Here is a 60948-nt window from a genome sequence, read left to right on the forward strand (position 1 = left end):
CTAGAAATACATATATTCACCCTTTGGTTGCTTTCGACTTTCGGACTCAATTTCAAAGTCTTCTTCGCCAACAACAATTGCAAGATCCGTTGACTTTATTTTTCCTTCATATATCAGTTTATGCAAATCAAAATCAAATATTGGTTACATACACTTTATTCAATATACAAATATCGATAACTACTATTGTAGTAAAACGGTTTCCTTCAAAAGAATTTGAATGGCCACTACTACAAGTATCGATACATTTTTACAACCTACAATATCATTTTCTACCTATAATATTATATATAAGTATCAATATTTATTTTCTACCTATAATATTATATAATCGGTCACAAATCCTTCTTGGCTTTGAAATCCCCAAACTAAACCCAAAACCCTAATCCATATTTCCTTCAAACGAATGGGAATACTCAATACTACAAGTATCAGTACATTTATACAACCTACAATATCATTTTCTACCTATAATATTATATAAAAGTATCGATATTTATCATCTACCTAGAATATCACTTTCTACATGTAATCTGTCACAAATGTTTTTTTACTTCAAAAACCCCAAACACATAAAACTCCTATTTCTAATTATTGTAATAATAAAAAATCAGGGTTTAGACAACGTACTTTTCGATTCGACTGCAACAACAAACAAACAAACTTCGTTTTAAAAACGCCTTTTGAAATGCAGCAACAATTACGCTTCGATTTTGAAAACTACGGCCGTGTTCCATATATTTTCAGAGGAAATTTAGTTATGCCTTTGATATTTTAACCGAATATGTTATTTATATTTAATCGATACAATTACCCAAGTCTCGATACTTTTATGTCAGGTGTCGATACTTTCGATAGGTTTTCATTTTTTCTTTTATAAGTATCGATAATTTCTTACGTATACTTATTAAAGTATCGATACCTTCAACATATCTGGTAGTGCTTTACCGGTTTTGTCATAATGAAACCGATTTGTCATAATTTTACATGTTATATTGTTATGTATCGATACATGTTTATAAAGTATCAATACTTTATAAGCACTATTATTGCTTTTCTTTTAAATTTCAAAAGTATCGATATTTATTTGAATGGAATCAATACCTTTAACATATCCGGTAGCGCTTTATCGGTTTTGTCATAATGAAACCGGTTTTTTCATATTTTTACCTGTTATATTGTTACGTATCGATACATGTTTTTAAAGTATCGATACTTTATAGGCGTATTATTGCTTTTCTTTTAAATTTCAAAAGTATCGATACTTATTTGAATGAAATCGATACCTTCAACATATCCGGTAGCACTTTACTGGTTTTGTCATAATGAAACCGGTTTTGTCATATTTTTACCTGTTACATTGTTACGTATTGATACATGTTTATAAAGTATCGATACTTTATAGGCGCTATTATTGCTTTTCTTTTAAATTCCAAAAGTATCGATATTTATTTGAATGAAATCGATACCTTTAATTTATCCGGTAGCGCTTTATCGGTTTTGTCATATTGAACTCAATTTTGTCATATTTTTAGCTGATATATTTTTATGTATCGATACATATTTGAATGGTATCGATACGTACCGACAAGCTAAGTTTGTCAGTTGCCAATTTTTTAAATATTTCTTCATGATTTCCACCTACAACATTATTATTACTAAACATTTCCGGTAGTGCTAAATCAACTTAGTTGAGTATATAATTATGTTTCTGGTAACGTCATATATTAGTAGTATACTAGTATGCATTTCTTGAGACAACTCAAAGGATGAGGTCTCATTTGCATCCGGAATATATACCGTTGATCTCTTACATGATACAGATACGGGGACAAAGGGTAGGTAGGACCTCTTCTAAGTGTTTAGTTCAGTCCAGAAGAAAAATGAACAAAAAAATCAAAAGAAAATATGTTGCTGCCCAGGATCGAACTGGGGACCTTCAGTGTGTAAGACTGACGTGATAACCACTACACCACAGCAACCAGTTGAATCTTGCTGTTCATGTTATTTTAATAAGATTGTTAACATATTTTATATATGTTTAAAATAACATAACCACAAAAATGGGTAAATCAACCCAAAAGATTTACGTTAAATAAGGAATCAATGGTTCATAAAAGATAATTAATACCATAAATTATTATTTAAACATATTGATATTTATAAATTTAATCAATTTATCACTATATTATTTTAAAATATTTTTTTGAATATTAAGCTTTCAAAAATTATAAAATGAATATTAAAATTTAAATTAATTAAAAAATCTACACAATACGATTATTTGTAGATAAAGGGGTGACGTACTATGTTAAATTAACGGATATATCTCATTTGTTCTCTTAACTTTAACCAAAATTGTGTTTTATTATTTTTAAATATTTCAAAATAATAATTTTAAAAAACCTAAAGAAATTTAATTTTTTAATATATATATATATATATATATTCTTAATTTATTTAAAAAATTATAAAACCTAACCCCTTCCAATAGTTAAATATAAAATAAAACCTATGTAATTATAAAATAAAACTTACTTTACTCTCCACACATACTTTGTAACACCTTAGACCAGTACGACACACAATCGACTGATGTAGGATGTCACATGGAACCACCAAAGTGGCTAACCAACTTTAATTTACTTTTTGTTGCTTTAAAGCGACCATAAAATAAACCGAAATATAATAAGAAAATTCACTGAGAAGCTCCAAAATAAAATATTTACACTTCAAAAATATTACAGACCAACTTGATTAAATCTACGACTCAATTGGACAATAATGTTTACAAATATACATGCCCAAATAAAAATGCTAAGACGTACATCTGATATGCACTGGACTGGTCTGGACCTTGGTCTATCTACTGCTTCCCAACTGCTTTATCTACTAACCTGCCCACAGAAACATCCGTTAGCGCCAGACAAACGGCTAAAACATACTAACTGTAATTCACTGAAAGGCTTAAACATACAAGTATACTAGTATAAGGTCTACTGTTATATTTTCTGCTATCTGTTATGTTCTACTAGCCCACTCCTTGAGTGTTGGACCTCGTGCCTGAGCTAGTTTGCTTTAAAACTGATTTAGTGAGTATTCTCGAATACTCACTCTCTATGCTATGGTAGACATTATGGTGCGACAGAGAGTTCTGTATATCAGAGCACACACACCCCTCTAGTCTACCCTGGATATGACCCCTAGAATTCTCTGCATCGAAAACCATACCCTTAACTTACCCATATTTTCTTCTAAAAAGAGTTAAGGTCTCGCCAAACATAGCTAGTCAGAAGGGTCTTGGCCCTACCTAAGGATATCCAGATTGAATCTATATTGTCAACTCTGCTAACTTTTCTAAAGGAACTCGGGTGTCCTGGTCGTTTTCCTGAGAATTCAAACAAGGCTGGTTTTATTTCTCCTAACTTTAACTTGTTTTTACATTTGAAAATAACATTAATGTTCTCACTTGTAGTCTTATCAGAAGAATTACTAAAGTGTCGGGGTACCTCGAGTCTAAAATTCTCAAAAACTGCCTTTACTGCTCAAAACAGACTAAAAGTATCGATATTATCCTTGGAGTATCAATACTCATGCTAAAATTTTGATACTTTATAAGTACCGATACTTTTAAACATTCTGCTATACGCAGTTTTGAAACTTTCTAGGAGTTTCGAAACTATGACCTAAAGTTTCAATACTCTTGCCCAGAAACTCACGAATCTACCCAAAACGAAGAACAAGTATCGATAGTATCCCTATAGTATCGATGTTGTACCTGTAAAGTCATAAAACAAGTACTAAAACTCTATTTTTCATCCCCAAAGACCTTAGTGAGGTCCCCAAACATGCTTAAAGTTTTACTTGATCAACAAGGGTCATAATAGAGGCTTATTAACATGCTTATAACATCAAAAGAACAATCTAACATGGATATTGCTAAACATGCTTTAAACTTAACTTTCTAACACATCTTAACTTTCCATGATTTACATTTGGTATGAGAAAGCTATAAGTTTGTTGAATCAATTAGGATTCACCCAACCTTCAAGAAAAAACCCATTTTGAAAACATTCTAAAACTTACAAAATAGAGCTTAAAACAAAGCTTGAAGGATAGAGAGAAACATTCTTACATTGGCTACAACCAACTAAGTTTGAATCCATAAAACTTTGCACATAAGAAAGGAAGAAGAAAAGAATAAATGACGAAGAATAAAATATGAGTGTTTGGTGAGAAAATGGTGGGTTGGTTCATGTATAAGATATAAAAAGGGGAGGGTTTTCAACTTTTAGTTTTAGCTATGGGAAAACTACATTAGTAGTCCCCCAACTTCTAAATCGTAATGTCACACCCCTAATTTTAATTTAAAATATATTTTATTTATTTAATCTAATTAAGGGACAAAAATGGAAAATTTTGAAAAACAAATTGGGTTAATCTCGAACGTTTGGGAGGTTCAGAGACTTAGCCCTAAATTTCCCCTTTTTGGGTAGGTAGAGAAAATTTAAAAAATGGATAATGTGTGTCTCCGAAGGCTTTTGAACCCCTAACCTACTACATGGCCGACCATGCCCCTACCAATCGGGCTAGGCTACTGTTTTTGATTAGAAATAATAAAAATTTATTTTATATCTAATATATTGGGTGTTAACCCATTTTAAACCCCCTCCCTGTGTGTTCGTGAACCAACCCCAAAACCCCAAAACCCATATCTTCAAACAATCACCCCACCTGTAATACCCCAAAAATTTAGACAATGACCAAAATAAAAATTTGGAAAGTTTGATGGTCAAAATAGAAAATTGGGAAAAATTTTAGGGAATTAAGTGATAATTTCCTAAAAAGAATTTTATTCCATAAATAGATGGTTTACTCTTAAGAGTGGGGTTTTATAGAGATCATATTTTTTTGATTTAGAATTTTAGTAAAGAAAAACTAGAAAAGGGTTAAAGCCGGTAAGGAAATTGATATTTTAGATCAAATTGGAATTTTACAAAAATTTGAAGGATGTTATAAAATGATTGGAAATATTATTTTAATATTTTGGATTAGAGAAATTTGGTTTGGAAATGTGCAATTTTTCAGATTTAACCGAAACAGTGGAATTTAGTGACTAAAACGCAAGTTTTGAAAATTTCATGGCATTTTCGTAGGTCAAAGTCAAATTAATTCATATTTGACTTTGTAATATGATAAGGATCAGATGGCTTGGGTGATTATGGAGATTCATTAATGGCAAAAATGGAATTTCCTATGGTGTTGAATAAAAAAAATCCTATGATATATTATTAAGCATGTGTTAGATTTATTATATCATAAAATATCAATCATGGAAGAGCAATTTCAGCTTCTTCTTCATCCAAGACCGACACCCCCAAGCTTGCAAGGTAGATATTCTTGTTTTGAATTTTGAAGCAATCTTGTTGAGAATTAGACTTGGGTGTGATTAGGAAAAAATGTTCTACGTTCAATTCTCTACATTTTGACATGAATATTACTAGGGTTTCATGTTCAAGTTCATCTTGAGTTGCTGAAGGAGATTTTGATTCTTGTGTTTTATGGGTTTTGAAGAGTTAAGTGATTTTAAAGAATTGATTGTAAGAATTGATGAAGAACCTAAGAATGAAGTTAAAGAAAACAGTTTGGATTTTGAATCTGACAGTAGGTTCGAAAATTCACCAGAAATTATATAAAAATAATTTCGAGGTTATTTTTATATATTGTGTTCATATATCGATCTAGTTTTGTTTAAAATAAACGGGGATCAATTTCAAGGTGTATACAAGGAGATATGAATTTTTAACCAAGGAAAGGTCAGAAAAATCGGACAACAGATTCTGCAAAATAGATTCTGTTGATCAACTTTGAAAATTCACCATAAATTGTACAGAATGAATTAGAAGGAGTTATTTATATGGATAGATTCATATTCGAGTATAGTTTTTAACGGAATAAATGGAATTGAATTCCAGTGTGTATATCAATACAGAATACTGATTATTTAAAGGTAGTACGAGTTGTCTGAATATGGAAAATTAACGAGTTGTTGTGTAAGTGTTGTATAATTGATGTACTTTGCTGGAATTATTGGTATTAAGAATCTAAGTGGTAAAATGGTGAAGAAACAATTTGGGTAAATTGGAAAAGTGGGTTCCAATGTTAAAAGGAATTAATAAGTATTGAATTATTTGGTGAAAGTGAGTTTGAAGTATGCTATGGAATTATTTTGGGATATGTTTATGTTAGTACAATACTAACATATGTATTGTTATAAATTTGTGATTTATACAGATCATGGTTGATTTGCAATTGAAGCAAGTCAAGTATAAAAAGGGTATATTGTGGACAATAGTGAGGCACAAATATATTTTGAAAGATATAAAGTGTCAAGGTGAGTGCAATACATGCATGAAATTATACATGGATGTTTTATACATCATCAGGAAGACTTGCGATAAGTCGACCTTGTTTTATCAGCATGATATTATATCATATTTTTATAAATTGACATGACATTGATATGTCAGAGTATGAAATTATAATGCATTGATTTTGGAAAATGTGATACTTTACCATGAATGTTATTTCGGGTATGAACTGCCCAATGTTAAATATTGATAATATACTGTGCCATGGATGGATCAAATAAAATAGACTGTATGCCCAAGTAAGTCATTGAGAGATAGGGTATAGTTGGCATGCCATAGAGTCCAGCAGCAGGCTATATATTAGGGAATACACTAAAGGATACCTGGTGTATATGGTGGGCACAACCTTATGTCATATTCTGGACTGTACTTAAGGATACCTATTACAGATGGTGGACACGACCTTATGTGTCATACTCGGGATTGCATTACGGTGCATATATTTGACTCATGTACCAGGGTCCTCAGGGTTTTATATTGGGTTATTGTCTATGGTTTATGGTTTATTGGTTAATAAATGGTAAGCATGCAAATAAGCTTATGAGCTTATGGAATAAATGACAAGTATATTGGTAAGAAATTTTATACTCATTTATATTAATTTGATCATGGTAAAATATTGGATATGCTGGTAATATGATTTTAAGGTATTTGGTTTTTATAATGAAATTCATGCATGAGTTGTATTGCACTGTTATTGTTTTAATTGTCTCACTAAGTTTGTACTTAGCGTGAGATGAATTTCACGCGTAGGTAGAAGGCCAATAGTGGATTAAAGAGTTCAAAGTGACATCAAGCACCGAGAGGTATATTTCAATATCAGTAAGACATCCTACGATAGAATTTGATTTTAGATAGTGTCTTGTAATTTGAAAATGTTCAATTTATTTGTTGAATAAATTTTGGAAATTTTTATAGTGATGAAAGGTTAATTTTTATGAATTTATATGTATTTTCGGAAGTTACTGTAGCAGTCACTGTAGCATGAACAATAACCACGTTTTTAAGCAAAATTTCCAGAATGATTTTGGGGTATCGATTCCCCCCAACAGGGAACCGAGTATTTAGAAGGGTGGATGTTGTAAGGGATTTTTCTCCATTTTGTGGAAGAATTGATTAAAAAGTTTGAACGACTTACAAGAAAAGTCGAATCGGATAAGGATCCAGAGGAGATTAATAAATCTAGTGATGATTTTAAGGTTTCTCCAGGTAAGCTTAAATAAGTGAGAAATATTTAATCTAAGCACTAAATTGTTTAAATCATTGTTGATTAAGTAAGAAGAAATGAATAAGCGGTAAATATGATGTCCGCTAAAAGTTACAGAAAGTTGAGTTAATAGTGAATCAAATGGTTATGAGTTGGTTTGAGAATAGATATCAAGTCCATAAAATTGGATAGAGTTACCTTGTGAAGATAAATATGCGAAAATGGATTGTCTAACCATTCCATGCTACAATGAATTATTGTATGGATTGAGATGGATTCTCAAGAACGTGAAAAGTGTCAGATTCCTAGTGAGAGGAAAAACAGTAAATTTGCTTGCTAATGTGATTTTAGCATTAACTGCTATGAAGTTATTGCTACAAATTTATCAAGTTTTCTTATTGAACGATGTGAACATTGAAACTTTCATTTAAGATTGAAAATGCTTCAACTGTTCGAAAATATTATTTTTGGATCTGAAAAATTGCACATTTCCAAACCAAATTTCTCTGATCCAAAATATTAAAATAATATTTCCAATTATTTTATAACATCCTTCAAATTTTTGTAAAATTCCAATTTGATCTGAAATATCAATTTCCTTACTGGCTTTAACCCTTTTTTAGTTTTTCTTTACTAAAATTTTAAATCAAAAAAAATATGATCTCTATAAAACTCCACTCTTAAGAGTAAACCATCTATTTATGGAATAAAATTATTTTTAGGAAATTATCACTTAATTCCCTAAAATTTTTCCCAATTTTCTATTTTGACCATCAAACTTTCCAAATTTTCATTTTGGTTATTGTCTAAATTTTTGGGGTATGACAGTTCTCCCCTCCTTAAGAAAATTTGTCCTCGAATTTTAAAACTTTCTGTGAAAACCCTAGATCCCCTTTTATAATGATTGCACTTTCTATTGTAAATTTGTAACCCTAATTTAGGGTTGTATAAACTAATAAGACGTGCCTTGCCTTATGATAAAACCTCTTCAGTCTTGCCAACCTCTTGAATTCTGATTTTTCCTCTTTAATTTGAGAATTTTGTGAAGATCATGCAAATCATTAGATTATGAACCTGTTCAATTCAATTCTTCAACCTGATATGAAAATATCTACGCATTTTCATAACATCCTCTCTTTCCCAAGTAACATCCTCGATATTATGATTTTGATAAATCACTTTGACTAGAGAAATCATCTTGTTACGTAGTTCCTTAATTTCTCAAGCTAAGATCCACATTGATTCTTCTTCATAAATCAAATCTGGTTGGATCTCAATTTCCTCTAATGCAATGATATATGAAAAATCCAATCGATACTTTTTAAGTATTGACTCATGAAAAACATTATGCACTTTGTTCAACTCTGAATCTCAATTACCTCCATAGATAATGTTAACTGATAAACCATCAGTCTAACTCTTTTTAATATCTCCTAAGGTCCAATGAATCTTAAACTTAGTTTTCCTTTGTGTTTTGGGCGCAAAATATTTTTTTTCAAGGAAATACTTTAAGAACAACTTAATCACCTTCATGAATGAAATTCAATCTATTTTCACTTCAAGATTGCATAAGACTTTTGCAAACCAAATATCATCTTGAGATTATCTTTACTTTATCCTCAACCTTTTTCAATAAATCTAAGCCAAAAGATTTCAATCTTTTAACTCGAACCCATTCAATGGTGTTCGACATCTTCTTCCATATAAAGTTTTATACGGAGCTATCTTGTTACTCAATTGATAACTGTTATTGTAGGAAATTCTACTAAAATCAAATACTTTTCTTTTCCCATGATTTCTTAGAATCAATCACACATGCATTCTGCATATATTCTAATATCTAAATAGTACTTTTTAACTTACCATCCATCTATGGATGAAAGATCGTACTGAAATTCAATCAAATATCCAAAACTTTATGCAAATATTTCCAAAATCTTAAAGTGAACTTTGGATCCCTATCCGATATAATGGGTATTGACATTCCATGTAGTTGAACTATTTCCTTGATCTACAACTCTGTATATTATCTAATGCATAATCCATTCACATCGGAATGAAATGTGTCGATTTAATTAACCAGACACTATAACCCAAATGAAATCCTTTTATTTGATGTCAAAGATAACTCTGTAACAAAATCCATAGTGAATCTTTACTATTCCCACTCTGGAATAATATTCAGTTGTAACAATTACGAAAGCACTTTATTCTCAGCTTTTACTTGTTGACATGTCAAACATGAAGCAACAAACTCTTATGATCCATGTAGATGTGGCATCTCTCACCATACAAATAATGACGCCAAAGCTTTTGAGCAAAAACAACCGATGCTAACTCAAGATCATAAGTAGGATAATTCATTTCATGCATCTTTAATTGTCCAAAAATAGGTTACCACCTTACCTTTTTGCATAAGTACACAACCCAAATTATTATGAGATGTATCACTATACACCACATACTCTTTGTTCAATTCCGGTTGTACCAACACTGGTGCTTCCGTTAAAATATTCTTTAAAGCTTTAAAACTCTCTTGACACTTCTCAGTCCAAGCAAATGAAATATCCTTTCTCAAGAGCTTGATCAAATGAGAAGCAACCATCGAAAAGTTTTTTCACAAACCTTCGATAATAACCAGCAAGTCCCACAAACTTTGGACCTCTGAACACTCTTTGGAGGTTTTCACTCCAATATTTCTTGATTTTTTTTACCTTCTGTCAAGACGACATAACCAAGAAAATCAACTTCTGATAGCCAAAACTCACACTTTGACATTTTGGCATATAACTTTGTATCATTAAGTATTTCAAACACAATACAAAGATAAGCATCATTCTCTATCTTTGTCTTCGTGTATACCTGAATGTCATAAATACATACCACCTCAAATTAATTTAAGTAAGGTTGAAATACTCGATTCATCAAAATCCATGAATGCTGCTAAAGCATTTTTCAAACCAAACGACATTACTACAACTCGTAGTGTCTACACCGTTTCCTGAAAACTATATTTAGAACATCTTCCTCTTTAAAATTTAACTGGTGATATCCCATTCGAATATCAATTTTAGAAACATTGCTGCTCCTTTTAAGCTGATCAAACAAGTCATCAATCCTCAAAATAGGATATTTGTTCTTGATAATTACTCTGTTTAACTATCGATAATTTATGCATAGTCGCATATATCCATTTTTTTACAATCAACATTGATTTACCCCAAGGTAAAATACTTGGTCTAAAGAATCCTTGATCTAGCAATTTTTTTGCAATTGGTTCTTTATTCTCTTAGCTCAATCACAACCATTCGATATGAACTCATAGATACAAGATTAATGCCTTGATAACCATTAATATTGGATTCTACCTCTCAACGTGGAGGTAACCCAATTAATAAATCTAAAAAGACATGAAAATTCCCAAGTTATGGAAATATCATATGATCTTACCTCAGATACTTGAGTATCTCTCACCTTATCCACAAAAACTATGCTTCATTTTTACATCATCTTAATCGCAACCATTACTGATATCACTTATTGATGATTTCATTTTTTTTTCATCAATCATTAAAATTATTAACTTCTCTGTATTTTTCTAAATTAATCGCTTTTTGCGACCATTAACCCAACCTTAATGCAGAGACAACCAACTCATGATCAAAATGATCTTAAACTCGTTAATGATAATCCCATCAGATTCATCAATAACATAAGCTCCTGAATCTTAATTGGACATTTACTATTTGTCCGTCTAACACTTGTATCATGACCGTGACCTATGGGTCTTCCACCATAATAATACTCAATATCAAGTAGAATGAAATATTTCTACTTTGAAATTCCTTATTTCATTTTTAAGGAAATATGTATAACTTTTTCAGATCCAAAAATAATATTTTCGAATAGTTGAAGCATTTTCAATCTTAAATAAAAGTTTCAATGTTCACACCGTTCAATAAGAAAACTTGATAAATTTGTAGCAAAAACTTCATAACAGTTAATGCTAAAATCACACTAGCAAGCAAATTTACTATTTTTCCTCTCACTAGGAATCTGACACTTTTCACGTTCTTGAGAATCCATCTCAATCCATACAATAATTCATTGTAGCATGGAATGGTTAGACAATCCATTTCCGCATATTTATCTTCACAAGGTAACTCTATCCAATTTTATGGACTTGATATTTATTCTCAAACCAACTCATAACCATTTGATTCACTATTAACTCAACTTTCTATAACTTTTAGCGGACATCATATTTACCGCTTATTCATTTCTTCTTACTCAATCAACAATGATTTAAACAATTTAGTGCATAGCTTAAATATTTCTCACTTATTTAAGCTTACCTGGAGAAACCTTAAAATCATCACTAGATTTATTAATCTCCTCTGGATCCTTATCTGATCCAACTTTTCTTGTAAGTCGTTCAAACTTTTTAATCAATTCTTCCACAAAATGGAGAAAAATCTCTTACAACATCCACCATTCTAAGGTGTTTTACATAAGTCATGTCGGGTCCCTTTTTTCGATTTCAATCTTAACCTTCTTTTCAACAATTTCGACTTTCATACATTTGTTTTTAATTCCAACATCTGAACATTGTCATAATCATCATACTTTAGTAAAGAATAACTTTACTCCCTATAAGTGTCATCACCGCATATATACAACTATTAGTAACTTTTGACATCCTAGTGGCATGTATACACTTTTTAATTCAAAACAACCTCGGTTTAGTCCTAGAATCGGCTAAACCTGTAGCTTTGATGCCAATAAATGTAACACCCATATCCCGTATAATTATACCTATACAGATTATAGATGTCACCCGAATTTCTTAAAACCATTTTCCAATTTAAAAGCGATTTAAAATTTATTTTCTTAAACTGCTACAATAACTTCAGAAAATACATATAAATTCATAAAAATTAACCTTTTGAATTAAATTTTTCATAATAAAATATAAATTATATGATATGATATTTTTATAATATCAATTACCATTTTGAGAAAATAAATTTTAAATCGCTTTTAAATTGGAAAATGGTTTTAAGAAATTCAGGTGATATCTATAATCTGTATAGGTATAATTATACGAGTTATGGGTGTTACACCACCGCCGACCATTGTCTTTCTGCTATCCGTAGCGGTCACCCCTGCCACCAGCAGAACCAAAGCCATCCCATGAACCAATCCCAACCCTGGTTTATCTAGATTTGCAGTCGATCGTCGCAAAGAATGAGAAATTTGTTCGACCCCAATCGTGGTTCTCTATCATTGTGCGTTGGTAAGTATCACCGCCGCTCCTGTAACATCCCAAATACCGAGCTAGTGACCACAATGTAAGATTTTAAAACTTCGTGATCAATTTTGATAAATTGAAAAGTTCAAGGATTTATTTTGGAATTTCTTGGTATAGGATTGAATAGCAAAGTTAGAAAAAGAGGAATGGGCATAATGGTTATTTAGTAAGGAAATGAATTAAAAATTCATAAGTGATGTATTATATATAAGTGGAAAAGCAAAGAAAGGGTAAAAAAAAGATATCCAAAAATTTCTTTATCTTTCTTCCTCATCTCCACCGTGACTCCATAGCTAAGGTAAGAAATATTTTAGTTGGTTATTTCTTGTACTTTATTATTGGTTTTGGTTATTGGTGTGTTAAGAAAGATTAAGAAATCTTAAAGAGAAGTAGAAACTAAAAGATGAAGAAGTTATGGGTGATTGAATAAAAAGGGTTTTTGAGTGAATTTATAAGAAAGAGTTAATAAATGGATTTTGAAGACATATTTGAATTGTCATCAGTCATAATAAGAGGTTTAAGAGGTTAGAAAGGATTAATAACAAAGTTGAATATTTGGTAAGATTTTTAGTTTTAAGTGATTATGTGAGATTTTGGATGTTTAAGTATACTGAAGTGATATAAATTAGTCTTGATAAGTATAGTTGAGTTTAATAGCTTGAAAGGAGCTAAAATAGTGGGGTTTAAGTAAGTTTTGGTTAAATTTAAAATTAAAACAAGTAAGTTCTGGGCAAGAGGTATCGATACTAGATAAACAGTACGAATACTTCAAAGCAAAAATAGGTGATATATGGGTAAAATTGTATCAATACCATAAGGTAAAATTGTATGAATCTTTAAAGCAGTATCGATACCGAAGGAGTAGTATCTATATCAGATATTGTTGAGTGGTCTCCGGAGCTTGTTTTTGATGTGGGGACACCGTATATTTTATCCGGGATTATCCAATGATGACGGTAGAGACTGCCCAATCTGAGTGATCTGTTTCAGTATCTCAGAGAGGTAGAGGAAAAGGTAAAGAAAGAAATCAGTTTGAGTCGTCCACTCAACCATAGATGTGTTCTACTGCTTGGGTCTATAATATTAAGACCAATGAAGACCGTGATGATCCGAAGATCATTGCAGGTACTTTTCAAATATTTGATAAATTTGCTTTGGTTTTGATTGATCCTTGATCGACTTATTTTTATGTTAGTAGCAAATTTGTGAGAGAATTGAAAATCCAATTAGAAGTTATAAGTAACGATGTAATAGTAACTAACTCATTAAGGCATAATGTGCGGGTGAATCGGTTGTATCGAGGGTGTCCCGTAAGGATTCAGGGAATTGAATTCCCTGCTAATCTGATGGAATTACCCTTTGATGAATTTGAAGTGATTTTGGGAATTGATTAGTTATATCACTATCATGCCAAAGTTGATTATACACTTGAGGGAGTAACTTTGATAAGTCTCGATGGGTTAGAAGTGATTGTGATTAGTGAAAGATTTAATCCGTTAGCAAATGTTATATTAATAATGTCAGCAAATAAGTTATTGTTACAAGGATACCAAGCTTTTATTGCTAATGTGATTGACATGCAAGTCAAGGAGAGATGACTAGAGGATATTCCAACAGTCCGAGAGTTTCCAGATGTTTTTCTGGCTGAGTTGCCAGGATTACCTCTGTTGAGTTAATCGATCGACGGAATCAGCCAAGAGGGGGGTGAATTGGCAATTAAAAATTTCGTGGAAGCTTTTGCAGAAAATTGAAAGTAATTGCACAGCGATTTACAGTGGTTCGACTTTCTCAAACAAAGTCTACGTCCACTACCTTAGCTATCCACACTAAGGATTTTCCAACAAATTCACTAATTTGTTCTTTCTTTTGAGGCCAAAGAGATAACCTTACAAAATCCCTCAAGAGTATACCCCAACTCTTGAGAACACTCTTTTTCCCAAAGAGAAGATTACAAATTTGCAAACTTACAAGAAAACCTCACAAGGTAAGATGTTTGCACAATTCTAGAACAAAGAAAAGAACACTCAAAGATAAATACAATTGAGTACAAAAGTGTTCTTGAAAGCAAATGAATATTGGATGAAAAATAGGCTTGAAATGCTCAAACTTGAGGTTTGATGCTTTCTCTTTGATTCTCTCTTGATTCTAGTTGCTTGATGTTTCTTATTGTTTTTCTTGTTGATCAATGGCTTCAAAACTTGTTTAAATACTCCTTGAATCAATTCTGAACGTTGGTGATAGTTAGTGGAGTCAATAGAGCCGTTTAAGTGTGAAAACAATTAATTTTTCTAAGTGGAGCGTCTCTTGCATCGATGCATGATCAAGGATGCATCGGTGCATTCGTGTAAAATTCAAATATTTTGACCATTGGAACACTTGATGCATCGGTGCACCAAGTGTGCATCGATGCATGAAATTCATTCAATGTTTGAAAAATAGCCTGGTGCATCGATGCATGGCTTGTGCATCGATGCATCAAATGCATTCGATGTTTTGAAAATATTCAGAGTGCATCGATGCATGGAGAGTGCATCGGTGCATGGAATGCATTCGATGTTCAATTAATTCATCGATGCATCGATGCATGGACTGATGCATCGGTGCATGCCTTTGAATAATTGATTTAAGGCTTGTTTTTGGTTCAAAATACTTTGTGAAAATTGTTTCAAAAATAGTTTAAGTACAAATCACAATTTTACACATTTAGTAAGGATTAAAATTGATCTTGAAAAACTTGGAGTAATAATTTGATATTCGGTTAATTGAATCGAATATAAATTTGTAAAATCATTTGTAAAATCTTAAAATTCATTTAACTTAATTTGTTATATCGAAATATCAAAAATGTTTTCAACAACCTCCAGACAGGGAGGTTGAGTTTCAAATTGAGGTAATGCCTGGAACAACATCAATTGTAGTGGCTCCCTACAGTATGGCTTCGAAGGAGTTGAGCGAACTAAAGACTCAATTACAAGAATTATTGGATAATAGATTTATCATGCCTAGTATGTCACCTTGGGGAGCTCCAGTGTTGTTTGTAAATAAGAAAGATGGTTTGATGCATCTATGCATTGATTATAGACAACTCAACAAGGTGACAATCAAGAACAAATATCCTCTTCCTAGGATCGACGATTTGTTTGACCAGTGAAAATGAGCTTCAATATTTTCCAAGATTGGTTTACATTCTGGATATCATCAATTAAATATTCAAGAAAGAGATATTCCCAATACGGTTTTTAGAATGATATATGGTCATTATGAGTTCATCGTTATGTCGTTTGAGTTTACAAATGCACCTACTGCGTTCATGGACCTAATGAACAGAATATTTTAACCCTATCTTGACCAGTTTATAGTTGTTTTCATTGATTATATTTTGGTGTATTCAAAGTACAATGAAGAGCATGATGCACACCTTAGAGTAGTTCTACAAACACAACGATGTATGAAGCTTTATGCCAAACTATCTAAGTGTGACCTTTAGTTAAATGAGGTGGCATTCCTTGGGCATGTGATCTTTGCAAAGGGGATTCGAGTATATCCTCAAAAGATAAAAGCCATATTAGAGTGGGAAATTCCAAAGAATATGTCTGAAGTTCAGAGTTTCCTAGGTCTTGCAAGTTATTATCCAAGGTTTGTTAAGAACTTTTCGATTATAGCTTTGCCTTTGACCAAGTTAATGAGGAAAAATGTATCATTTGTTTGGACCCCTAAATATCAAGAGAGTTTTAAAGCGTTAAAGAGAATTTTGACAGAAACTTTAGTATTGGTCCAACTCGAATTTGGTAAGAACTATGTGGTTTATAGTGACACGCCCCATAATAGCTTAGGATGTGTATTGATGCAAGAAGGTAAAGTAGTGGCTTATGCATCGAGGTAATTGAAATCGCATGAGAAGAACTATCTGACACATGACTTGAAATTATTTGCAATAGTGTTCACCCTAAAGATATGGTGTCACTACTTATATGGTGAACGTTGCTACCTATATACGGATCACAAGAGTTTGAAGTATCTAATAACTCAAAAGAGTTAAATCTGAGACAACGAAGGTGGATTGAACTTCTAAAAGATTATGATGTAGTTATTGATTTTCATCCCGGGAAACCAACATAGTAGCTGATGCGTTAAGTCAGAAAACATTCTCAGCCTTATGAGCTTTAGATGCTAGATTGTCATTAAATAGAGATGGTGCTTTATGTGCAGAATTAATGCTTAAGCTAACATTACTGGATCGAATTAAAGAGTTGCAAAGTAAAGATGAAAAGTGTCTAAAAAGAATGGAACAAGTGGAAAATGAAGGAAATAAGGATTTTGAGGTTAAGCTCGATGAAAATTTGTATTATCGTGGGAGGCATGTTATTCCAGATGATGATGAGTTGAAGAATCATTTGTTGATAGAAGCTCATTATATTCCGTTAACTATGCACCCCGGTAGAAATAAGATGTATATGGATCATAAGAGTAGCTATTGGTGGCCAGGAATGAAAAGAAAGATCACGAAATTTGTGTCCAAATGTTCGACATGTCAGCAAGTCAAAGCTGAGCATCAAGTTTCTTAAAGATTGTTACAACCAATCTCCATTCCTCAGTGGAAATGAGAGAATGTGATGATGGATTTTGTGACGGCCTTTGACTCCGAATAAAAGATATTCAATTTAGGTGATAGTTGACCGATTGACCAAGTCAACACATTTTATTCTTGTTCGAGTTGATTTTGCTATGGACAAGTATGTTGAGATGTACATCAAAGAAATTGTTTGATTGCATGGTGTGCCTGTTTCGATAGTATCCGACCGAGATCCATGATTTACATCGAGATTTTAGAAAGCTTTGCATGGGGCCTTAGGAACCCGATTGAACTTTAGTACAATTTTTCACCCTCAAACAAATGGACAGTCTGAGCGGACAATCCAAATTCTAGAAAATATGTTAAGAGCATATGTTATCGAGTTCAAAGGATCTTGGGAAAAATATTTTTCGCTTGCAGAATTTGCTTACAATAATAGCTATCAATCAAGCATCAAGATGGCTCCCTATGTGGTTTTATACGGGAGGAAGTATCGTACACCATTGAACTGATATGAGCTCAAGGATCGAGAAGTTCTTGGTCCTGATTTGATCAAGGAAGTAGAAGAGAAAGTTCAAGTGATTTAGCATAATCTTAAAGAGACAGCTGATAGGCAGAAATCATATGCAGATTTAAAGAGGAAAGAGATCGAGTTCAATATTAGAGATAAAGTATTTCTGAAAGTATCTCTGTGGAAGAAAGTATTACGTTTTGGTCAGAAAGGAAAACTTAGTCTCAGATTTATCAGCCCGTACGAGATTGTTAAGAGAGTGGGACCAGTGACATATTAGTTGGCTTTACCACCAGAAATGGAAAAGATTTATAATGTTTTCCATGTTTCCATGCTTTGAAGATGTCGATCTGATCCTTCTCATATCATTGCGCCGAAAGAGATAAAAGTTCAACCTGACTTAACCTATGAGGAATAACCGATGCCGATTTTGGCATATGAAGTTAAACAATTAAGGAATAAGACAATTCCATTGGTCAAGGTTTTTTGGAGGAATCATAAAGTAGAGGAAGCCACATGGGAACATGAAGAAGATATGCGTAGAAAATTTCCCCATTTCTTTATGCAATGAAAATTCGATGAAGAATTTTCTTAAGGGGAGATTTGTAACATCCCAAATATCGGGCTAGTGATCAGAATGTAAGATTTTGAAACTTCGTGATCAATTTTGATAAATTAAAAAGTTTAAGGATTTATTTGGAATTTCTTGGTGTAGGATTGAATAGAAAAGTTAGAAAGAAGAAGGGGCATAATGGTCATTTAGCAAGAAAATGAATTAAAAATTCATAAGTTGTGTATTATATACACGTGGAAAAGGAAAGAAAGAGTAAAAAGGATATCCAAAAATTTCTTCATCTTTCTTCCTCCTCTCCACTGTGACTCCATAGCTAAGGTAAGCAATCTTTCAGTTGATTATTTCTTGTAATTTATGATTGATTTTGGTTATTGGAGTGTTAAGAAAGATTATGAAAACTTAAAGAGAAGTAAAAACTAAAAGATGAAGAAGTTATGGGTGATTGAATAAAAAGGGTTTTTGAGTGAATTTATGAGAAATAGTTAATAAATGGATTTTGAAGTCATATTTAACTTGTCATAAGCCAGAATAAGAGGTTAGAAATGATTAATAACAAAGTTGAATATTTGGTAAGATTTTTAGTTTCAAGTGATTATGTGAGATTTTGGATGTTTAAGTATAATGAACTGACATAAATTAGTCTTGATAAGTATAGTTAAGTTCAATAGCCTGAAAGGAGTTAAAAGAAAGGGGTTTAAGTAAGATTTGGTTAAATTTTAAATTAAAATAGGTGATTGTATGAATCTTTAAAGCAGTATCAATTCCGAAGGAGTAGCATCGATACCAAGGGTATCGATACCAATGTATAAGTATCGGTACCATTTTTAGAGACGAATTCCAGAATGTAGAAAGGGTATCGATATTGAAGTATAGTATCGATACCATAGTAAGGAAGTATCGGTACTGGGGCTAGGGTACCAATACTATTCATATTTAAATTGTGAATTAATGTTTTGTTTAGCTTAAGTTATTAAGGATTGTTTACTAGTAATGTGAACTCCTATTCATATAGATCATATCTTTGTGTAGATATTAAACAAAAGCAAGTATCAGATAAATCAACGAAACAAGATTGATCAAGAGAGATAAGGATTTTGCTTTGACTAAATGAGACTAAGGTGAGTGCATATTATTATGAAATATGATTATATGAAAAGAAGACTTGCGATGAGTCTATTTCCAATGTTTGATTACATGATTCCATGAATACAATCATTTTCTATGTGTACATGAATACAAGCAAATGTCTATGTGTTACATACACTGTTATACATTACCTATGTGTTATATGATTTATGTGATTATATGAGAATATGACATAAGCTATGTGACAATGGTCTACGTGAATACATGTCTACGTGATAAACTATGTGAAATGGTATAAATAATAAAGCCTAAAAATATGTGATATGAGAGCTAAAGGTATAATTGACATGCCAAGAGTCGAGGGTTCTATGTGATCCTTCGGGACAATTCTACGTGGTCATTCGAGACATTTGTACGTGGTCCTTCGGGACATATCTATGTGGTCATTCGTGACATTTCTACGTGGCACTTCAATGCAATTTATACAAGTTGTGTTGATAACATTTGTGCACAACCTCAATGTACTCACATACCTTAAGTTCTAAAAAAATATACCATGGGCTATTAAAAGAAATAACATGAATGATCAGTACATAATGTTACATGTTCTTGCTTGGTGAAGTGTAAGATAGTTTTTGTACTTATTAGGTTTATAAAAGTTAATTATGTGATTACATGTTTTAATGTTCTATTTATGCATTATATGCCTCACTAAGTCAAAGACTTAGCGTGTGAGTGTTTAACACGTATGTTCGAAGAAGAAAGAAGAGCAAGGATATGATAAATCAAGACAACATATCTCTACCCAGGATCAGATCAAAAGCAATTTAAACAGTATGATCGTTTGTTGTATTGAATATTGTTAGCATGTAATTAAATGTTTGAATCGTATATGCTCTGATCAGTTTTGTAAACAAACTTTATGGCATGTATGTAAATTAGTAAATGTTCCATCACTTTTATACAAATAAAAGTTAAAATTTTTCCATTATCTCTTAAATGTAAATGTTTTGAAAAGTCAACGTGACACCTCATATTCGTATCGGGTCAGATAGGGTTGGGGGTATTATACCTCCCATCTGGTACGCGTGGTCGTTGCGATCGTAACCCAGCTGGCCACTCGTCATGTTTCTCAGCCGTCTGCTGTAGAGGATCGATCGTGGGTTCGTCGAAACCCAAAATGTCGTCGCTTTTATCTTCTTCGATTTCGGTCAAATCTGACGTAAGTTTGCCTTACTGCTCCCAACACTGTGTTCCCCAGCCATCTACGAGCAAAACCCAACCAAGATGGTCGTCCGATTATGCTCTTTTGTTCGTCTATCGTTAGGTAAGTCCCAATATTATTTTTATCGGTTGTTGGTTGTGGTTTTTGACTGATTTTGGTCTTATATATGTTGGAAATGATATTTTACTGATCTCGGAGTATTGGACTGCTACCCTGACCCAGTCATCTCCGTCATGCGCAACCACGTATAGCCGCGTGCACATGGGGCTCCTCCCCGGTCTTGGAACCTTCTAGAACCGGTCTAAGTCAACTCGGACTAAACTGAGTCAACCCAAACTGGTCTGACCCATTGACTTTGACATGACCGTTGACCATTGAGTAGACATGTTAACTTTAACTTTGACCAGTTTGACCGTTGACTTTGACCAAAAAGTCAAAATTTTTGAAAAGTCATATTTTATGTTTTTTAATGTCCTTAGTCTGAATAAGAAGTCTGTTTTTGTAACACCCCTAACTCATATTCGACCTGAATACAAGTCCGAGATGTCACATTGACTTTTCAAACTTTGATTCTTAAAGAAAAATCCCGGGAATTTAAAACTTTCATTAAAACAAAATACTTTAATTTACATAAAAGAGACCACTTAATACAAAATCGATCAGAGCATTTGTAATTAACCACTTATTACATACCAACACTTTATACACAACAAAATATCTACTTTGTCAATTACTTCTGATCTGATTTATTAGTAATGTTGTTGTCCGTGCCACTGCTATTCTGAATCTTCTTATTTCTCGGTACCTAAGTGTAAATCACTTACACGCTAAGTCATAGACTTAGTGAGGCAATAAATGAATATGCAACAATATCTTCATGAATATGCATTCTTACCATTTCCTTCATGACATTTCAATATGCATGTATCTATTACACAATAACATATATAATCATATCATGCATGTACAAAACTTACCTTCTTGTACCACTTTCACTTTACTTTGTATTTCAATTGCCTATGTATATTGTTGAGAATAGAGGTATGTGAGTACATAGAGGTTGTGCACTAATGTTGTCACCACAGCTCGTATCAATTCCCTTATGGGGCACTGAACCTTAGTTCAGTATTCGTCCCGAAGGACTGTCATATATGTCCGTAGGACCACTACATCCCGAAAGACTACGTCCCAAAGGACTATTATACCCTCGACTCTTGGCATGCCAATTACACCTATAGCTATCATATCGTATACTATGGGCATTATTTTTATATTCCATATGTTCATGTACTCATGTCATTTCTCTTATGATCATGTAGCTCATGTCATTTCTCTTGTGATCATATAGCTCATGTCATGTTCTCATATCACATATCATATCACATGTGTATTTGAATCTATTTATATATATACATCATTTATCCAATCACATGAACATATATATGCCTTATGCATGTATTACAATAATTATCATGTATGCATGTTCACAACTATTGTTCTATGAAATCAATATAGGAATTAGACTTATCACAAGTCTTATTCCATTATACTATACATATAGTATGCACTCACCTTAGTTTTGCTTTGATTCGATTCTAATCCTTTGATCGTTCCGGAATAAGCTTACTTTTAGTATCTACATAATCACACATGGATCTATATCAGTATTATAGCTAATATACTCTAATGGTTCATTCTTTAGATTAAGATAAATGTCAATTTCCTCTTTTAATGAAGGTATGCATCGATGCACTACTTGTGCATCGGTGCATAAAATGCATTCGATGTTTTATTAATGGGATACATCGATGCATGTCTTATGCATCGATGCACTAATTGCATTCGACCTTTTTATTTTAAAAGAGTGCATCGATGCACTACCTGTGCATCGATACACCTTCAAACAATTTCTGGGTTTTAACATTGATGCATCGATGCACTATGAATATGCATCGATGCACTCTGCCCATAATCCTCTTTTTGAACCCGAAAATTCATTCATTTTGGATTAAATCCTTCATGTTTAATCCTCTTTTTCATTCTTAACTATAGTACACATCCTTAAACCAATTTATACTCATTTATTTCATCTTAAACCTCCAAATTCTATCCTTCATATATAATTCAAGAATTACATCAATAATTCAACATGTTTGAATTCCGCTTTTAACACTACGCATATCTTAACTAGATTGATGACAAGTCAAATTTAACTTTCAATTTTAGTTATGAACTCTATTCCAAGATTTCATTTAAGAACTTCAAATCTTAAATCTCTCCTAACTCCATCATCCTTTGATGTTAAGATAACTTAAGCTTTCCTTAAGCTTAGTTATCATCTAATAATCAAAACCCAATATTAAATTTAACAAGAAACTCAATAATTAGAAATCTTACATTTGCTTTGGTTCACACGCACAAGGAAGAAAGAAGAAGAAGAGAACTCTGGAAGCCTTGGTTGTTTTCTCCCCTTCCACCCACGTGTATCCTTATATCTATACTTATCCTTTCTTTAATTATTTTTCCTTGCAATTACTCTATTGTCCTTCCATTCCTTATTCCTTTCAATTCCATCCTACATAATAATTTACATGTAAATATTTATACTATTCATTCATTTTATTTTAACCACCAAATTCTGAGACTTTACAATTTAATCACTAACCCTATATTGAGGATGTTACAACTCTCCCTCTTAAGAAAATTCGTCCTCAAATTTTCATTATGCAAAGAGGTAGGGGTACTTAATCCTCATGTCCTCTTCACGTTCCCATGTTGCTTCCACTATTTTGTGATTCCTCCACAAGACTTTAACCAATGGAATAGTCTTGCTCCTTAGTTGCTTGACTTCGTGAGCTAATATTTGAACAGGTTCTTCCTCATAAGTTAAATCTGGTCGAACTTCAATTTCCTCAGGAGTCACAATGTGGGATGGATCAGATCGATATTTCCTAAGCATTGAGACATGAAAGACATTGTGTATCTTTTCCATTTCAGGTGGCAAAATTAGTTGATATGCTACTAGTCCTACTCTCTTAGTAATCTCGTAAGGTCCAATGAATCGAGGACTCAACTTTCCTTTCCATCCAAACCTCAACACTTTCTTTCATTGAGACACTTTCAAGAACACTTTATCTCCGACTTGAAATTCAATCTCTTTCCTTTTTAAATCAGCATACGATTTCTGTCTATCAGCTGAAGCTTTTAGATTATTCTGAATTACTTGAACTTTTTCTTCCGTATTCTGAATCAACTCAGGACCAATAACTTCTCGATCCTTAAGTTCATACCAGTTCAAGGGCGTACGACATCTTCTTCCATATAGAGCTTCATAGGGAGCCATTTTGATGCTTGACTGATAACTATTGTTGTACGCAAATTCAGCAAGTGGTAAATACCTTTCCCACGATCCTTTGAATTCAATGACACAAGCTCTTAGCATATCCTCCAGAATTTGAATAGTTCACTCGGATTGACCATCGGTTTGAGGATGAAACGCTGTATTGAAGTTTAACCGAGTTCCCAGTGCTCCATGTAATAACTTCAAAAACCGAGATGTGAATCTAGGATCTCGATCAGAAACTATGGAAATAGGTACACCATGCAAACGTATAATCTCTCTAATATACAGTTCTGCATACTTATCCATGGAGAAATCAGTTCGTACCGGAATAAAATGGGCTGACTTAGTCAATCTATCTACGATCACCCAGATTGAATCCTTTTTGTTCGGAGTTAAAGGCAACCCCGTGAAAAAATCCATCGTTATGTTTTCCCATTTCCATTGAGAAATTGAAATTGGTTGTAACAATCCTGACGGAACCTGATGCTCAGCTTTGACTTGTTGACAAGTCAAACACTTTGATACAAATTTCGTAATGTCTTTCTTCATTCTCGGCCACTAATATCGACTCTTGAGATCCATATACATTTTATTCCCTCCCGGATGCATTGTCAATGGACTACAATGAGCTTCCGTTAACAAATCATTCTTTAATTCATCATCATCCGGAATTACCAATCTTTCTCGATAATACAAATTCTCATCAGACTTAATCTCATAATCTGTACCCTCTCCATTTCTTATCTGTTGTATCTTCTTTAAACACTTTCCATCTTTAGCTTGTAATTCTTTAATTCTATCTAGCCATGCTGGCTTGACAGTCAATTCTGCACAAATTGCACCATCTTCTCTTAACGATAATCTAGCATCAAGAGTTCACAAAGCTACAAATGTCTTTCTACTCAAGGCATCAGCTACCACATTTGCCTTTCCGGGATGGAAATCAATCACAACATCATAATCCTTGAGAAATTCCACCCATCTTCTTTGTCTTAAATTCAACTCTTTCTGAGTCATCAAGTATTTTAAGCTCTTGTGATCCGTATACAAGTAGCACTTTTCACCATACAAGTAGTGACGCCAGATCTTTAAAGAAAACACTACTACCGCCATCTCTAGGTCGTGTGTTGGATAATTCTTCTCGTGTGATTTTAGTTGTCTCGAAGCATAGGCCACCACCTTGCCTTCTTGCATTAATACGCATCCCAAACCACTATGAGACGCATCACTATACACTATAAAGTTCTTGCCAGACTCAGGTTGAACTAACACTGGAGCTTCTGTAAGAATCTCTTTAAGTTTTCAAAACTCTCTTGACATTCTTGAGTCCAAAAAAATTTTACTTCCTTTTTCAACAGTTTAGTTAGGGGTAATGCTATGATCGAAAATTTTTTAACGAACCTTCGATAATAACCAGCTAACCCCAGAAAACTTCTAATTTATGATATATTCTTTGGAACTTCCCACTCTAGAATAACTTTAATCTTTTGGGGATCCACTTGAAACTCCTTCTGCAGAAATTACATGTCCAAGGAATGTCACTTCATTCAACCAAAATTCACACTTAGAAAATTTAGCATAAAGCTTCTTGTCTCGTAAAATCTGTAAAACAATCTGTAAGTGTGAACTATGCTCTTCTTCTGACTTTGAATATATTAAAATATCACCAATAAACACCACAACAAACTGATCCAAATAAGGTTGGAATATCATGTTCATTAGATCTATAAAAGCAGCTGGTGCATTCGTAACTCCAAACGGCATCACGATAAACTCATAGTGACCATATCTTGTTCTAAACGCCGTTTTTGAAATGTCTTTCTCTTGAATCTTTAATTATGATAACCCGAACGTAGATCAACTTTTGAGAACACTGAAGCTTCCTTTAATTGATCAAATAAATCGTCAATTCGGGGAAGTGGATATTTATTCTTGATAGTCACTTTATTGAGCTGTCTGTAATCGATACAAAGACGCATTGATCCATCTTCCTTTTTAACAAATAGAATTGGAGCTCCCCAAGGTGATACACTTGATCTAATAAACCATTTGTCTAGTAACTCCTGTAATTGAATCTTTAATTCTTGCAACTCTTTAGGAGCCATCCTGTATGGTTCCATTGAAATGGGCGTTGTTCCCGATATTATCTCAATCTGGAATTCTACCTCTCTGTCCGGAGGTAAACCTGACAACTCTGCAGGAAATACATCGGGAAATTCTCTGACTATAGGAATTCCTTCAATCCCTTTCTTATTGGTTCTAACATCTAGCACATTAGCAATGAACCCTTGACATCCTTGTAGCAATAACTTCTTAGCCGACATTACTGAAATTACATTTGCCAATGGATTCCATCCTTCACTAAATACCACCACATCTACCCCTTCTGGACTTCTCAGCGTTACTCTTTTTAATCTACAATCGACATTAGCGTAATAACGATATAACCAATCCATTCCCAGTATCACTTTAAATTCGTCGAAAGGTAATTTCATCAGATTAGCAGGAAATTCAATTCCCTGAATTCATATGGGACACCCTCGACTCACCAAATTTATCCGAGCACTGTGCCTTAATGGGTTCGTGACTATCACCTCATTGCTAGTAGTTTCTAACGGAATGTTCAATTCTTTCACTAACTTACTAGTAATGTATGAATATGTAGACCCCGTATCAATAAATACAATAACACATTTGTCAAACAATAGAAAGGTACCTGTTATAATATCTGGGTCATCAAAATCCTCATTGGTCTTGAGGTTGTACACTCGAGCGTAGAGTGTATCTCCTGTTGAGCAGAGGATTCCGATTGGCTTCTTCCTCTGCCTCTACCTCTTCTTCTGTGACCTGCAGAAATAGATCTCTCTGGCTGTGTAGATTCACTAGTTAACATTGGACAATCCCGAACAAAATGCCCAGCGTCCCCATATCTAAAGCAGACTCCAGAAATCATCCGGTATATCCCTGAATGATTTTTTCCACAATGTGAGCATTATCTGGTTTGACTCTGATTAGATCTCCCAGCTCCAGATCCCACTGACTGAGTTTGTCTACCTCTCATCTGATTTGATCCTCTAGCGGAGGATACCACTAACTCTTATCTAACTTGGGTCCAAAACCAGCATCTCTGCCCCATTTTGATGGTGCAGAACTCGAAGAAGCACCTATTCTTTTGACTGTCCGAGCTCTCGAATTTTCAAACCTCTCGTTCTGAGCTCTTTCCAGAGCCTTGGCACGGTTGACTACCTCTTGAAACGAGGATAAATTCAAGACAATTAACATTTCCTTTAACCGAGGACGTAACCCCTCTACAAACCACTCACAAGTATCCTTCTCTGTAGGAACTAGCTCGGCAGCAAAGCGGCTCAACTTATTGAATTCACACTCGTACTTATATACAGTGTGATTCCATTGCTTCAAATTCATGAACTCTTGCTTCATTTGATGAACAAATTGATCTCCGATGTACTTATGCCTGAATTCTTCTAAAAACAATGACCAAGTTACTTGGGCGTTAGACATCCTCAATGTAACATTGGTCCACCAGATCCTTGCTTGTCATCTCAATAAGGAAATTACTCCATCCAGCTTCTCAGCATCAGAACAATGAAGTCTCGTAAGCATGACCTTCACGTCATTAAGCCAAAGGTCCGCAGTAACAGGACCTTCATTGGCTTCCCCTCTAAACTCTGGAGCTCCTAAACCCTTCAACTCTTTCGCAACATTCATTTTTGGAGTCGAAGTAACAGGAGGTTGGAAACGCATCAATACCGCGTCTAACGTTCTAAAGAATACATCTTGATCATTTACAGGAATTCCAGAGGATGTCTGTTCTTCACTCTGCCTGGCCAGGGCAGGTGAATTACTACTTTCAGCGGGTCTATAATCTCCCGCTTCATTCCTAGAACTACTACGTTCGGACATCTATAAAAATACAACCATATAGTTCTATTAGCAAAACAACATACTTACTATTCCATCATATCAGAAGTTTCCACTATTTTGTTGGTATGTATACATTATCAGACACTCTAGACTCCGGTTTATGCCGATAATCGAGTAAACCGTAGCTCTGATACCATTAAATGTAATACCCCTAACTCATATTCGACCCGAATACAAGTCCGAGATGACACATTGACTTTTCAAACTTTGATTCTCAAAGAAAAATCCCGGGAATTTAAAACTTTCATTAAAACAAAATACTTTAATTTACATAAAAGAGACCACTTAATACAAAATCGATCAGAGCATTCGTAATTAACCACTTATTACATACCAACACTTTATACACAATAAAATACCTACTTTGTCAATTACTTCTGATATGGTTTCTTAGTAATGTTGCTGTCCGTGCCACTGCTATTCTGAATCTTCTTATTTCTCGGTACCTACGTGTAAATCACTTACACGCTAAGTCATAGACTTAGTGAGGCAATAAATGAATATGCAACAATATCTTCATGAATATGCATTCTTACCATTTCCTTCATGACATTTTCAATATGCATGTATCTATTACACAATAACATATATAATCATATCATGCATGTACAAAACTTACCTTCTTGTACCACTTTCACTTTACTTTGTATTTAAATTGCCCATGTATATTGTTGAGAATAGAGGTATGTGAGTACATAGAGGTTGTGCACTAATGCTGTCACCACAGCTCGTATCAATTCCCTCATGGGGCACCGAACCTTAGTTCAGTATTCGTCCCGAAGGACTGTCATATATGTCCCGTAGGACCACTACATCCTGAAGGACTACGCCCCGAATGACTATTATACCCTCGACTCTTGGCATGCCAATTACACCTATAGCTCTCATATCGTATACTATGGGCATTATTTTTATATTCCATATGTTCATGTACTCATGTCATTTCTCTTATGATCATATAGCTCATGTTATTTCTCTTGTGATCATGTAGCTCATGTCATGTTCTCATATCACATAACATATCACATGTGTATTTGAATCTATTCATATATATACATCATTTATCCAATCACATGAACATATATATGTCTTATGCATGTATTACAATAATTATCATGTATGCATGTTCACAACTATTGTACTATGAAAATCAATATAGGAATTAGACTTATCACAAATCTTATTCCATTATACTATACATATAGTATGCACTCACCTTAGTTTTTCTTTGATTCGATTCTAATCTTTTGATCGTTCCGGAATAAGCTTACTTTTAGTATCTACATAATCACACATGGATCTATATCAGTATTATAGCTAATATACTCTAATGGTTCACTCTTTAGATTAAGATAAATGCCAATTTCCTCTTTTAATGAAGGTATGCATCGATGCACTACTTGTGCATCGGTGCATAAAATGCATTCAATGTTTTATTATTAATGGGATGCATCGATGCATGTCTTATGCATCGATGCATGTCTTATGCATCGATGCACTAATTGCATTCGATCTGTTTATTTTAAAAGAGTGCATCGATGCACTACTTGTGCATCGATACACCTTCAAACAATTTCTGGGTTTTAACATTGATGCATCGATGCACTATGAATATGCATCGATGCACTCTGCCCAGAATCCTCTTTTTGAACCCGAAAATTCATTCATTTTGGATTAAATCCTTCATGTTTAATCCTCTTTTTCATTCTTAACTATAGTACACATCCTTAAACCAATTTATACTCATTTATTTCATCTTAAACCTCCAAATTCTATCCTTCATATGTAATTCAAGAATTACATCAATAATTCAACATGTTTGAATTCCGCTTTTAACACTTCACATATCTTAACTAGACTGATGACAAGTCAAATTTAACTTTCAATTCTAGTTATGAACTCTATTCCAAGATTTCATTTAAGAACTTCAAATCTTAAATCTCTCCTAACTCCATCATCCTTTGATGTTAAGATAACTTAAGCTTTCCTTAAGCTTAGTTATCATCTAATAATCAAAACCGAATATTAAATTTAACAAGAAACTCAATAATCAGAAATCTTACCTTTGCTTTGGTTCACACGCACAAGGAAGAAAGAAGAAGAAGAGAACTCTGGAAGCCTTGGGTGTTTTCTCCCCTTCCACTCACGTGTATCCTTATATCTATACTTATCATTTCTTTAATTATTTTTCCTTGCAATTACTCTATTGTCCTTCCATTCCTTATTCCTTTCAATTCCATCATACACAATAATTTACATGTAAATCTTTATACTATTCATTCATTTTATTTTAACCACCAAATTCTGAGACTTTACAATTTAGTCACTAACCCGGTATTGAGGATGTTACAGTTTTGCCAAATTTGAACCTGAAAGCCTTTGAATTGACCCGTTAAACTCAATTATGTATATGTAATTTAAGTATTTATTTAAGTGATTTAATTAAGTGCATCTAATTTGAGGATCAATGACTAAATTATTATATAATTTAATTAAGGTACATGTGATTCATTCCGACAGTTCGTCTGCTCGGCCCAGTTCCTCCCGACTTGCTCGTCCGTGAGAGCCCGTGATTACTCGTATAGTTCTGCAACCCTGTTAAATACTCAATTTAGTGTACTACTCTGATAATAATTTTTTCTGATATTAATTAGGTTCTCGTATAGTCGAAGAGTGTAGTGAAGCTGGTGCTTGATAGATCTACCAGACTGATTTTTTTTTTTTGCAAGGTGTGTTCCTTGTGTGTTATATACATATATGTTTTATATATGTTTGAAATACCATGTGCACATGACTGTTTTACCTGATTTAGAATATGGCTAGCTGATCTGATTTAATTTCACATGATTATCTGTTTCAAGACTGATTTATGATTTACTGAAGTTTTAAGCCTGCTTATTTGATTCATGTTCTCTGGTTACTTTTTTACTAAATTAATATCTGTTTGAACTCTGATTTCCTTGCTATTGTTAATTACTATTTGAAAATTATGCTCTTTGGGGGTAGTCTGGGATCTAGTATGAAGTCTGTATAGGTTTAGCTTCGATCAAACTAGTAATTCCTTATATAGGTTCAGCATCGATTAAGCTGGTAATTTGTTACGGACCCTAAGGTATTCCTTTAGGGTAGCTCCTCTACTATGTGCATTAGGTAAGTCATTATGGCCTAATGGCACACCCCTCAGGTGGGCACCTACGTTTCGGCTAGGGTAAGACCTTATGGACCCAATGTGCTCTCTTAGGTTGGTACCTACGCCCTTTGGGCCTAGGGTAAGTCCTTATGGATGCAGTTCTGGTGAACTGCATATGGTGTACTGTTGGAGGGTTGTTTTATATTTTAAACTACAACCCTACTATCGTTTTCATAACTTTGATAATGAACCTATTTTGAAACTTAACTGTATGTTTTTATTTTGCACTGCTGAAACACACTGAGCTCCCTAGCTCACCCCCCAAACTTTCTCCTTTCAGATACTTTTTTTATAGGAGACTCGGACCTGACACTTGGAGGATCGACGCATTCGCACAAGATTATTTTGTTGTAATGTTTTTATCTTCTGAGTTGCATTTATTTTGGGTGACATGTGCGTATATTTTGAAAATAATTGTTTACGACGTATGTTGTTTTTGTTACTGATGTTAGATTAGCTTTGATACTTATTGTGGAATATTTTATTCAGTCCTTACGACTTTAATTGTTGGAATTGAACTTTAATGTTATCAACTATATTTTTAAAGATGTTTATTCGTAATATGGTTTTAAACTATTGAAAAATATTTTGGAAAAAATTATCATAATATGCTAGATCTGGTCGTAAAGCATAGGTCGGGTCTAGAGGATTACACATAAAATTCTTATCACTTAACCATAATTCCCTTGGGCATCAACTTAAGCCCACTAACACTAAACTTGGTCCAACTAATTATAAAGTCTTTTGGGCTCAACTTTAAGTCTCGGATTGACCCAAACTACTAACCCGAGATTCGGGATGTTACATACTTGTCATTTGGTAACTACAATGATCTTTAAAGAAACCCAATACTAAAGCAAAAATCTATTTGAAGCACATTAATTAGAAACATTAGGTGGGCAACATCTCACCAAAAGAGATGGACTAACCTCCCATATCATATTATATTGCAAGGATGACGCCATATTTTTACAAAAAAAGATAGGATCTAATAAAAATCCAAAAATTATTTTCATAGCTTTCGTTCATAAATTTTCAACATATTGATAATTAATACATATCTATAATTATTTGAACTCGAGATTAATAGAGAGAATAACACTCAATTTTATCACTCAATTGAATTCCACTATAATAACATTAACATGACAATATGTGCTTGGCTAAAAGATTTATTGATTATGATAATGGAAATAAAAGAGTTGGAAAAAGCATATTCTTGATGTTGTGACATCTTTACACAAAGCTAAAATGAGCAATGGGCAGATGAGGGGGGCAATGGAACGTGGGAACCTTTATAATGGCACCGAAACTAAGCAAATGTGAGAGCCGTAAACAAATTTATATTAATGAGCACTTTGTGTTGTGTACAAGCTCCAAATGGTGTCTTTCTTGGGAATATCGTTGTCATTGGATTGTGGGTGATCGGCAGTTTAAGTGACTTGCATTCTAAGGGATGGATTTTAGTTGGTTAATTAGGTGTAACAAGAGAGTAGGCTTAGTTTCAGCTAAAAACAAGACACACCATTATGTATAATTTATAATATAAATGAAGTAAAATCATATGAACGATAAAACATACCAAAGTTAAAAAGAAGAAAATAGCTATTTATGAAATATAAAGATGCCCCATCCCCCTCTCTTTTCGTGAATGAAAGGCAACCATCAACACTGCTAACCACTTACTCAAAGGTATTCAACTGTAAAATTACATGGAGTTGTTGAATCAACACTAACTGTGAAATTGACTTCGATTTCATAGGATTTTTCATTTTAGTAATGACAATCTACCAAAGCTGGTGTGGAGAAAACAATAGCTTGAAACTGGGAATCTCTGAGATCATCTTCTGGTGCCGGAAGATTAAGATCCAACAATGGCTTGTTGGATTTGCTTGCGGTATTAATGCTGATTTGATCGGCATTCATTCCGGGTTGATCGGTTCCGGCAGCGGTTGCTGCCGCCCTGTGCCATCTCATGTGACCTCCAAGAGCTTGACCAGACGTGAACTCGGAGCCACATATGGAACACTCGTGAATCTTATTACCCTTTTTGTTACTTAATCGTTCAGCCATGACTGCATCATCGACTGCCAAAACTAGTGGTTTTTTGTGCTCGATGGCGCTTTTCGGCTTCTTGTGGCTTGCCATATGCCCTCCTAGTGCTTGGAAAGAAGGGAAAGATCGGTTACAAGTTTTGCACTGGTACACATAAAACTCCACGTTCCTTCTCGGACCATCACTTTGTGCCAACAGGATTAGGCAATTAGCCATCTCCTCTTCTTCCTCGGTGCTCTCGTAAATCCGATCACCGGACGTTGTAGTCGGAGAGGAAATCGAGTTGTATTCCTCTGCCACTCCTCCTCCGCCACTTGATGAGCTAGAAGTCACCATGACACCGAACAGGGACGCCGGCCTTTGGCGCTTCGTACGCTTGCCTTTCATGATCAAGGTTTGGCTATCATTAAACCCCAAAAATCCCTCTTGAGATTGCATATCCACACCTCCCCCTAAACCAAAAGCCGACCAAAAATAGTTTCGAAAGACAGAAAATTGAAGTGAAGAAATAAGCTATTAATGTGACCCAAGTAAAGGAAATGAGTAGCAGCTAGAAAACAACAAGAACGATTATGAAGCAAAGATAGAGAAATGGGGTTCTTATATATTGGTGGTGTTTGTTTTTACAGAGATAAAATATTTGCAGTCTGCAGATCACTGCAGGCATCTGCAGCAGAAGAGGTGGATCAAAAGTCTGCAGTCTGCAAGAAGAAGACTGTTTATTTTTTAACGTCTACAGACTGTTAAAATAAACTGAAATATAAACAAACTGATTTTTTAAACTTAAAAGAGTTTTGCAATACTGAAATTTAAATAATTTTACTAAAATTTAAGTAATCCATACAACTACAATAATAAATTTTTTAAAATAAATCAATCCATATTTTAAAATAAATCAATTCATATTTTAAAATAAATCAATTCATATTTTAAAATAAATCAATCCATATTTTAAAATAAATTTTTCCATATTTTAAAATAAATTAATCTATATTTTAAAATAAAATTTTTCATATTTTAAAATAAATCAATTAATATTTTAAAATAGATTTTAAAATAGATTTAAATAATTTTAATTTCTTTGAAGATGTTTAAAGACTTTTGAAGATATAAAACAATGTCTACCAAAAATACATCGCGCAAACGTTAAAAGAATTTATGTCTTCAAAAAATCAAACGGCCACAATAAAAACAAACACCACCGTAATGAATGATGACAAATGTAATGATTGATTTATTATATATATATATATATATAGAGAGAGAGAGAGCCAAAACTCAAAATATACCGTCCATGAATAGTATAAAATATCGTGTTGCATACAATACACCCACGTCTTTTTGATCTTTTCATTTCCAACTTTTAAAGGTATTACTACTAGTAAATTGGGTGTTAAAGAATTTGACAAAATATCGAATTTCAATCTTATGGGGGAAAAATAGTATAATGTTAAAAAAATTTATCGACTCAATCTGGTTTTGAATATGAACAAGACTAGGGAAAGGTATAGGTCGGATTTTTGGTCTATTCGATCAGATCTGAAAATTATACACCTTCCATTCCATTCAAACTCGATTCGAAAATTATACACCTTCTATCAGACCCGACCTTTTGAGATAACGCGATCCAAAATAATATATTTATAACAAATATTACTTTTATTCAATAAAAAATAGAGATTTAATTGAAAAATAATAATATAAAGAGAAATCTTATTGTAATTATTTCTAAATATATAAAGTAAAATTATATTTTTTAGGTTGGGTCAGATATTTTTCACCTTATACTCGAACCCGACCCAACCCAAACATAATCTCTAAAAAATTCAGACTCGACCTAACCCGAACCTGAATTGTTTTATTAAAAATCTGATCCGACAATATCAGATCCGATCGAAACCTGTCGAGTATGATGCCCATCCCTAATCAAGACTCGTGTGACGACTTAAACAGTAAAGATCATAAATCTAAAAAGAACACTTCTCTATAATCCTTCTTTTATGCCTAATTTTGAGAATTTTTATTTTTATGAAATATTTATACTTAATAAATTTCATTAATTACAAATAAATAGACGATTAATGTTTGGTTTAGAACTATGAGAAGCATATTTAGCTTTGGTTAACAAAATCCTGGTAGTACCTTAGGGGGAGAGACAAGTAGGAGTGTATGCAAAGAAAAGAGTGTAGGATTAGGTGGAAAAGAGAGGGTGGCGGAAGGGGGCCAGAATGAGGGTTAGGACAGTTCAATTGAGTTGTTGTTAACGTCAAGTGACAGTTTCATCACACCCCCAATACTTTATAACCATATAAAAAAAGAACCCTTAAATTAAACCCAAATTTGAGGGACTGCACGTTAAAAAAGCATGGGATGCTACCTTCATTTATTCCCATCTCTTCTTCAAACCAAAACGAAACCACATATTCTATTATTTTATTAATTATTTCCATTACAATATTAACTTGGATTAAAAAACCCCTTTAAAATAAAAAAAAATCATAATAACGTGACCGGTTTAAAACAAAATATGTATCCATAGTTTTAGTTATTTTAATTGGTTAATGAAAATATAAAAGTAAAAGATTTGTTATGTTTTTTATTAGTCTGTGTAACTATATGATAATATATATTTAAAATTTTGTTCAGAAATTTTTTAGTCATTGACAATGTATAAATTCCATGCAGATGTAACTACTTGAATTTAAGACCTTTACGAAAACCAAAATTTTCTTTAATTACTGAGATCACTCGAAGATTTGCAAGATTTGTTAAACTAAATATAAGGATAAAACCACGATTTAACATATCTTATATCATGCTAAACTTGAAATGCATTAACATCGTAATATAGAATGTTGATGACAATGGCCAGTGCCCTACCCAACGAGTAAAAAAAGGAGCACAAGTGTCAAGTGGGGAGGAGGTTTATTTCGCAAGTCATAAAAAGTTCCATATGACTGTGTAACAATTTCCTATATAGTTGGATCACTAATATTCTCCTCAACCGTATTCATAGAATCAAATGATTTGGATGGCAGATTTTGGGTGTCCAATATCAAAAGAGAAGATTTCAAGGAAAATAATCTCAAAGATTTAATTCTCGAAAAATCACAAGTAGCTAATATGATTTTTGACGTACCCATAATACCTACCAAAATTAAATTCATTGTCACCTAATTGTATCCACTTAGCCTGTTAACCTATAGGCATTTATTATAACTCTATAACTCACACACATTAACAAGTCTCTATATAACTTCTTGAACTTGACAAAGAGACAAGAGGAGACCTTTACAAAATCATATCACCTATATTCTTTCTTGCTTTACCTCCTTATAGAGACGGAGCACTTTGCCACCAACTACGATTTTCCGTAAAAAAAAAAAGTAAACAGCCAATAACAAGAACAATTTATTTGGTGTCAACATACATAAAATATAAGATCATGTATAGATAGAAATTTCATGTAAATTTATTCTAAATATATAAATCTTATCATATACAAACCATATTTAGAATTATTCCATTCTAAATTCGGATGAAATCCGATCATTTAACTTTGTAACGAAAGAATTTCATATGATTTGGTTGGTATCTAACTGAAAAAATATGATACGGAGTTAGAGTTACATGTAAGCCAAATATAGGTCAAATTGTAATTTTGGTTCTACGTTTGAATTGAAAACGTTAATTTGATATTATTTAAATATTAAAATATGAACATTTTGAAAACATCATTTCCAACTTAGAAAAGGACCGAAATATTATAAAATAAAAACAAATTATGTGAGATTAAATCCCAAATCTGAATATAGTAAAATGGCCAAAATAGTTAAAACTAAATCCAAATTTGAATATAGTGAGACCAAAATCTCATTATCCCAAAATTTCATGCTTCAACTCGCAGAGATCCTAATAACCAGCACCAGCACGGAGTTTTATAAGCTCAAAAAATGCAAGTTTTACGGTCTACAGGTTCACACACCAAAACACAAGCAAGTTATTTTGTATTGCATTGGGAATCATGACACACAAAGATGATAATAGAGGTCTGCACAACCTCATACAAGAGGTTATCAACATTGAAAGTGACATCAAATGCGCCTCTATAAGAGAAGAACCAACCAGCTAATGGTATCATTGAAAAGATTTATATCGGGGTCAAGCCAACAACTCCTGTAGAGAGATTACCAGAAAAAAAAAAAGACAGTAAATGTCCACTAGCTTTGATATGTATCCTGGAAAGATCACTTAGTCCGACACTAAAAACTTGATTGCCATATGGCGGAATCGACAATATTATGTACAACGTAAAACATATAGATACATATACCACATTCATTGTCATGCCATGGATATGCAAGTATTTCAAAAGTTCAAGAGTCCATCTCAGATATGTGTGTGATTGTTTAACTAAAATAATCAAGTGAAAAATAACTATGCTCAAAACACGGATGCAAGAAAACGAAATCAAGGATGAGTCTGGAGTTCTTGTCTGCTCTGTAAACATATAGGAATGTAGATAAAAAGTACAAGTGCACATACCGCATGCCAATCTTCCGCCAGCATTGCCAGTGGTTAGACTAAGTTCATGTCCACCTGAAGATGCATAATAAGAAACAAATATAAGCAAGCCAAACTAAAGTAGGAAGTAAATAAGAGGGAAATCCTGTAATCAAAAGGCGAAACATGCCCACTGACTAACAAAATCAACTATGATGAAACGTGCATTGAAGTTTAAACAAAGAACTTCAGTCCTACATCCAAAGTGCATCATCCTAACATCATAAATAGCCACTGCAGGTCACTCTTCTCTCCACAACTTATGAGGGAAATTAACTCGTTAAGGAACTGTGAGAATTGCAATTCAAAAGTTACCCTTTCCAAGATCATCCTCAAGCTCATGAACCACAAGTGCTCTTCCAACGACTGCATTGGGGCCACTTAGTGGTATCTACACAAGAGAGTCAGAGTTAAGAAATTGAAAAGGAAACATGATCTAGAGGCGCGCACACTGAAATGGAAAATTTCATGCTCAAACACATGAGAATATCCATGTATGGAGATTTTCATGGGAAGAAACATGAGTTTTTGAACATCACCTGATTATCCACAATTGTTGCCTCTGCCACTCCTGCATTTCAAAACATTGGCCCACAAATAAATTTAATTGGAACACAGACAAATTTAAAAAGAAAAAAAAAACAAAGTGAATCTAAGAATGTATTACCATCGGCATTAGCAATTATGTTTCCCAGGTCACCCGCATGGCGTACTTCATCCTCAGGAGCACCATGTGTCATCTTGTTGGGGTTGAAATGTGCTCCTGTCATTTAAATTAAAGAATTTAAATATACACAAATTGAAACACAAGAACATGCGGCATGATATTCAAATGCAATAAGTTGTACCTGTTGACATGCATCCATTTGTTGTGTCACCATATTCATGCTACATAAAAAAAAAGGTTAAAATCATAGATTTCAAAGAACTTCCATGTACTGAAATCCACTGGCAACAAGTAGCTAAAGCCGAAAACACTCACTAGGTGGAACCCATGAGGCCCCGGAGTAAGACCGGTAATACGAACATTCACAGTTGTAGGGCCTAATTCATTCACAGAACAAATAAGCATTCTCAGATATCAACATTTTATTGCCAAAAAGATAAGAGATATACAAGCTTATCATCCATTGCAAATTGAACTTGAATATAAAAATTTGATTAATAATACCAATGTCCACTTGAAAAACAAGAAGAGACTCTATCCAATCTCAAAGTATGAAACTTGGAAATGAATTCGTCAACAATAAAATCCCCAAAAAGCAAAATGCACCAATTTCATTTCTCTTGATTCTTGTCCTTGTGAAACAAACAATGAAATCCCTCCCCCGGGAAAAAAAGAACGAAAATTTCCCAAATAAAAATGCAACAAAACCAAAACCCAAATTACAAAATGCATTATAAAGTAAAGCAATAGATCAAAAGTGAGGGGGCTAACACTGACCATCATCTTCCTGGGTCAAAGTGACAACGCCTTCAACTTTAGAATCACCTTTGAGAACAGCAACTGCTTTCTTTGTGACAGCAAGCACCGAAAAGGGCTTCTTGGGGATAGAAGCAGAAAGGGAAAGCGATTGACGGGGGAGTTTGAGAGAGACGCCACGAAATGAGGAGAGAAGAACCGGTGGGTTTGAAGGGTTAGTTGAGGAAGGAAAAAGGAGAGTGTGGTGAGATGGGGTTGTGGTGAAAATGGCGTGGGCTGCCATGGCTGCTATTGTCGCAGCTTGAGATGAAGATTATGATGGGTATAGGCTGTGGTGGCTGCGTCTTTTACTCGTCAGAATTTGGTGGAATATACAGTACACTGTTGGTTTTATATGTGGCTGGATCTGCTATGGTTCGGCCTGTGAATGGTGCTACAATCTTCTGAGCTGTCCAAGAGTTAGTAAATAGTTAAATCTCATGGGTTTACCTGGTAGTCTGGACTCTAGGTAAATAGCCGAATTTGTTGTCCCAAATTGAAATTATGAGATTTTATTTTGCTCAGATTTATTTCATTGACATTTGTTGTTATGAATCTTATTATTAAAATTTGATTTATAATTAGATTTTATTAGTGTGAAGTGATTATAAAGAAACATATATTCTAAATATTCTCAATCATTTGATAATGAACGTTTAAATATCCTTATAAATATTATATTTGAATTAAAAATCTTTAAATATAACGACTATCTCTTAATTATTAAAATCATTTGTTTCGTGCATAATACTTTCATCGATGATTTCTCAATTTGTTTACCACTAATTGGTGAGAAGGTGACATAACCTGCAGATTCAATAAGTGTATTTCGTGAAGTATTATCTTAATGGGATATATTCAATGTTAAGATTAGTGATCGAAGCTCTTATACTTGGAAGGGATTATATAAAATAATTCATGCTCTGTCTAATGTCTTTTACTGGAGAATTGGTTGTAATAGTAACACGACATTGTTTAAGGGCAAATGAGGCGGAACCACTTTACTTTCTCTTCCAGGTACCTACAACAATGGCCAAATTATTTAAGGGCTAAATTATGTGTTGTAATTGGTCAATTTATGTGGTGAAAACTAGGTGAATGGAGAGATTTACAACCATGAAGAACTGAGGAAGAAGTTGGTGAACCACACTTTCAGGACTGGCAGTGACTGTGATGTTATCGCCCAACTGGTAAGTCTCCATGGCAAATTATTGTTCTAGTAAGTGTAAAAATTGTTTATTGAGCTTAATCTATCTGATAGTATGAGGAGTATGGGGAAGACTTTGTCGACATGCTGGACGGAATCTTCTCGTTTGTGTTGCTCGACACTCATGACAACAACTTCATGGTTGTTCACGATGCTATCGGTGTCACCTCCCTCTATATCGGCTGGGGACTTGATGGTATATTAAATCTTGCCTTTTTTCAGTTGCAAGCTGTCGGAACCGTCTTTCGGTTGGACCCCGGAATTGGGCTTCGACTTGAAAAATGTGGATTGGAGTCGCCACCGATCATTTATTTAAAAATAAATGGGTTGATCGGATACCCTATTTCTTACCTGATCTGCGTCTTACCAGAGATGTGTCGGATTCAGGGGTCGGTTACAGTCAAGGAAGGGCTAGCACCCTTGAACTGCCCTTTCGGTACTGTGTAATTTCCAGTTGTCTTTAATTAAGAAAATTGAAAGTTAAATTAAAAGGTAAAATATTGATCCAAATTGCTTACCACTGATTGTTTGAAGTTCTCTCAAAAAGCTAAGAAAAGGGTTAGGTAATGAAAGTAATAAAATAGAAAAATAAGGCGAACAAACGAAATAATATATAAAAAAACAATGTATACAAAAAAAGAAAGAATGAAATATGACTAAATAAATAAAATATGCAAAGGAAAAAAACGAAAATACAATAAAGAAAAAAGAAGAAAATATAAATATAAATGGATAAAAAAAACACATAATAAAATAAAATATAAAGCAATGAAAATGAAAAAAAAGAAAAAAAAATATGCGTAATATACATATAATAAAAATAACAATTATAATAGTAAAAATAGTAATGAAATAATAATGATGAAAATAATAAATAAAATATATATATATGTAGAATATAAAAAATACATAAAGATATATAGAAATAAAGAGTAAAAAATGAGTAATACATATACGTATATAATAAAAAATATAATATAATAGCATAAATAAATAAATAATAATAGTAAAAGTAAAAGGGGAAATAAATAAAATAAAAATGGAATAAATAATTAATGAATGAAACAAGAAATATATATATGTTAAAGTATTAAAAAGGAAAATATCAATAATAGGTAAAATGAATATATATATATATATATATATATATACATATGTAAATACAAAAAAATAAAATGTTAATAGAAATATAATTATAAGATAAAATGAGTAAGATTGGTAAATAATAAAAAATACATATAACGTATAAAATTATAAGATATAGTAGCTAGATAAAAAAAAAGTTAATTAAATAATATATGTATTAACACTAAGTATATAGATGAAATATATAGAAAATATGTATATATATAATTACATGATATGGAATAAATAAAAAGGTTAGTATAAGTATTAAATTGATTCAAAAACAAGTTAAGTGGCTAAAGTGAAAGAAAATCAGAATTAGAGACCAATTCAAAAGCAAATTCGGGGTCAAAATAACTCTTTAAAAGCTGCGAGGGACCAAAAGGGTAGTTTACCCCATTTTCTTTAAAAACACGCCTGATGTGTTGTATAAACTTAATTTTTTTTAAAAGATGCTTCATTTCTTTGTTTCCTCGCTGAAACGTCCCCTTTCCCCTCTCTTCATCCTCTCCTCTGTTCATCGAGGATGAAGAACACAGCCGTGGGTCTTGATGAACCCAGAACACGGCCACCGTACGCCGCCTCGCCGCCGCCGTTGGTCGGCGACGTCCGCCGGTCATCGGCGGCAAAAGTCAAAAAGTTTAGTTTTTTCGAGAGATTTCGACGTGCTCGTTCCAAAAACGAAAACAGTTTTCTCAAAACAAAGCCTCAGGGGGTAGATCTAAGCTCAAAGGCTCCGAAAAAAAACTTCTATCCCCACATGTTCATCGGCATTTTTAGCGTTTCTTGAGTGAAAAGGAGAAAAAACAAAAGAAGGTGAAGCAACAAACGACCATACAAGACGACCACCAAAAGGTAAGAACTTTACCTACTGTTCTTTCGAAAAATTTGCAAAAGAAAGGCTCCGATTTCGCTCTATATGGCTAGTAATTTTCTGCTTGTCTTTCGTATCCACCGTGTGAAAAAAAAAAAATTCCCCCTCACAGTAGAGGTTTACATGCTATTTATAATGTTCAAGCCACCCTATTTTTGGGTATTTGATCCCTAGTTAAAAACTAACATTTGCTATTTGTTTGTTGTTGAACCGAGATGATCGGTTATGGGTTGTTACTGAAGGATCTTATTGCTTCCCTTGCGCCGGAGAACTCGGACCGTTGGAGAGGCGTGCGTGGCGAGGAGTCCTCGGCTGGATGGGTTTGCGGCGCTGATGAGTGAGAAGCTGCTAGGGTTTCCATTGCAGTTGGGTCAGCGTATGGGTCGTGGCCGTGAAGACCAGAGTCATGAGTGAGGAAGAGTCCTCACGGGACACGTCGTTGGAGGTTCCTGGAAACGGCGCTGGATTGGGCCACTTCCGTATTGGGCCTGTAACCTGTAAATCAAGTGTAATTATAAAAAAAATAATATGATATGTATACACATAAACCATATATTATAAATAATAACACAAATGCAAATGTAAATGCCATAGAGACGAAAAATATGTGTCGACAGCTGCCCCTCTTTGCCCATAGTCGTGTAACGGGTGTAGGACAAAGATTAAAAGACACATTTTTTGTCTAACATGAATATATCAAACACCATCCATAAAGGGGTCTGTCCCCATCGAATATCCTCTTTGTAGAGTTGAAATCCGATGCTAAGACTGATTTGTCATTTTGAATTGAATCCTGAAGTGACTCCCTCGTCGTGAGGTTGAGTCGAAACCGAAAGATTCTGATCACGAAATTCTTCGTCGTGAAGTTGAAATTGAACTCAAAGCTTTTGACAAGTGGCCTCTGAATCGTCTTTTTGCTCAAGATACTTCGTCGTGAAGGTGAAACTTGACCTGAAGACTTTGGTGTTGTGGTGTCACTGATGACTCTCTCGTCGTGAAGTTGAGTCAATCCGTTTGTGAAGTTGGAATTGTATATGGCTCCTCCGTCGTGAATTTGAGCCTGAGAATTGGAAGTCCTTCGTCGTGAAGTTGAAATCCAAGTATTGTTCAGAGTCCAATATCCTTCGTTGTGAAGTTGAAATTGGGAAATTGTGAAGTTGTTTGTTGACAACCAGCGGTCCCTTCGCCGTGAAGTTGAACTTGCGTTGTCTGGAGTCCAATATCCTTCGTTGTGAAGTTGAAATTGGCTCTGAATTTGAGAAATGTTTGTTGACAACCAGCGGTCCCTTCGTCGTGAAGTTGAACTTGCGTTGTCTGGAGTCCAATATCCTTCGTTGCGAAGTTGAAATTGGCTCTAAATTTGAGAAATGTTTGTTGACAACCAGCGGTCCCTTCGTCGTGAAGTTGAACTTGCGTTGTCTGGAGTCCAATATCCTTCGTTGCGAAGTTGAAATTGGCTCTAAATTTGAGAAATGTTTGTTGATAACCAGCGGTCCCTTCGTCGTGAAGTTGAACTTGCGTTGTCTGGAGTCCAATATCCTTCGTTGTGAAGTTGAAATTGGCTCTGAATTTGAGAAATGTTTGTTGACAACCAGCGGTCCCTTCGTCGTGAAGTTGAACTTGCGTTGTCTGGAGTCCAATATCCTTCGTTGTGAAGTTGAAATTGGCTCTGAATTTGAGAAATGTTTGTTGACAACCAGCGGTCCCTTCGTCGTGAAGTTGAACTTGCGTTGTCTGTAGTCCAATATCCTTCGTTGTGAAGTTGAAATTGGCTCTGGGTAAAACCTGCAAAGATATGCATATATGTGATGTTACGGATGTCATGCTCTTAGGTATGCCTAAAATGCATATGCAACATATGTTATTCTGAGCTCTGGAGAGTAATCTCGATCTCCGGTGGCCTGTCGTTGTTGACTCTTGAGCTTGAAGTTCCGATCTCTGATCTTGAATTCTTCAAATGTTTGATGATTTTTTTTTTTTTGAAGATGCTCCTCAACCATCTCAAGCATGAGCCTTGATCGGCTTCTGGGTACCTGTACTTTTCAATGAATCTTTGTACAGTAATATGCGATTATCTTTCATAAAAATAAATAAACCATTAGGTTTAAATCTAATTCAAAATGCTCAAAAGGAATTGGAGGAAAGATGGTCTTTATTCATAAAGGAGGAGAAGAACAAATAATACATGGCAAACATTCTAGAAAACGAATACACAATGATGTGTAAATGAATGTCTTAGATCTCGATAACGTGGGCACTTCTGAGTTGAAAAGCCGTTTGGTGACTTTGAATGCAGCCTTTGCCAAAGGATCTTTGAAAATGCGACAACGTTTGGGAGGGTGCAACATTTCTCCGATTTGTTGAGTTCGTAGAAGATTCATGTGCCGGGATGTTTCCACCGTTGATAACCAAATCGCCCTTTCCGGGTTTTCAACTTGGACCCATCCTTAGTTGCAAGACGCCCTTTGCGGGTTTTCATCTTGAACCCACCTTATTTTCTCTTCTTTTTCCTCTTTTTTCTTTTTTCAATTTAGGGCGCCCTTTCGGGTTTTCACCCCAAACGTTTTTTTTTTTTTTTTTTTTTTTTCAACTTAGGACGCCCTCTCGGGTTTTCATCCTAAGCGAAGTATTTCTTGACTGCGTCCGAGTTAATGGGATGTGGCAGCTCAGGTCCGTCCATTTCAGCCAGGATAAGGGCTCCTCCGGAGAAAGCCTTCTTCACGACATAAGGTCCTTCCCAATTTGGCGTCCATTTTCCTCGGAAATCTTTCTGGACTGGCCAAATTCTTTTTAGCACTAGATCCCCTTCACGGAATATTCTCGGGCGCACCTTTTTGTCGTGTGCTCGGATCATTCGTTTCTGATAGATTTGACCATGATGAATGGCTTTCAATCTTTTTTCATCTATCAGATTAAGCTGATCATATCTAGATTGTGCCCACTCTGCATCATCTAGTTTGACTTCTGACAAGACCCTGAGAGACGGAATCTCGACTTCAATGGGTAGCACTGCTTCCATTCCATAGGCTAGTGAAAATGGAGTTGCCCCAGTCGATGTACGTACCGAGGTTCGATAAGCGAACAAAGCAAAAGGCAACTTCTCATGCCAGTCTTTGTAGGTTTCAGTTGTTTTCTCCACTATCTTCTTAATATTTTTGTTTGCTGCTTCTACTGCTCCGTTCATATTTGGTCTGTAAGCAGTGGAATTGTGATGTTTTATGTTGAATTGTTCGCAAGCAGCACTCATCATCTTGTTGTTCAAGTTTGTTGCGTTATCGGTGATAATCCTTTCATGTAGACCATACCGACATATAATTTCTTTCTTCAGAAACTTGCAAATAGTGGATTGAGTGACACTGGCGTATGACGCGGCCTCTACCCATTTCGTGAAATAATCAATTGCTACGAGAATGAAACGGTGACCATTCGAAGCCTTCGGATGGATTTGCCCGATAACGTCCATGCCCCACACGGAAAAAGGCCATGGTGACGTCATTACATGAAGTGGATGGGGTGGAACATTTATCTTGTCTCCATAAATCTGACATTTATGACATCTCCTAGCATAGTTGATGCAATCACTTTCCAGTGTGGACCAAAAATATCCGCATCTCATTATTTGTCTTGACATCATATGCCCATTTGCATGTGCTCCACAAACCCCATCATGTACTTCTTCCACTATCATTTTTTCCTCTTCAGCATCGACGCACCTTAACAGAACTTGGTTATGGCTTTTCTTGTATAAAACCTCTCTGTCAAGGACATATCCAGCTGCCAACCTTCTAAGGGTTCTCTTCTCGATTTCAGTGGTTTTTTCTGGATAACTCCGATGCTTGATATACTGCAGAATGTCGTAGTACCAAGGCTTAGTGTCTTTCACTTCTTCAATTTGGTAACAATGAGCTGGGTACTCATACGACTGCATGTTAATTGGCATCATTTCAGACTCCCCGCCAGCCTTGAATGTGGCTGCCAAGGTAGCTAGAGCGTCAGCCATTTGATTTTCTTCTCTAGGCACGTAGTGGAAGGTGACTTCGTCGAACTCTTCGAGCAGATCCAACACTAGTTTTCGGTACTCTAACAGCTTTATATCCTTGGTTTCCCACTCTCCTCGGAGCTGATAGACTACTAAGGCTGAGTCTCCATACACCCGTAAAGTCTTTATATTTTGCCCCAGTGCAGCCCGAATTCCCAAGACACAGGCTTCATATTCTGCCATGTTATTGGTACAATCAAAGTTCAGTCTGCTGGTAAATGGGTAGTGACTCCCTTCTGGGGAGACTAGAATTACCCCGATGCCATGTCCTAGTGCATTTGATGCCCCATCGAAGTGCATTCTCCAGGAACCGTCCGTTAAAATGCTTGCTTCCTCTAAAGATATGGCCATTAAGTCCTCGTCCGGGAAATCAAAGTCCAGCGGCTCATAGCTCTCATCAGTTCTGCTTGCCAAAAAATCGGATATGGCGCTGCCTTTTACCGCTTTTTGGCTCACGTATTCGATGTCAAATTCAGACAAAAGCATCTGCCATCGAGCTAACCTTCCGGATAGAGCAGGTACACCCATCATGTATTTTAGTGGGTCTAACTTGGAAATCAGCCAAGTGGTGTGATACAACATGTATTGTCGAAGTCTTTTTGTAGCCCATACCAGGGCACAACAAACCTTCTCAATAGGAGGATATCGGACCTCGCAATCGGTGAACTTCTTGCTTAAGTAGTAGATGGCTCTTTCCTTCTTCCCAGACTCGTCGTGTTGACCCAGAACACACCCCATGGAGTTCTCGAATATGGAGAGATACAAAAACAGAGGTTTTCCTGGGATAGGGGACATCAGGACAGGAGTGTGAGACAAATACTCTTTTACCTTCTCAAATGCAATCTGACAGTTTTTATCCCATGCTCCAGGGCTATTCTTTCGGAGGAGGCGAAAGATGGGGTCACATTTGTCGGTTAATTGAGATATGAACCGAGCTATGTAGTTTAGTCTGCCCAGAAAACCTCGAACTTCTTTTTGGGTTCGTGGTGGAGGTAGATTCTGGATGGCCTTAACCTTATCAGGATCGATCTGTATGCCTCTCCTGCTGACTATAAAACCTAATAGTTTTCCAGATGTTACCCCGAAGGTACATTTGCTAGGGTTTAGTCTCAGTTGGAACTTTCTCAATCTCTGGAAGAGCTTCCTCAGATTCTTGACATGTTCATTCTCGGTTTGTGCCTTGACAATCATGTCGTCGACATAAACCTCGATTTCTTTGTGCATCATGTCTTGGAACAGGGTCACCATAGCTCTCTGATATGTTGCCCCAGCATTCTTTAATCCGAAAGGCATCACTTTGTAACAGAAAGTTCTCCACATTGTGACGAAAGTGGTCTTCTCCATGTCTTCGGGATGCATCTTGATCTGATTGTACCCCGAAAATCCATCCATGAATGAAAAGTAGGCATTTCCGGCTGTATTGTCCACCAGAGTGTCTATGTGTGGCAGGGGAAAGTTGTCCTTGGGACTGGCCTTATTAAGGTCCCGGTAATCGACACACATGCGTACTTTCCCGTCCTTTTTCGGCACAGGCACTATGTTGGCCACCCACTCAGGGTATTTGGCCACTTGGAGAAAACCGGCATCAAATTGCTTCTTGACTTCTTCCTTGATCTTAAGGAGCATTTCTGGTCGCATTCTTCTCAGTTTTTGCTGCACTGGTTTGAATTCTGGTTTGATTGGCAGTTTGTGAACTACCATATCTGTGTCTAGTCCCGGCATGTCTTGATACGACCAAGCAAACACATCTTCGTACTCCTGAAGTAAGGCTATCAGGTTTTTTCTTGCTTCAGTCGAAAGAATTGTGCCGATTTTAACCTCTTTTCGATCTTCCTCAGTGCCCAAATTTAAGATTTCGATCGCCTCCTCATGTGGCAGTATTTGCTTTTCTTCTCTTTCTATCATTCTCAACAATTCGGTAGGCAAGTTGTACTCCTCTTTATTATCGCATTCTTCAAATTCCCCAAGACAAATGGTTGATTCAAAATCCACCTCCGGATCAGGATCATTAGTACCCACATTATCGTTATCTGGGAACCTGAAAGGAGGAAGATGTGTATGTGTGAGAGGATAATATCCCACACGGAATGGTCAAGAACTAACTTTGAGAGTAACTGGAAATGAAGTACTAGAATGAAGGAGATAGATAATGAATAAAAGAAAAAATTTGTTTGCCATGAAACAGAAAAATGCATCCTTTATTAAACTTAAACAAAATATTTATTCACCCTTACAAAAGATCGCCTATTGCCCCGGGTATAGGCAAATAGGGACAGTTCGAATATTACTCTGAAAGATTCTTGTAAACCACAGGTAGTTCTTCCACCGACCAACTGCTAGGCATGAACCCATGTGGCAGAAGGTATATCCCGGATCTATCTCTGTTGTCAACATCTTCTGTGGTCACGGCATTAACGTTCAGATCTTCCAGAGCCGTTTCTAACTCGGATGTGGTGGTCTCAAACACATAACCACCTGACTTGAATGTTCTGAAGAGCGGCGGGAATGTCATAGGCTTCCATTGGAGTTCGTTTCCAGTCAACCTGGCTATCCTTCTCTCCCGGTTCTTTTGGATTTCCTTTCTCTTTTCATGATAACCGGGCTGAAAACCGAGCCCAAATTGGTCTAATTTTGGGATGGGACGGACAGGGTTGATCATTCCTTGCAAATGTTTCCCAAAACCTCTCCCAGTTCTTGCGCCTCGGCCTAGGGTTTGCTTGATCTCCATCCTTGTGCACTTGGAGAGTCGAGGTCTTGGGATCCTCTTTCCTTCTGCCACGAATGTGGCATTCACAAATTCCAAGGAGCGAAACGAATATTCTACCGCTTCCTCGTCTACTTCGATGTATGGAGCCTCCGTGGTCACGCTTGCTACGATATCTTCCTCAGCGTTGACAATTACTAAGGCCCCATCAATGACAAATTTGACTTTCTGGTGCAACGTGGAGGGTATTGCACCTGCTTGATGAATCCACGGCCTTCCCAAAAGACAACTGTAGGACGGCATGATATCCATCACAAGGAACTCAACATCATAGGTGGCTGGTCCAATGGTCAATGGTATCTCGATCTTTCCGATTACCTCTCTTTTGGTCCCATCAAATGCTCGGACCATATTCTGACAAGCTCTCATATGAGAGGTATCTATTGGTAGCCTCTTCAATGTAATCAAAGGCATCACGTTTAGGGCTGAACCATTATCGATTAAGACACTTGGTAAAGCGTGCCCCTTACAGTAGGTAGTAATGTGTAACGCCTTCGTTCGGCCTCTTCCTCCTGATGGAATCTCATCATCTGAAAACGAGATGAGATTATCAGCTTGAATATTGTTCACCAGTCGATCCATTTTGCTGACTGGTATGTCTTGTGGCACGAACGTTTGATTAAGGACATTCAACAACGCTTCTCGGTGTGCTTCCGAGTTTAAAAATAGTGCTAGCATTGAAGTACGTGTAGGTAAGTTGTGGAGCTGTTCTACAATGTTGTACTCGCTGTGCTTCAAGATCTTGAGGAACTCCTTAGCTTCTTCCTCCTTTATAGGTTCATTGACGACTAGCACATCTTCTTTGAATGGCTCCAGTGGTCTTTGCCCCACTTTACTATTACCTCCTCCGGAAGTGCTCACCTGACACTCGTACTTCCACGGCACTTGCCGATTGTCCTTATATTGAAAAGGTCGCGGTGCGGAGATTACCACCTTGGCTGGTGTTGTCACTGTCATGCTTGCCTTAGGGGTAATTATCAAAGGACTACCCCTACCAAATTTTCTATCTGATGATTCTCCGGTGGCACAAACATCTGCTTCCCAAGAATCTTGAATTTCTTCGTAAAATTCCAACTCCTTTCGATCCATCATGAGCTGGACTAACAATCTGAACTCTGGGCATTCTTGCACTTTATGCCCTTCTTTGTTGTGGTAACAACAATGGTTACCATCTTCATTTTCTATCGTATCTGAATATGGTGCAAGAAATCCTGCTTTTACCATTTGGCTCCATACCCAAGCCAAAGGAGATTCAATTTCCGAAACCCTTGATTTAATTCTCCTTCCCCCTTCAGTAGTAATGGCATTAATTCCTGTCTCCTGATGATTGGGCAAGGGATTCTGGGCGACGTTTGGTGCTCCGGAATTGAAAGTGATCCAATTCTTGTTTCTCATTCGTTGCACAAGTCTCTTGAATGCGAGACAACTTTCAATCGAATGCCCCTGCACACCGCCATGGTATTCACAGTGAGCGCTCTCGTCATACCATTTCGGGTAAGGAGGATTTATTGGATTCATAGGATAAGGCGACACTGCATGAGTGTCGAAGAGCTGTTGGTATAATTCTTTATACGTCATGGGAATGGGGTCAAACTGTTCCCTTTCCCTTTCTCTTCTTGGTTCTCTCTAGTTCTGTCTAGAAGTACCGGATGGTACAGCTGCTGTGGAATTTGAGCTTGAGATCGTTACCCCTTTGTTAACACTGTAGGTGTTTACATTGTTGATCTCTCGCTCTTTGTTCTTCATGGGAGGTTTTTTAGTGGAGTCTCCTCCCTCAATCTTTCCTTGTTTAATGGCCAACTCGATCATTTCACCGGCCATGACTAAATCTGAGAAACTTCCCGACGTGATTGCTACCAAGTGCCCGAAGTAAGGTGCCTTCAAGGTCTGTACAAATAGCTTTCTTGTTTCCTTTTCATCCAAGGGTGGATGAACTTGCACAGATAAATCCCTCCATCTCTGTGCGTACTGTCGGAAACTCTCATTGTGTTTCTTCTCTAGGCTTTGCAACATGACCCGGTCTGGTCTCATATCGTTGATATGCTTATACTGCTCCAAGAAAGACTTGGCTAAGTCTTTCCACGTCTTGATATGAGTTCGGCTAAGCTGGTTGTACCACCGAATAGCTGAACCGGACAGGCTCTCTTGAAAACAATGGATTAGGAGTTGGTCATTCCCGCCATATCCTGTCATCTTTCGACAGAACATAGTAATATGGGCTGAAGGGCAACTGTTCCCGTCGAACTTTTCAAACTCAGGAACTTTAAACTTTGGTGGAAGCACCAAGTCTGGAACTAGGCTCAGCTCCATTGCGTCCACTCCATAATAATCATGGTCTCCCTGGACCATCTTTATTTGATCTTCTAATATTTTTATCTTTTCTTCCATCTTTTTAGCTTTATCTTCCTCGTCAAAGTCTGGGACATTATAATCATCCGGATGATCATCAGGGATGATTGTAGAAGTTTGTATCTTCACAGCAGGTGCAACTTTCGCTTTGGTAGCGAATGAGTCCCCGGGTAGTGCTGCTTTCCCTTTAGTAGCAGATGCGTCCCCGGGTAATATTCCGGGTGAGAGAACCACTTGCGGGGTCGGTGGTATGGCCACCCCCTCGGAAGAGATGCCCCCTGATGCACTAGCTTGCTGTAGACCTGACAACTTGGCTACGATTTGGTCGACCAAGGACTCCTGATTTTTCTTGATGGACTCAAGAGTGCTTTCACTGTTCTGAGCCATCTTATCTTCTAGTTCCTTTTGAAGTCTTGCCATGTGCTCTTCGATTTTCTCCATTCTGGCTTCCATTTGTCTCTTTTTTGCTCGAGTATTGTGCAGGTGATGTGTATCTGATGCTTGTGGTGGTAAGCTTGGTGTCTGAGACATGTTCTGTTAGTTAATACGAATGTAAAAACATGGAAAATATAAAATAAATAAACATGAGATATAAAATGCAAGAAATGCAATGTATGATGTATGCAATTGGAGGCATTGATCCAGAAAAGTGTTCATTATTATAAATAATCCTTATTCAGACAAAAATGTTTATCTTTTTAGAGACATAAAAACAGATTAAAGGTACATTTGGACTAAATCCTCTAGACCCGAACAGCTTCCAGTAGGTTGACAAGTCTTCTGCCTTCATCTGTCACTGGTTGAATGCCTTGTCGAACCACACCAGCTTCCCTTGCTAGGCCGTGAAGATGACGGGCTGCTTTTTGCACTTGATCCAGGAAATCTCGGATGGTTGCGTCTCGGGCCCTCACCCTTCGTTGTGCTTGTTCCCAACGGAAACGCCATTGTAGTCCTCCGTCGAAAGGCACTATCTGAAGCTCGTTTGCTTGCCTCTTGAACCCATCTATAATAGCTTCTAACTCAGCTATTGTCTTGTCATCTTTCTCATGTCTTTTTTCTAAGTCAGCTATCCGAACTCTCAAGTGCTGGTTCTGATATTGACTATCTGCCAAGCGTCTTTGGGCAGTCTTCATTTGTTCTTTCCAAGCTTTCTCATCAGGCCCCTCAAACTTCCTTTTCAGGCTATGAGCTTCGTCTTTCCAGTATTCTGAGGTTACCTTCAACTTGGAGTTATCCTTGACCTTATCTTGATACCCCTTTCTCAAGTCTTCGAGCTCAAAACAGACTCTTTTTTGTTCTTTTTCCAATTTTTCTGCCCGATCTTTCTGAGAGTCAGCATCAAGCTTCCACTGATAACGTTCAGCTTCAAGTTCCTTTATCCTTTGCTTCAACTCATTATTCACTGCTTCAAACTCGGTCTTGGCTATCTCGAGTTCAGAAGGGACATGCCTGAGATGTTCTTCCATGGTCCGGGTGTCATCACAGTCTGGCACAGGGATGTTGTCATTCTTTCTTAATCTTCGCCACTCCACATAATCCGGAGTGAGCATGCTTCTGGCAGCTACAACATCCATCCGGAATACTTTCCTCCACGAATCGGCTGCTTCTTTGATCATCTTTTTATAGCTGTCGCCGTGATACTCAAACTCTGACCTAGCCAACCCGCATGTTGCTGGGACAAACTGACGTGCTCCATATTGTCTAAGTGCTAATAGCGGAGCATACCCGACTGCTCCCCAAAGTCCAAGTAAGGTCACAGTGTCGGAGTCACCACATCGAAAAAGAACATCACTGAGGAATAACCAAGGGGCTCTCCAGACAATATCTCGGTCTTGAAGATACGTAAAGACCTTCATCCATTTTTCTTTTGAAGCGCCTTCATGCCATTTTAAGGTAATAAATTCACCTAGGGGTGAATAGGTGGTGCTGAAACGGCGGTAGGCAACCCCGTCAGTCTTCCAGAAGTGGCTGTGAATCCAGACCTGAAGGAGCTGAATGCACCCGGTGAATCTTCCTCCGCCAGTTCTTCGGCAATGGTTGAGCGATCGAAAGGTCTCAGCCAAGATGGCTGGTGCTGGGTTAACTCGTTTAGAAAGTTGCTCAAATAGCTCCACCACGGCAGCGTCAATGCACCCCAAAGCCTTCGGAAATATGATCAAACCGTACAGACCCAGTGCAAACAGGTCTATAGTCTTCCACTCATCAGGGTGGTTTTTCATTAGTTGCTTTATGTGTATCCATTCAATTCCTTCTCCACTGCCTCTACGCTGAGTCCGATCGATTACCCATTTCTCATCTACTCCTGCAACTTTGGCCAGTGCATTCTTGAAGGGCTGGCTTTTGATGTGTTTAATGTAGGCTCGCTCAAGCTTGATGCTTTCGCAGTGTAGTAGAGTAGTATACTCTTCGATAGTAGGCACCATGTCTTCCTGGTTAAAGGTGAAACAACTATATCCCGGATTCCAGAATTGAATTAATGCTCGGAGTAAGGGCTCATCAGTCTTGACATGGAGCAAGAGGGCGATATCACCATATCGTTGGCTGAACTTCTGCTTTCTGTCATTCTTCCAACTGTCCCAAATGTTTCGCAGCTCCTGTACATTATTCTGTTTCAGGCTGACAGCGGCATAACTAACCAGTTCTGACACATAGTTTCCCTGAAGACTGTCTCCCTTCTCTTTCTGAGCCTTCTCGGACCATAGTCGTGCCTCAGCGTTTTCAATCTCTTGTATTACAACACCTTTGTCCATTAACTCGAATTATTTTGTGTATAACAAACGTTTTTTAGGGATCAATAGCCTCTTGTAATGATGCAAATGCTAGAAAACAAACACAAAGGCAAAAGCGTTAGTAAAATAGAAATAGATAAAAATAAATAAAAATAAATGGTAAAATGAAAAAAACATAAAAAATAAAAAGGTTAGGAAAGAAATGTCCTAGGTTTTGGAATGTGGTTTTGGGGTAGGCTCTATTTATTCAAAGCCTCCCGGTTTGGGTTCTAAAAACGGTACTCGAGTTCTCCTTGCTGGCGCCCCCTTGGACCGACCAGACCCTTAGTCCGAAACCCATCACAGGCTTGTGTGGACTAAGTTAAACTCGAGAGGACACATTCCCTTATGCCCATACGGAGAATAAATTCACACGAAGGCATAAGGTATATGAATCCCGAAGGCTACTTGCTAGGCCCATACGGTGAATAAATTCACACGAAGGCGTCGCTTTCACCCCCACTTAAAACGGGTTCGGAGCTCGGGTTTAGAGCCTTAGATGAAAATGTTTGGAAAGCTGAAATCATTAGAAAACGGTCAGTCCAACTATTTACTCGAAAAATATAATCGAAAATAAGTAATAAGGATCGAAATATTACCTTAAAATTTAAACTTACCCTTTTCGTTAAAAAGACAACTGGAAATTACCTTAGCCTGACTCACTTACCTGTATCCCCAGCGGAGTCGCCAAGCTGTCGGAACCGTCTTTCGGTTGGGCCCCAGAATTGGGTTTCGACTTGAAAAATGTGGATTGGAGTCGCCACCGATCATTTATTTAAAAATAAATGGGTTGATCGGATACCCTATTTCTTACCTGATCTGCGTCTTACCAGAGATGTGTCGGATTCGGGGGTCGGTTACAGTCAAGGAAGGGCTAGCACCCTTGAACTGCCCTTTCGGTACTGTGTAATTTCCAGTTGTCTTTAATTAAGAAAATTGAAAGTTAAATTAAAAGGTAAAATATTGATCCAAATTGCTTACCACTGATTGTTTGAAGTTCTCTCAAAAAGCCAAGAAAAGGGTTAGGTAATGAAAGTAATAAAATAGAAAAATAAGGCGAACAAACGAAATAATATATAAAAAAACAATGTATACAAAAAAAGAAAGAATGAAATATGACTAAATATAAAATAAAATATGCAAAGGAAAAAAAACGAAAATACAAATAAAGAAAAAGAAGAAAATATAAAATATAAATGGATAAAAAAAAATACACATAATAAAATAAAATATAAAGCAATGAAAAAGAAAAAAAAAGAAAAAAAAATATGCGTAATATACATATAATAAAAATAACAATTATAATAGTAAAAATAGTAATGAAATAATAATGATGAAAATAATAAATAAAATATATATATATGTAGAATATAAAAAATACATAAAAGATATATAGAAATAAAGAGTAAAAAATGAGTAATACATATACGTATATAATAATAAAAAATATAATATAATAGCATAAATAAATAAATAATAATAATAGTAAAAAGTAAAAGGGGAAATAAATAAAATAAAAATGGAATAAATAATTAATGAATGAAACAAGAAATATATATATGTTAAAGTATTAAAAAGGAAAAATATCAATAATAGGTAAAATGAATATATATATATATATATGTATATACATATGTAAATACAAAAAAATAAAATGTTAATAGAAATATAATTATAAGATAAAATGAGTAAGATTGGTAAATAATAAAAAAATACATATATAACGTATAAAATTATAAGATGTAGTAGCTAGATAAAAAAAAAGTTAATTAAAATAATATATATGTATTAACACTAAGTATATAGATGAAATATATAGAAAATACGTATATATATATAATTACATGATATGGAATAAATAAAAAAGGTTAGTATAAGTATTAAATTGATTCAAAAACAAGTTAAGTGGCTAAAGTGAAAGAAAATCAGAATTAGAGACCAATTCAAAAGCAAATTCGGGGTCAAAATAACTCTTTAAAAGCTGCGAGGGACCAAAAGGGTAGTTTACCCCATTTTCTTTAAAAACACGCCTGATGTGTTGTATAAACTTAATTTTTTTTAAAAGATGCTTCATTTCTTTGTTTCCTCGCTGAAACGTCCCCTTTCCCCTCTCTTCATCCTCTCCTCTGTTCATCGAGGATGAAGAACACAGCCATGGGTCTTGATGAACCCAGAACACGGCCACCGTACGCCGCCTCGCCGCCGCCGTTGGTCGGCGACGTCCGCCGGTCATCGGCGGCAAAAGTCAAAAAGTTTAGTTTTTTTCGAGAGATTTCGACGTGCTCGTTCCAAAAACGAAAACAGTTTTCTCAAAAACAAAGCCTCAGGGGGTAGATCTAAGCTCAAAGGCTCCGAAAAAAAACTTCTATCCCCACATGTTCATCGGCATTTTTAGCGTTTCTTGAGTGAAAAGGAGAAAAAACAAAAGAAGGTGAAGCAACAAACGACCATACAAGACGACCACCAAAAGGTAAGAACTTTACCTACTGTTCTTTCGAAAAATTTGCAAAAGAAAGGCTCCGATTTCGCTCTATATGGCTAGTAATTTTCTGCTTGTCTTTCGTATCCACCGTGTGAAAAAAAAAATCCCCCCTCACAGTAGAGGTTTACATGCTATTTATAATGTTCAAGCCACCCTATTTTTGGGTATTTGATCCCTAGTTAAAAACTAACATTTGCTATTTGTTTGTTGTTGAACCGAGATGATCGGTTATGGGTTGTTACTGAAGGATCTTATTGCTTCCCTTGCGCCGGAGAACTCGGACCGTTGGAGAGGCGTGCGTGGCGAGGAGTCCTCGGCTGGATGGGTTTGCGGCGCTGATGAGTGAGAAGCTGCTAGGGTTTCCATTGTAGTTGGGTCAGCGTATGGGTCGTGGCCGTGAAGACCAGAGTCATGAGTGAGGAAGAGTCCTCACGGGACACGTCGTTGGAGGTTCCTGGAAACGGCGCTGGATTGGGCCACTTCCGTATTGGGCCTGTAACCTGTAAATCAAGTGTAATTATAAAAAAAAAATAATATGATATGTATACACATAAACCATATATTATAAATAATAACACAAATGCAAATGTAAATGCCATAGAGACGAAAAATATGTGTCGACACAAGCGATTTGGGTTGAACTTGAAACTGGATTTTGCTAATCCGTTTTCGACTTTTTCTAATCAGGTTTGGTTTGGATATCGTCCGAATTGAAAAGTTGAACGATGACTGCGAACATTTTGAATGCTTTCCCCCTTGTCACTTGTACTCTAGCAAATCAGGAGGATTTAGGAGGTGGTACAACCCACCCTGGTTCTCTAAGGCCATTAAATCGGTTCCATTTAATCCCCATGTTCTTGACATGCATTTGAAAACGTAAGATCAATGACTTGCCGCCCAAGAAACACTTGATACTTAATTTTTTTTTCTGTTAGTTTGGCTTACGGGTAGTATCGAATATGTTTACAGGCTGTGACCAAAAGACTGATGACCGATGTGCCTTTCGGAGTTTTGCTATCTGGGGGCTTTGATTCTTCGTTGGTTGTTTCAATCACTGCTCTGTATTTGGCTGGCACCAAGGCTTCCAAGCAGTGGGGAGCTCAGCTCATTCTTTCTGTGTTGGACTAGAGGTAAGTCGTAAAAGTATAAAATGGAACCTTAAAGTATATCTTCAAAGGTTCTTAAAACTTCATTGTCGATTTCTCTGCAGGGTTCACCAGATTTGAAGGCAGCAAAGGAGGTTGCAGACTATGTGGGCACTGCCCATCATGAGTTTCATTTCACTGTTCAAGTATTGACTCGATATTTTAGTAACATTTTCTATTCAAGAATTTGGGGTCTAATAATCATATAACAAGCTAAATGACTCTTTAATGTGGCAGGATGGGATTGATGCCATTGAAGATGTCATCTACCACGTTGAAACTTACGACGTGACCACTATCAGGGCAAGCACTCCTATGTTTCTGATGTACAGGAAGATCAAGTCACTAGGAGTATGGCTATTTCTGGTGAAGGCTCTGATGAGATTTTTGGTGGATATTTGTACTTCCACAAGGCACCAAACAAGGACAAATTCCACCACGAAACATGCTGCAAAGTAATACATCATCTTATTTGATTAAGGATATAGCGAAGTATGCTTTGTTCCGATGCTTTTTTTCTTTTCTTTTCTGCAGATCAAGGCCCTTCACCAATATGATTGCCTGAGAGCTAACAAAGCAACGTCTGCATGGGGATTAGAGGCTCGAGTGCCCTTCTTAGACAAAGAATTTATCAACGTTGCCATGTCGATAGACCCTGAAGCAAAGATGGTATGTAAGCAAGCATTTCCCCCTTTTAACGGTTGAGATCTACAGACATATGAAGAATACCTTTATTTATGAATCAGATCAAGAAAGACGAAGGGCGTATCGAGAAATGGGTTCTAAGAAGAGCTTTCGAAGACGAAAAACATCCCTATCTGCCAAAGGTCTTAAAACATTCTAAAATCATTTCATTTGTTGTCTTTGGTCTTTGTCAACTATAAGGCTAAACTAACATGTCCTGTGTGATGTCCTGCAGCATATCCTCTACAGACAAAAGGAACAGTTCAGTGACAGTGTCGGTTATAGTTGGATTGACGGTCTCAAAGCGCATGCTGCACGACATGTAACTATCTTTCCAATGTGTTTTCTCTGATATGCTTTTGCAAAGATATGGTTTCTAATTTAACAATTATAATCTTTCAGGTTACTGATAAGATGATGTTCAATGCTTCTTACATCTTCCCTCACAACACACCTACTACCAAAGAAGCATATTAATACAGAACGATTTCGAGAGGTTCTTCCCTCAGGTAATTTTCCGAAGTGACGAGTTTCGAATACGATTATGCAATGATTTACTAAAATGATCACTGATCATTTTTCTTTGCATGGCCTAACAGAACTCTGCTAGATTGACCGTCCCTGAAGGAGCTAGTGTGGTTTGCAGAACTGCTAAAGCTGTTGAGTGGGACGCTGCCTGGAAAACCAACCTCGACCCTTCAGGCTTGGCCGCCTTGGGGGTTCATCTCTCAGCTTACGACTCTGAGACTCCTCTCAGCAACAAGACATCCAAGGTTATCGATAGCATACCGCGGATGATGGAACTTCCTGGTGTCGCCATACAAATTTAGTGCCTGCCTTCTTGAAGGAATCAAAATGTGTCAACTTTAAATAAGGGAGTAGGATCTTTGGCATATGGATCGACGTCACCGCCGTCCTTTCTGACTCCATTGTTAGTAATCCTTGCCCATTCCATCTTGGTTGCCGTCAGAGTTGTCGGGTAACTTCAAATTTGCAATTTTGACATTATTTTCGTCGGGTTTAAATCGTCGATTACGGGTTCTTCGAGTGGCTATGTCATAGGTGGCGGTTCATTCGGGTGGAAGTTCATCGACAACAAGGACGGTGAACTGGGGTGACCGTTGTGAATATATGGATTGGAATAAAGGTTTTTAAAGTTTTAGGGTTTTCTTATGATTTTCAAAATTTGAGTTTTTTTAAATAAAAAAATTATATTTAAAATTTTCAAAATTAGCAGAACGTGAAACATGTCACTTAACATAACTTTTTAGCGGTTGTTACGTCCCAGGCACCTAAAATGATAATATTTGTAACGTTGGATACCTGGATGATTCAAAAAATAATTTATGCACCAATTTGTGAAAAGTGGTATAGTTTGGGCACTTACTTTATAATTAAGCCTTTAAAAAATCACACACACATATATATATATATATATATATATTAATTACACATTGTATTTTTTTAGTTTTACATAGATTTAGGACAGTTGAATGAGTGAAAATAGACGACTAAGTTTAATAGTATTAAATGAGAAGATATATGGTAAAAAACGAGTTAATTTAAACCACATATTTTTACTAATCTAACGACTTTAAATCTGAGTAAAGTAAAAAAAATTACGTTGTATAAGTTGATCTTAACTATATATATTTAAAATATAATTACACAACGTAAATCATAAAATAACTACGAATTTCACACATAAATCATAAGATGTCAATCGATTTAAGACTTAACTGTCGCGATATATTTATTTTGTGGGTTAAAACATAAAATGACTCTTTAACTTGGCACGTTAAATCAAATTGGTTCCTTAAAATTTTCAAGGTTAAATTGATCCTTGAACTTGAAAAATTTGATCAAATTGACCATTAAACTTTTTTGGTCAAATTAACTCCGGAACTTATTCTTTTTGTCAATGGACCCCTCAACTTTTTATAGCAACTTATAAGTTCAAGGACCAATTGACCAAACCTATCATATTTAGGAGCTAATTTGATTAAAGTTACTAAATCTAGGGCCGATTTGATCC

The 60948-nt window shown here is 35.6% G+C and overlaps 2 protein-coding genes, 1 non-coding gene and 1 pseudogene across 3 annotated transcripts; 1 reads left to right on the plus strand and 3 right to left on the minus strand.

The window, feature by feature from the left end:
• Nucleotides 1-1909: 1909 nt before the first annotated feature.
• On the minus strand, nt 1910-1982 carry TRNAV-UAC. Its single transcript has one exon. It is a non-coding gene; the product is annotated as a tRNA-Val (tRNA).
• Nucleotides 1983-33029: 31047 nt separating this feature from the next.
• LOC120159997 (zinc finger protein ZAT5-like) lies at nt 33030-34050 on the minus strand. The gene has a single exon (XM_039170468.1). The coding sequence runs from the start codon at nt 33887-33889 to the stop codon at nt 33170-33172; it is 720 nt and encodes a 239-aa protein (XP_039026399.1). The 5' UTR covers nt 33890-34050; the 3' UTR covers nt 33030-33169.
• Nucleotides 34051-37441: 3391 nt separating this feature from the next.
• Nucleotides 37442-39792, minus strand: LOC120160036 (superoxide dismutase [Cu-Zn], chloroplastic). The gene is made up of 8 exons (XM_039170503.1): nt 39459-39792; nt 38997-39058; nt 38863-38902; nt 38682-38777; nt 38554-38585; nt 38330-38405; nt 37997-38050; nt 37442-37627 (listed from the first exon to the last, which is right to left on the minus strand). Exons 1-8 carry the CDS (start codon nt 39718-39720, stop codon nt 37602-37604), a joined length of 648 nt encoding a protein of 215 aa, XP_039026434.1. The 5' UTR covers nt 39721-39792; the 3' UTR covers nt 37442-37601.
• A 739-nt stretch (nt 39793-40531) lies between these two features.
• Nucleotides 40532-59414, plus strand: LOC120160035 (annotated as a pseudogene).
• Nucleotides 59415-60948: the final 1534 nt, after the last annotated feature.

This window comes from Hibiscus syriacus, unplaced genomic scaffold (assembly GCF_006381635.1).
Source record: "Hibiscus syriacus cultivar Baekdansim isolate YM2019G1 unplaced genomic scaffold, ASM638163v2 tig00111388_pilon, whole genome shotgun sequence".
Lineage (NCBI taxonomy): Eukaryota > Viridiplantae > Streptophyta > Magnoliopsida > Malvales > Malvaceae > Hibiscus > Hibiscus syriacus.

Bases quoted from the DNA above. Each gene is read 5' to 3' on its own strand.
- LOC120160036 (XM_039170503.1), bottom strand. From the start codon at position 39,720: ATGGCAGCCCACGCCATTTTCACCACAACCCCATCTCACCACACTCTC. The intron at 38,778-38,862 runs GTACAACTTATT...TTTAAATGACAG, and splicing joins AAATGGATGCATGTCAACAG to GAGCACATTTCAACCCCAAC. The intron at 38,586-38,681 runs GTAATACATTCT...TTTGAAATGCAG, and splicing joins CATAATTGCTAATGCCGATG to GAGTGGCAGAGGCAACAATT.
- LOC120159997 (XM_039170468.1), bottom strand. From the start codon at position 33,889: ATGCAATCTCAAGAGGGATTTTTGGGGTTTAATGATAGCCAAACCTTG.